Source organism: Durio zibethinus, chromosome 2 (assembly GCF_047325235.1).
Source record: "Durio zibethinus cultivar Kanyao isolate XHJ-2024 chromosome 2, ASM4732523v1, whole genome shotgun sequence".
Lineage (NCBI taxonomy): Eukaryota > Viridiplantae > Streptophyta > Magnoliopsida > Malvales > Malvaceae > Durio > Durio zibethinus.
Genome location: NC_143163.1, coordinates 29,150,571 through 29,222,659, shown reverse-complemented (window position 1 = coordinate 29,222,659; position 72,089 = coordinate 29,150,571). Strand labels below are relative to the sequence as shown.

At 27.1% G+C, this 72,089-nt stretch overlaps 1 protein-coding gene and 4 pseudogenes across 1 annotated transcript; all 5 read right to left on the bottom strand.

Moving 5' to 3' along the window:
* Positions 1 to 16,538: 16,538 nt before the first annotated feature.
* LOC111317798 (uncharacterized) lies at positions 16,539 to 18,456 on the bottom strand. The gene is made up of 3 exons (XM_022920232.2): positions 17,352 to 18,456; positions 17,188 to 17,265; positions 16,539 to 16,875 (listed from the first exon to the last, which is right to left on the bottom strand). The coding sequence occupies exons 1-3, from the start codon at positions 18,192 to 18,194 to the stop codon at positions 16,870 to 16,872; spliced, it is 927 nt and encodes a 308-aa protein (XP_022775967.2). The 5' UTR covers positions 18,195 to 18,456; the 3' UTR covers positions 16,539 to 16,869.
* A 4,777-nt stretch (positions 18,457 to 23,233) lies between these two features.
* Positions 23,234 to 25,430, bottom strand: LOC149520110 (uncharacterized; annotated as a pseudogene).
* Positions 25,431 to 45,705: 20,275 nt separating this feature from the next.
* LOC111318458 (6-phosphogluconate dehydrogenase, decarboxylating 1, chloroplastic pseudogene) lies at positions 45,706 to 46,424 on the bottom strand (annotated as a pseudogene).
* Positions 46,425 to 47,382: 958 nt separating this feature from the next.
* LOC149520109 (uncharacterized) lies at positions 47,383 to 47,969 on the bottom strand (annotated as a pseudogene).
* An 8,477-nt stretch (positions 47,970 to 56,446) lies between these two features.
* Positions 56,447 to 59,308, bottom strand: LOC111318457 (uncharacterized; annotated as a pseudogene).
* Positions 59,309 to 72,089: the final 12,781 nt, after the last annotated feature.

The following is a 72,089-nucleotide window of genomic DNA, read 5'->3' as shown; positions in this document are numbered from 1 at the left end:
TATAAAGACAAAGATGAGAAATAACTTGAAAACATGAAAGAGAAAGGCATGAATTGATTGCGACCAAAAGAATTATTACTTGTTATAAAGTAATAAATTAAATTGGGTTCTAATGGAATTGTCAATTGTTTAATTATTATATCTTGGTTATATATAAAACAAGCAAATTGTCATATGGTTTCTACGAAAACAATCGAAAATAGGTAAAGATATTTACCATGAAAAATTAGATGTAAGTGAAAAATATATGTAGAAAATAAGATTTGGCTACAAGATTAGTTTTATTTTTAAATCATGGCACTAAAATTGAGATAATAAGTTGAGTTAAACTATTTGTATGATTTTATCTTTGTTAGTCGTTTATAAATCAAAGGTTGATTTTTTTTTAATTTATTATTGGTTCAAATTTTGACTAGAGTTCAATTTTCATAAAAATCAATTAAAATTAAATTGATGTATGTGAATAATTATTATTAAGATATAGTGTTTCATAGATTAATTAGTGGATAATAAACTAAATAATTGTTATTATTAGAAATATGGGTAATGTGACATATATTTTGCCAGTTGGGTATATTACACTAGAAGTAATTTTAAAAAATAAAATTTTATTGTGACCAATCACAAAGTGAAAATCATAAATAGCTATCAAAGAGTTAATCAATGATTATATAAAAGCTTTTTTTACATATAAAGATATTTATGCTTCTTGTATAAAAAAATGGCATTTTATAGGTTATTAAAATGAAAAGTGCATAAGTTTTCGAGGTTTTCAATAGTTTAATGACAATAACAAAAATGTGGTTGGTTATATACCATATTAATGTCATAATATATACATTCATAGACCTACCGTTAGATATGGATTAAAAAAATTGTTATCAATTTTTTTTTGTTTAGGTGTGATTGATCATCTAATCAAATATGTTTTATTTAAAAAAGAGTTTTAAGATTGATTTAGTTATTTTTAAATAATAAATTTTAGTCCATAAAATTAGATTTCATATTTGAGAGCACGATTATACGTGAGAAAAGTTATAACATCCTTACAAAAATGAACGCCTACTCCATACAATTATTACAACATTAATTATGGTGGTGCTCTGGATACAAATGGCAGAACAAGTGGTGTTGGAGTGCTGCTTAGAGTTATGATGGTGAATAAATCAGAACTGGTGTGTTCAGACTAAACAATGTCACAGTTGCTTTTTCAATGGAAACAATAGCTACAAGGGGTGTGTAATGAAGAGGATATGGTATGGTTAGAAGAGTGTCTTGTTTTAATCTCTCGTATCATTCATGCTGGGCATAACTTTGATGCTTAAAGGAAATGCTTTTATTTTATTTTTTTTAAAAAAAAGATAGCCTTACTTAGCTTTATCTTCTTTCCAATAGCCTTATTTAGCTTTATTTTCTTGCCAATAAGATGTGGATATTTTCTGGCAAGCCAAATCCAAATCGTAATGAATTTGGTTTGATCGTGACTTTGAAAAAAAAAAACATAAATGTAGTTGCAAAGAAGAGAGAAGAAAGAGAATTGAAGGAAGAAGATGCTGACATTGAACAGAAGGTTGATGTGGATTTTGTTCACATGAAAGTACCTTTATTTTGGAATAAAGTTCAAAAGTACTCTATTTAAAGAATTAAGATTAAAAAGTATCTTGAGTTGAGAAAAGACTCCAAGATCATATGTATGACAAAAATTATAATATCAACAACTAGTTTAATTAATAGAATATTAAAACAGCTTTCTAAGCAATAACGAAAATGGTATAAATGCTAGAGCAGTTCTTGAAAGTTATAGGTTTTATTCGGATAATTTAAATAGATAAAAGTTTGGAAGTTAAGGATATATTAAAATTTTATTTTATGGATATTTATATGGATAATTTTTTAAAATAAAATGTAGGATAGATTTTTAAATAATATAATTTTTTAACTATAAATAAAATAATTTTGAATTTATTCAAATATCAAAATTATTCAAATTATAATTGCAAATCAAACTAATATAGAGATATGTTTTTTAAAATAAAAAATATGAAATATATAACAAAAATTATTTTTTTAATAATTCAGATATATAATTTAAATATATATCTTTTTTATTTTTTAAAATTGAGCAAATAAATAAAAATATTTAAAAATTATTAGTTAAACCAAAATTAATTTTCTAATAATTTACATATATATAATTTAAATATATATCTTTTATGTTTAATTTTCTAATAATTTAGTTGTATAATTTAAATAGATATCTTTTATCTTTTAAAATCAATCAAATAAAAATTATTTAAAATTATTAGTTATCCAAAATTAATTTGCTAATAATTTACAAATATATAAAATTTAACTATATATTTTTTTATCTTCTAAAATTAGTTTTCTAATAATTTTATAGTATTTATAAAATAAACAAAAATATTTAAAAATTATTAGTCATCTAAAATTAGTTTTCTAATAATTTAGATATATATAATTTAAATATATATCTTTTATCTTTTAAAATTAATTCTTTAATAGTTTAGATATATATCTTTTTAAATTTAAAAGTATCAATTTAATTTTATCTTAATAGATTTCAAAGTAATCTTTTATTATTCAAAAGACCAAATTTAATCTTTTGATAATTTATATATATCTTTTAAAAATAACTAATTCTTTAATATAAATTTTATTTGGTATTTAGTTTTCTACCTTGTTTACATCTCCTATTTTTTTACGTATTACAAAGTGTAAGTTATATAAGTATATTTTTTTATAGGTGTTTACGGTAAGTCATTTGTCTTTAACTTTGATTTTCTTTTTTTCTTTTTTTGTGTATATTACAAAGTGCAAAGTTATAATAAAAGTTATTTTTATATTGTGTATGTGGTGCACGTATACCTTTTACCTTTACCTTTACCTTTAACTTTTTACTCTATCAGATAAATTTTTTTTTTTACTTTAGCTTTAACTTTTACTTTTTTTATAATTACTTTAAATATACTTATAACCCACCTATGGTAATATCTGTTTTATTGTGATTTAAAAATAAACAAAAATTAATTATTATGAAAGATCACCGGGTAAAGTTTCATGAATACACTCTTTAGACCACATACATGCCTAAATTTTTTGGTAAGATACAATCTTACTTTTTTGGTACTATACTTGCACTAATGGACAATTTCTAATTTTATAGTATTTAATTGAGTATTGATTTTTTAATAATTTACATATATAATCTAATATATATCCTTTTTATCACATAAAATTAATTTTTTAATAATTTTATGATATTTATCAAATAAATAAAAGTATTTAAAATTAATCATTTATATATAATTTAAATCTTTTATCAAATAAAGTAATTTTCCAATAATTTATATATATAATTTAAATATATATCTTTTATCGTTTAAAATTAATCAAATAAATAAAAATATTCAAAATTTATAAGTTATCCAAAATTAATTTTCTAATAATTTGTATATAATTTAAACATATATCTTTTTATATTCTAAAATGAATTTACTAATAATTTTATGGTATTTATCTACTAAATAAAAGTATTCAAAATTTATTAGTTATCCAAAATAATTTTATAATAATTTAGATATATATTTTAAATATATATCTTTTTATCTTTTAAAATTAATTTTTTAATAATTTTGATATCTATCTTTTAAATTTAAAAATATTAAATTTAATTTTATCTTAATAGATTTTATAATAATCTTTTATTGTTCAAAAAAACAAAATTTAATTTCTTAATAATTTATAGAATATATATCTTTTTAAAATAAGCCATTATTTAATATAAATTTTGTTTGGTGTTTAGTTCGTTGCCTTTATTTCCACTTTCTTATTTTCATGTATTACAAAGTGTAAGTTATATAAGTATTTTTTTTTTTTTTGTAGGTGTTTATGGTGGATTATTTGCCTTTAGCTTTGATTTTGTTTATAAATTACAAAGTATAAAGTTATAGTAATATTTATTCATATACTTTTTAAATGCTATACATAGACTTTTATCCTTACCTTTGACTCTTCACTCAATTAGCTAATTTTAGCTTTAACATTTTTTTAAAATTTTTATAAATTTGCTTAATTATAACCCATTTATTGTAATGTCTTTTTTTTTTATTATTATTATGACATACAAACAAACAAGAAAATAAACTTAATAAATTCGTGTTAGTATCAGGGATAGGCAAGTCACTCGCAACTTGCTAGACCACAAATTATATCTGCTAAAATAAGCATGATTTCAATAATAATTAAAAAATAATTAAAACAATACTAAAAATAACTAAGATATTCAACCTTTCAATTTCAATTTTCTGTTGGGTTAGAGTTAGATTTGTTGTTTTATTCTTACTATTTTGATATTACCATTCATTATAACGTGGAAAGATTTGACTTCTACTCTATTGGTTATGTCGTGTGTTAAGCGATCTATACAATTTTATACTATTATTCTTATTGTATTATATTTCATTGTGTATAATTGAATTTTACCTTATCACAATAAACTCTCTCTTTGTTTTTAAATTCAGGTAAATATAAATATATATGATATATATTAGTTCATATAAAGATTCTGTAAAGTGAAGACATGTCATTTTCTTCTTTTTCTCAAAAAATTTATTTTTTTATGACAATTTAGTCAAATATATAAATTTTATGTGCCATAAATTTTGAAGATTTAAATATAATTTTTAAAAAATATAATTTATATGTATATATACATATTAAACAAGTAAAATTATTTCATATATCGCACGGATTACAATCTAACTTGTAAAAAATTATTTTTGAATGACTGTCTAAGATAAATATCTTAGATAATTAAGCTTATTTCAACTAATTTGAAATTGAAACTGATTAACTTAAGTTGAATACAAAACAATTTAAATACTTTAAAGGCAAGGCATGTTTGGTACAAAAAATTATGGTACGATAGAATAATAAATAATTATATATATGATTGGTTTAGATGATGTTATCATATCTTATATTTGGTGTGTGTAAAAATTAATAAAAAAAGGATGATTTTGATTTGCTATGTATAAGATTAAGAGTAGAATAAAATAATTTTTTATTGATCAAATTACTTTATTTAAAATAAATATAATTTAAATTTATAATTTTTCTTATAAATATAATTCAAAAATTTTCTCCAAAAATTACAAATTTTATAAATAATTTCCAGAGTTAAAAGTTAAATTTAATTTTCAAAAAATTGATTTTCTAATAAATAACCAATTGTCTTAAATTTAAATTATTATTTTAAAAATTGATTTTTGTAAGATATTAATTTTTATCAAAAATATTTTTCTATTTTTTTCTTTTCCTTTTCTTTCTTTTTCTTTTGTAGTTTAAATTTAAAATAATGTTAATGATTGAAAAATAAGTTTAATTTTTATAAAATTTATTTTTCAAAAATAAGCTTATTTTTTTAAAACAATAAGATATAATTCTATCTATCTTTTCTTGTTATATTTTTTTCCTCTCCTTCCCCCGTCGACAAGAGCAAAAAAAAGAAAAAAAAAAAGAAAAAGAAAAAGATAAGATAAGAAGATAAAATTAAAACAATGAAAAATGAAAAGTAACAAAAATATATTAGTTAAATTTAATATTCAAAACTTATTAACTAAAAAAATGTAGATAATTATAATAATTTTTATGGTTAAGACTTAAATAAACTTGATTTAAAAAATAATTAATTCCAAAAAATTAAATTAAATTTTCAAAAAATTAATTTGTAAAAACTAAAATTTTTCATTATTCAAAAAAGGGAAAAAGGGAAAAATAAAAAAATAAAAAGAAGGAAAAATGAAAAATAAAATAATTAGACTAAAAAAATTAAACAATGACACTGGTCTTCTTATCCAATGTTTAAGTTAATTTTTAAATATACTAGGTGGGGTGCCTACTTGTTATTGCAAGTCAAAAAAATTTTTTGTTTTGTCATCTATATATTTTTAGTTTTTTGTTACAAAATTTACCTAATTAAAAAAATGAAATAAAAAGGGATGTTATGCCCATTTACTTAGTCAATATAGTCAATTCCCTTGGACTTCCCTAGGGGCCCAGCCAATACACACCTAATTTCCATGTCATCTCTCTTCAGTAACTGGCTCACCCTTCACCAAGGAAAGGCTCACCCACGTTAATCCTTTTCGAACTCCACATATGCATTCCATCACTTATTAATTGTCTTAATCAAATCATTGCCTTTCATTTCATAAATAAAAGGTAAGAAGAGGACCAAGTACTTAAGAAGAACCTAAGACCTTAACATCTTAGCTTTCCTTTTGTTAAAGCTTCCTACACATACTTCTCTCTTTTATCCTTCTTTTTATAATCCTAAATACCTTACTAACTTGAATGTCGAAACGCGTATCAGAGAACCAACTTTGATGCTCCCTGACCATGCTTTCTAGCTATAGGTCCAGGCTACTTCACTTTCAACTTCTCACTAACTCTTTCTAACTAAGACACCCAAAAAAAACCATCAATAAGAAAAAATAAAAAAAAAAATCAAATGGGAATGACATGTGGATATCTATAATTACAAAATTTATTTAATAGAAAAAATTAAAAAAGTAAAAAGGATAAAAAAATAAAAAATAAAAAAAAAGCTCATAAAAAGAGCTATACGAATGCCCTAATCAAGTTTAAAATATTAATTTCTTAAATTGAGTTTAATATATATTAAGTATAAAATTAAATTAATAATAAAATAAAATACTTTATGTATCTCAAAATAAATCAGGTCAAATTTTCCTAAACACATTTTCACCATGATCTTTTTAATCAATACCCAAAAAAATTTTAGTCAATAATACCAAATAGGTCCCACATTATTTTTTTTAAAAAGATAATTTATTAAAAATATATAAAAAAAATAAAAACTAAAAACTAAAATAAAAAAAGCAAAAAGAAATCAAAGAAGCTTAGGTGGTTAGTCCTATACTTAGTCAAAATGACCAAAATTAATGTATAGGATATTTTATGACTAAAATATAATATATATATATATATATATATATATATATAAAGAGAGAGAGAGAGAGTATTTATTATCTAATCCAATGAGATTAGAAATAAGCCTTTCTTTTTTCTTTTTTTTTAAGAGGGTTGAGTCACCCAATACTACTAATAGAATGACTAATATTCTTTCTAATACAATTCATCCTTATATGTTTGCACCAAATAGAAGATAAAATAGTATTCATTTTATCATATATAACATCTCATACGTCAACATGATCATATAAAAAAGGTAAAACATTTGAAATTCAAATATAATCATTCATACAATTAATAATAAAAAATTTTAATTTTAATTTTACATTTAAATTAATCCAATAATTTGTTTCAGCTTAGGCGCATGGCTACAAAAAGGTGCATATGACCACAAAAAGCACAAACTTAAATAGTTTATTTAAAAAGGATAAATGTTCAATTTGAAATTAAATATTTGAATGATTATATAATTTATAATTAAATAATTTAATTTATATAATTAAAAATTAAATGTTATCAATTTATAATAATGTAAAATTTATTTAAACAAAAACTATGTTGCGAATGATAGGCATAGCAATAACGCATGAAAAAATTAAAAATAAACTGATTTGATATTTTAATTCTTATTTGAATTTTTTTTAATATTTGATTAAAAAATATTATCAAATGAAAAGTTATTAAAAAAAAAAAAGAGCAGTAAATCTTTCTCCACTCTCTTGTTTTGCTTCTGTAATTCACACTATGACTACAAGAGATACTTCTTTCATACCCATCAACCTCTCCTTTCCTTTTATTCTCAATTTTCTCTCGAAATAAACTTTCTTACCCTTAACAAGTTTACCCATTAAAACAAATAAATTCTCAATTTTTCAAAATTTTTCTTTGCTTCATTTCATTGCAAATGTCAAACCAATTGAGTAACCCACGAAAAACTTAGTTTCTTTCTCAATTCCATGATGTTTTCTCGCTTGAACCCGTTCTTTTTGTGTTTTGTGTAGTACCCACTTCTTAAAGGTTTCTTGATTGTGTTTTTTATTTTTTTTTTTTTTGTCATTTGTGTTTTCAACTGAGGTTTCAAGTTCAATTTTTTTTTCTTACTCCAAGTATTCTGACCTTTTATTTTTGCGAATTTCCTTTTGGGTTTTTTGTTTTCAATTTTCAGTTTATCGGTATTCTTTATTTTTATCAATTTGGTAAGTTTTATTTATATTAGTTTAGTTTAAGTGTTCTAAAGATTCTAACTTGGAAGATTTTTAAGAAAGCTTAAAACTTTTTTACTCTTTGTGATTTTTTTTAGGAATTCTTTGTGATTTTTATGGTGTTTGATTGATTGGTATTTCTTATTTTGTGTTAAATTTAATATTTTATTCCTCTTTGATAAGTTTTCAAGTAATAGTTGCTTGAAGATTTTCCTTGCTATTTTCTCATATTTTGAGAAGAATGTAGGAATGTGAAGGGAAAGAATGTATTTTGGAAAGAATGTTTGGTTGCTAGGAAACTAAGAAAGAAAGAAAATTAATTTTCATAAGTTTTAACTTTTTATAATTTTTCTTAAATTTTTTGCATGTAATCATCTTACTTGCCAGTTTATTTGGCAAAAGTATTAGTTATTTGGCAAAATTAACGGAGCATGTTATACACTCATCAAATTTCATCCATCCAAGTCTTTAATTGTTATATTCAAATACTTTAAGTTCTTATTTATTAAAATTAAAAAGTTAAACCTTGATTTGAACAACCAGTCAACCGTTACGGATAAAATTGAGCATTTAACCATTTAAGAATTGAAAAATGAGAATTAGGTTGTCATTTTTACATGCTAAATCTCTTTTACGGAAATATCTGGTATAAATCTATAATGAGGGTTGATCCAAATTGCTTTAGATCTCCTTCAGACTAATTAAATGAATAATTTATACTTTTTTTTTATTTGGTTTATTAGGTTTATTGGGATGAAATAGTGTTATTATAGAAATATTTGATTTCATAATTTGTACTTTAATTTCAGCAAATAAACTTTAAATCTTGTTGATGCCACGATCAACGCACAGGTTTGCTTTTGGGCTGACCCAGCTCAATCTCCCTCGGAAATGCAGGAGGAGTTTGTTGGTGCCCCCGTTCTTAAGTTGATAAAAATTTTGATGAAATTATAGAAAAGATGGGGGAGAGTTTATCTTCTTCTGACCTAAAACCCTTTATATTAGTGTCTTAATTTTTTTTTTTTTTTTTTGAGTAGTTGAAGCTGCAAAATATTGAAATTTGATCATTTAAATTAAAATTTTAAAATTCTATTAACAAATTACGTGATTATTAAGAGTGTCTTAAATTCCTTGTACGGAGCTGAGCTTGTAAAATTCATACATGACCGTTACGTCCAAAATAATCCATAAATTTCGGGCTAAGGAAAATAGCTACCAAATTCAAATAAAGTCCAATCCAGTTCAAATTATTAAGGTTAAATTAGGTTAAAATTAGTTAAGTATTAATTAATTAATCAATTAAAAACTATGAGTCAGGTTAAAAACCTAATCATAAGTGTCCGACAATCTTGGTTAATAAATGATTGTGAAAGAGAAAGAGTCTATAATCTTGTAAGCTGAACCCAATATAAACAAGCATAAAAGAATCCAAGTCAAATGAGACTATGGTAATTGGTCTTTGCTAAAGAAAACTCGGCATAAATGGGTAGTTAGCTACCGTTACCAATGGCTGCATGCTTTGCGGTGGGATAATGGTGTAATTGAGTCGATGAGAGACTTGGGCTCATCTCAAAAATCAAAGCTTAAAATTTGACTGTAGTTTAATTTTTTAAAACTCGGGCTTTATTAGGTAAAATTTAAATTGAATTCACCTGATTAAGTTCGAATCATAATAAAATAAATTTTAAATTGGAAAATTTTTATTTTGCTTAGCCAGATTTTGAGTTTTATTAAAAAAAAAAATCAAACGATACACCAATTAACAGAACTACTTAAGGAGTGATCAACCGCTAGAAAAACAGGGATAAGACAACACACACAAAAATTACCTCGAAAGAGCAGAGAACAATCTAAGCATTAGACCTAAAAAAAGAAGTTGATAAGTTAATTAAAAAAATTGTGCAGAAAAAGATATTTAGGGATAAATTAATAATCCATCCAATGGATCGCTCATAAGAACAACAAAAAATAAATAACATAAGGAGCAACGGGAAACAGGGACATGACGAGTAGGAGGCTTCAACCCCAGCAACAAATGCAAATCACCTTATTTCATCTCTTGTCGGATTGTTGGGATTTGCAGTGATGAAGGCCGGGAATATGGGTCGCTGAATAAGACTGAACGATGGGATTGCAATGAAGAAGGTTGGGAGTGAGGGCTGTTGAAGAAGACTGATGAAAGCTGACCGAGAATAGAACAAGAAAGGACAAAAAGATGAAAAAGGAGAGAGAGAGAGAGAGAGAGAGAGAGAGAGAGAGAGAGAGAGTCATAGGAAGGGGCACTAGCTTGGGTAGAGAGGCACGGTGAGAGGGGGGGGAGGTAGATTCTAATTTAGGTCCAGGGTCTTTTACGTGAGGCACATACAGTGTATGGACAAATTTGTAATTTTATAATTAAAATAATAAAAATATATATTAAAATAAAAAAACTTAACAAATTTATGAATTATTTGAATAAAATATTAAAATATTAGAATTTAATTCATTTTATAATTTAATTATTTAAATTTGATTTGATGATTGAATTTGAATAAATTTAAATAATTTATAAATATAAATATATTATTCATGACCCTATACTAAAATAATATTTAGCACAGACACAAAAAATAAAAGCTAAAATTAAAAGAAAAGATAAATTTCAACGTATTTGAATTTTTAATGGTTTGAGACGTTGCTAAGTGGGATTAATACCGGAGACAGTTCAACAAATGATAAATGTATTCTAGCTTTTATGTAGTGCTGTTATCAGCATTCAAATAGAGAATAATTCAACTTGAAGGCAAAAAAAAAAAAAAAAAGAAAAACAGAAGCTGTTGATTCTAATTTTCAACCATCAATTACATGGATTAGAGAGCAGTGTATGGAGCAGTTTTCACCAATTATTGAGCGATAAAAGTAAAGAAGTTAGTGAGTAGCAATTTGCTTAGTAACTTTCAAAAATTTTGTTTTCTTATTTCATGTAAAACTACGAATTAGAACGATCTAAAACGAGTTCCAAAAACCAAAAACACAATGCAATTTCAGTTATCTTACAGCTTCATTGCGTTTCAACTTACCTTTCAAAGCAATTAGCTTACATTTCAATACTTTATCTTGACCTTTCATTCACTTAGTCGTGGTTTTAATTTAGCAAAATTATCAATCTTCCTTTTTGTGTTGCTTATTTTCGCTCTTGCTTGAAGTATCAAGAATGAAGATCTTTGATCATTTGAGTAATCAAACCGCCGTAAGGTCTTTCTAAAAAATCAAACAACAATACTACTTCTATTCCCTTTATCTTTTGTGTGAAAGGTTTGTTCTGTTCCTAATGAGGTCTTCCAGAAGACCTCTTGGGCGTGCTAGGCGTATTGGGCTTTGGATGGTTTCAAGCTCACTTATAATAAAACATTTTACACAAAAAGGGTCAAATTTTAAAAATTAAAAAAAATTGCAAATATAGAAAATTGAACCATTTAAACTAAAACCAAATGTAAAATTTATAAATTATGCAGTAAAATTCAGTCTGCTGCTTAACTTGTAATTGATATCCTCTTTTTTTTTTTTTTTTTCATGGTATTCTATTTTTGGTTTTTGGGCATTTCATGGCAGTATCTTTTTGTTGGGCAACAAGGGAAGAAAAAGATTTGAGGGAGGGGGATGGTAGGCCGGAAGAGGCTAAGAAACAGGAGAGAGGAAGAGAAGATATAGAGAGAAACAACGAGGGGATGAAGGTGGTCGACCGATCATCCTCTTCTGGAGGATTATTATAACTTTATTATAAAACTAATAATTACTTTATTGTTAACAATTTCTTTCAACCAACCTCAGCTCGACTGGTCGAGCGGAGGACTGTGGTAGTCATTTCCACTCATCGCAGGTCGCTGGTTCCGATCCGCCAGATTTTGTTATATTATAAAATTTTGTTCGTTTATAAATATTTAGATTCTGTCTGAGAAAATTTTTTTTGTCATATTTATTATCATTTTTAGAAAATATTTTTTATTTTTAAAAAATATATTTGATAAATAAAAATAAAAATTATTTTTATAAATGCAAAATAAAGAAATAAATAAAATAATAAATGTATTATGATTAATGACATCAATTATAAATATAATATATATTTATTAATTAATAATATTAAAAAATATTCAAATATGATAATTTGCAAAACACAAAAAAAAAAAAAAAAATTAATGTACATCCTTTGTTTTCATAATAAAAACATTTTTTTATTTTTATATTTCAACCTATTGTTATTTTTGCCTTTTAAAAATTTATTTTTATTTTTGATTAACAAATACCTTTTCACTCGTGTTTATTACTTTTCAAAAAAAAAAAAAAACAAAAAATACTCTAAATTTTGAAACTAAATATTATCTTATTTTCTCTTCCAAAACAGAAAACAACAATCCACAGGTAAAATACTTTTACCTTTTAAGGGGCACTTGATGTCAATTAGGTATTATCGATAATTGTTAGGTTAACAGAAAAAAAAGAGTGAAAAAGAAATCATTTATTATATATATTATATTATATTATAACATATATAATTAATAAATAAAATTTATTGACATGGATGCTTATGTAAATAATTTTTTTTGAACATATAAAAAAATTCTTAAAATTACTTCATATTATAATATATAAGATATTTACTAACTTTAAACTATTTATGAAAAATATATATTTCAAAAATAATTAAATTATCTAAAATTTTTAAATTTTAAATAAAAAAGTAATTAAAAAATATGAAAAGATAAATGTTTTAAATTTAAAGAAAATGAAGAATCAAATTCAAGATCAATTCACGTAATAAAAATTTCAAACTTTAAAATCTCAAAAAGTTATTTTTATCTTAATAATTTTCTTTATAATCTTTTTATTTTTAAAATTCTTTACAATTTGAAATCACAATATCACTTATTATTATTATTATTATTAATTTGAAATATATTTGTCAATTTAAAATTTATTTATACACTTCAATTTAAAAATTATCTATACATTCTAATTATCATTTAATAAGCCTATAAATATGTTACATTACTATTATTTTTTTCAATCTGTAAATTTTCTCACAAATAGCTGTGTAAGTTTTTTCTCACACTTGATGCTATTTGCTCTAATCAAAATTTTAGAATCCTCTTTTATATGTCTATCTATCTGTCACTTAGAGATATTATCAAATTATGGTCCCATCACATTAGTTCATTTATTAGCAACCAAAATTCTTCATTCAAACTTTCAGTCAAAGTTTTTTTTTTTTAAATATAACAGCAACGTTTTTGTCCTTCTATGGACCTATCTTTCCTTTCATATTATATCCTGTTTTTTCGAGCCAATATCATTACGTGTAATTTTTTTATGTTAATTGGTAATATTTTTTTATCTATATAATTTTTGCTTAAAGAAAAAATTTTCAATTAATTAAGTTTGTGTATTGAATGTTGGATTATTCTTATGACAAATAAAATTAGGCACATTTTTCAATATTTAACCACATTATAACTTTTTTATAGGTACTTACCGTTAGTTTTTATCATTAGCTTTAAATTTTTACGCAATCAAATAATAGTTTTGTTCGCTCACTTCCAAATCAGCTTTTTTTTTTTTTAATTCATTGCAAATCTATTTAGAACCCATTTAAGATTGCTCACAATCATCACAATTGATTTAATTTTATTTAAATATTTGAAACATATTTAAATTAGTTTAACTTGATAAGTGCATGGACTAAGTATTATTTCGATAACACATTTTTTAAAAATCTAGATATCCATTTATATCTATTTATTAAGTTTTTATTTTTTTTAAACAGATAAAGAGCAATGTTTAAAATTTGAAACTTTTTTAAATATCCATCTAAATCCATTTTTTAAACTGATAAGAGCATGTTGAAAGCCAAAAGCTTTTTAAATAACTTTATAAATATCTCTACTTGGTAATAAGAACATGTTGAAGATCATGAGCTTTTTAAACATTGCAGGTGCATAAAAATAATCACATAAGATAAAAATGACGCAAATTTAAAAAACCTTAATTTAAAGCAATAAAATTTTTAGTTTTTATTTTAACATTTTGTTAGTGTACGTAATATATTATTCATAATATCTTTTGAATATTTTGTCCTCAAATATTGTTTATAGTACGTTTTGAATTTTGTCAAATTTTTAATTAAAAATTTTAATTTTATTATGATTTGATATTTTAATTATATAATATGTAATGTATATATATCTTGAATGTGATTAAACAGTATTAATTTATGTTTTTACATATTTAAATAAATAAAGATAATTCATGCGCATGTGTAACAAAGGAGTACTTAAATATTTCTATTTTTACTCTTGACTTCTTTTGAGAGGGAATAGCTTTTGAGTTGTATGCTTGCATTGCTGAAATTAGCCCAGTCAGCTCAATTTGAGAGTCCAGAGTCCATACTCCACGCTTGAGGGTTCTTTAGTTTATTCAATAAATTACAAATATCCTTTTGGAAATAATAAATAAACAGGTCTTTCGTTTTTTGGCTAGAATTAGATCAGTAAAGTCAAGTACCCCAAAAGTAGCAATAGGGCAGACCACAATCATTTCTAATTCTATTACAGTTTCGATGGAAACAAACCTGAAGAGTAGAGTGGGAGACCACAAGCCTGTCCCCAGCATCTGCCTTTTCTGGATCCAATGCATTGATATCCGAAGAACCCAAACTACGTTAAAATGATGATTAAGTGAAACTTGATCCTTTTCCGCTTCCAAATTGGGATCCTAGCAGCCCATGCAGTAATCATTAATCAAATTTCGATGGTCGAGCAATGCCTACCTTATCTAGTGCTATTCCTTTGTAGAAAAATAAACAAATATACCCAACCCAAGCATTTTGTTTCCTATCAGTAAGCTCTTAGATATCCTCCTGGGTACGTCTAATTCTTTTGTGCATGTCATAATCTTAATTAAAGCAGACTGTATCTATTGCTAAGTCCACGACTTGCAAGAACAGAAAAGGGAGGGGGAGGGGGAGGGGGAGGGGGAGGGGGGGGGACACGTTTTCATGGTCAATTTGCTTTGCTTTGCTGAATCAAAGAGCAGCCGCTGGCGCTAGGCCTCCTTGATGCTAACCGTGTCAACATTTCCTTTCTAGTTGTGTGTTATTCTAGTGCCTCTATGACCGACAACCGCGTGTAGTGCACTAGTGTACCCAACCCAATGTTTGGCTTAAAAAAAGTAATCCTACTATATTAAAAAAAAAAAAAAAGGCTAATTCCATATTGGAAAAGAGCTGAAACCCAAAACAAAATAAAGAACATGGCATTCAAGTACCCAACTATTACCATCCCATTCCGGTGATGGGATAACCTTTGCATCGATATAGCATACCACAATCCCAATTCCTTTCTGAATTCCCACCTAATGAAAGCAAGCAAATGAGAGAGAGAGAGAGAGAGAGAGAGAGAGAGCATTGTTGCATCTACTGCAGGGTATAGAAAGGCTCAGAGGGGAAAAAGGTAGTATCTTTTATTTACACAAAATGAATCTAACAAGACATTACAAAGAAGTGCAGGCACTCTGATCATGAAGAAAATAGAAAATCTAGCTAATATACGGCTGATCAACTCTGCAAATAGATCTCCATCTTCGATAGAATACAATCTACATGTATGCTAATTCATCACTAAGGCAATTAGTAAGGATGAACAACAAAAGGACTAAAGTAGCTATTCTCAAAGCTGGAAGACTGTAATTGGTACTACCAATGAATAGGACAACGCAAACAGTTCAATGTTTTCCATTTAGCTTTTGAAATCCAAACAATGCATAATCAAATAGTCTACAATTCGAAACCAGTTTTAAATAGCATTCTTTGAATTAAGAGAATTAGCTATGCTCAGTGCTGAAAATAAAAGTAACTTGCAAATCCTATCGATATGGTGATAGACTGACAGTTACAGCATGATAATTGAGAACAGAAAAGCCTTTATATGATGATGAAAACAACAAGCATGCCAGTTCAATTCAGATGCCTATGGAGTTCCAAATTATCAAGTAAACTCATCTATTGGAACAAGCACCAGTCATAAAAGAAAAAGCTAAACCTACAAGAAAGTGATAAGACTAACCTAATCTGAAATAAATTCACATAACATGAGCTTAAAGCACTTAAGATTGGAATCTTTTTTTTACTATCACTTGTTCCTCGTCCTCATACCCAACAATGCAATTGCAGTTCTTGTTTCAGTTTAATGCAACCGAACACAATAACTGAAAGTACCAATAATTTATTTGTTGAGCATCTCCTACCAAATGGTGCACTCTAAATTTTAGCAACAAGAAACAGAATCAAAAGACAAAGACCTATATCATTCAACAATTGTAATCAGAAAATCAAACACATAGAAGAACCATTCTCTTCTGTTAAAAAAGATGCTCATGTCACCTTACTTTATACAAGATTATTCAGCTTGGGATAAAAAAAAAAAGAATGAAAATCGTAATAAAACAAAAATTAGCATTCCAAAGATATTGAACCTACATTAGAAAGCCGGAAGTTCAACCTTTTACATAAAATTGCCAATTCATGAAAGTCTGGTACCACAGTATACCACTAGTTAACGGTCACAAAATTACCATCAGTCAGCAAGCGGAAGCCTTGTTTTTGTAACTCCTGTTACTACCTCTGCAGAAAGTCAATTATCAACAAGTCAACTTCACAAATTTAGATTTAATCATAATGCAGTGATCTTAAATTAGACCAACAAGTTCAAAAGCAGCTGAAAATCTTTTTTTTTTTTTTTCATTTGTTTGGTTGCTGAGAGAATAGATGTTCAGAAACAGAGAGGAAAAGAGGGGGGAAATTTTTTGAAATCTCAAATTCGTCTTTCCTTGGTGATTATCTCAGCTCTGATTTGTTAAAAATTAAAAAGAGGCATAAATTCAAGATCCGAAACAGAACAAATTAAAAAGGAAAAAAAAAAGAAAGAAAATTTACCTTGCCGTTTTCAACGAACTCTGGAACCTTGTAAGAATCCACCGTTACCTCCGTCAGCCACAATCCAGGAAACAAGGACTGCAACCACATCCAAAAACCAACAAAAAATAAATAATAAAAAACACCAAAAACAATCGGAAAAGAAAAAATCAAATAGAACTTACATCCAATTGCTTCTGAACATGACGTGCCCGTTTCTTTGGCCTCCTCAGAGGGCGGTGTCCAGCCATCACCATGAAATCCGCCTCGATCTCTTTCTTTGATAGCGGCACCGAGAATTTCGGTCGTGGCCTTTTGTTGTCATCGGCCGCCGCCGATGCGACCGACGGTCCTCTGTCTCTTACTCTGGGTGATTTAATCGCCTCATTCTTCATCGGAGAACTATAATTGTTGTTAGTTCCTTGTCCGTCAATCGGAGCCTTACACGCAGCACGTCTTGTCCTGAGATTCCACGGCCTCGTCTCCACCTCTACCGCAGGCGATTCTTCACTCTCTTTCTCTTTCTCTTTCACTTTCTGTTTAAGCTCTTCAAATTCATCCTCATCGTCGTCCACGTCATCATCGTCGGACACTTTGTCTCTAAAAATTGCATCTTTGATCTTATCCGCCGCAGTTTTAAGATCCTTCATGATCTTCTCCCTAACTGCCTCGATCCCCTCCGCCGCCTCTCCCTTTGATATCAGCAATCGCTGCTTCCTTCCATAATCGTTTTTCTTGCTGCTGGGAGACGACTTAGATTCGCGCCGCCGCATTCCACCAACCATCAAACTCTCAAATTTTGATGGGGGAGATCGGCGTCTCTGAAACACATGACGACGACGATGCTGGTGATGATCAGCGGCGGCAGACAATGAGTCGGTGGCGGTGGAAGCATCATCAAGTTTCATACACCTGAGATACCTTTGATTGCCCCACTTCAAACAAGGCAGCTTGAAATTGTGAAGTGGTTTTGATCTCTCGGAACCCATCGCCATCTCTCCGCCACCAGAATACACCATTGATTGCATCCAAAACACAAAGCGAGCTCAATCTTTAAAACCAAAAAAAAAAAAAAAGTTTTCCCTCAATTCCCTCTGAAAAAATATATATGTTTTTAACTTTGTTGGAGAAATTTTCTTTATTTTCCCGTTGGGATGGATTTCTTATTTGCTATGCCAATCGCCGGGAACGCTTTGAGAGTCTTTCAATTTTATAATATTGGAGTGAGGGAATGCGGAGAGGGCGGTTTTAACGTTCGGGTTATGAGTTTTTTAGAGGGGGGGTTGCTTCTGTAATTTCATTCTTCGCGGACGGTTTTCTGCTAAAGTGCGCCACGGTGTATAGGAATAGGATCAGGGGAATTTGGGAGTCCCCCGGGTGAGACGTCGTTTTTGGGTTATGGTTGGCTTAACTACCGTTTGATAAAACGCACGTTTGTTTTTATCTCTTCTTATAGCCGCAGATTTTTTTTTTTTCTGAAAAAAGGAAGAAAAGTTGAAAATGTGATGAAATTGTAAAAGCTACGTTGTGTGAGAAATGAGAATGACAATGTCAACGTGGCTTGAAATAAAATTCTGTTTTTTAAAAGCAATTGAGTGATTATTTAATAATAAATTATATGTGGTCTATTGACATTCGTTTTTTTTTTTTTTTTTTAAATAAGTTTAGAAATAAAGGATGTTATCTCATTTTTAATGTTAAAATAAATTATCAATTCATAAAAAAATTTATGTTTTTTTTATGAGGACTTTTCGAATTTACATCACAAAAAAGCTTTTACCAATTAAAAATTTTATTGATAAAAATCAATATTTCGTCAGTATTAATATTAGTGATAGAAAAATTTTATCGATAATAATTAAATTGATAATGTTATTTATCAATAATTATTGATAAAAATTCGTAAATAAATTTTATCAGTAATTATCAACAAAATTATTATTAATAGATTTATTGACGAAATTTTTCATTAATAATTATTAATGATAAAATTCATCAGTAATAAGCTTCAAAATGATCACGAAAGGGTTTTTTTTTTTTCCATTACTAATGATCAAAATTTCATTAGTAATAATGAAATTCCATTGGTAAATTTCGTTAATAAAATTATAGTTTCATTGATAATTTAAATAAAAATATTTATAATTATTCAAAAAACCTGTAAATATTTAAGAAACCTATAAATTATAATTTAAACATGTTTATTTATTTAAATATTCCATTATTATTAATTAAAATATCAAATTCAGATAACATCCATCAAATACATCATAAAACATCCATAAAACATCATAAAATATCCATCCATAAAATATCCATAGCATCCATCAAATACCTCTCATACAAATAAAAAAAATATCACTATGCTGTTGTTGCACCTTCTGATACAGAATTTTTGTTGCCGTCAGCAGGTCTAGAAAATTAGATGACACGGTTTGTTTAAACCTATCAATTATATCATCTGATCCATGAATGACTTAAACTTAGCCCTCAGCTTAGTCTTCAAGTCATCAATTCATTCTTCTATCTAAGGCTTACGAGCTTCAGAGGCACAGGTAACAGACCACAAATGGAGTGAGACGATCTTATTGCACCAGTGAACTGAGTTGAATGAAGGAGGTCTCTAAATCTATTTGCTGATCTAAAGCCATATACATGAATATGCATAACTTCAATGCCTCTAATAGCTTCGGTTCATGCTTGTGGATCAAAATCTAGATGATTTGAAGAGTCTTCACTATATTTTTGAAATAATGCAGTAGCATAGTTTTCTTACAAAAAGTTTAAAACAATAATCATTACTATAAGACCTATATAGTTCACTAAAATATCACAACTTTAAACAATTCACAACGTCAATATTTGATTATTACATAAGGAATAGTTTTCACATTTTACAAAGTCATTACATTTCAATTTGCACAAAATACTATCTAATTCACTACAGGATTTCCTACAATGTCTTTGGTTTTAGTTACTTTGCTATATATTTCATCAACAATCACAATACACAAATAGAATTACAAATGAAAATACGCAATAATTTTCACCTTTTACAAATGTGATCTCATTTAGATACATAAAAACCTTTCATAAATAACTAGTCATCACAATATACTATTAATATAGTTCATTAATAATCACAATACACAACCATCATCAAAAAACAAATACGTAATATAAGGTAAAGATAGTTGATCAATAATCACAATACATAACCATCATCTCAATTCAAAATACACAATAGTTTTCACATTTATAAATATCATCTCATTGTAATATACTATAAAGATAGTTAAGCAATAATCACAATACATAACTAGAATCACAAAGCAAATTACACAATAGTTTTCACTTTTCACAAAGACTTTACAGCACAAAACACACAATATATTATCTATTTTAATAAAGCAAGGCTGTAATTTTAAATTATTTATAGTTATTAGAAAGTCACATACACTGACAACTCTGCACTTGCTATCAACAAAATCATCATGTCCTCTTGAACATCTGTTAGTGCAATTGAAAAGTTTTATAAATGAAGGTTCTCCTTGCAACTCCAGTGATTGCATATGTTTAGACACATTCAATAAGACATGTAACAATATAATTTATATAATTTATTGACATTTGATGATAAAAATAACTCATGAAAAAGATCGTACCTTTATTTTTCTATAACCAAGAAAAACAACTGGTCCGTTAATGTGATTCGTAATACTTCCTCCTTTTTTTATCCAATGATTTTGTTTGGCTTTGGTAGAGAAGTTTTTCCATTTAAGAGTGCTCTATACATTCTCAATAAAAGCATCCTAAATCGGAGCTGTGATCTACCTCTGCTTCATACCTCTATAATCTATGATGTTATAAACTTTATGCTTTTTCATTGCCAATTCTCTCACATTGGACAATAAGTTTTTCAATTGAATCTTTGAAATATTGTTCCATACTCATTGAACAAGATCATCATCTAACTTAGTCCATTTATATTGTTCTTAACATAATAAATAGGAAAACAATAAGTCATTGACAAGAATTTGAACTTTTAATTCAAATCAAATAAAAATATAAAAAAAAATAAATATCCATTTACTACCTTAAATTTATCAAATATCATAGACTTAACTAACGTAGGTACTTTACCCCATGTCAGCCAAGGGCTAGTGTAATTCGCTTGAATCATTCTTGAATTTGTTGAGCTAACCGATGATTGCTCGAAACAACTACCAACATTCATTTGTTAGTAAGATTAGTTTAACTAAACGAATTCATTAAAAAACAAATAACAATAAGAAAACAATTATTACTTTTCTCCTAACGAAGTAATCCACACCCACTTTTTTCAATTTATAGGAGTTCATAACCTTTTGTTTGCCCCTTAGTCCTCTATCTAATTATCATCCCTTATTCTCCTCTAACTAGTAGATCATTGGCTACTCCTGGATTGACATCATGCTCCATCAGTGGATCATCCATCATCAGTGCTAGAAGTGACCAATATGGTCAATCATACTGTATCTGTGTTGATACTAACCTATATGGCAGATCATGCTGTATCGATTTTGATGATGACCCAATATGTAAACCACCTCTCATTGATCTTACCCTAGAACCATTTTAATTAATAGTACTCTTTGCATGACATCTCATTATAACTATCATATAGAACAAAAATATTCCATAAGTATTCCAATAACACAAAGAAAAAACAAACATATATAATATTATTTTAGTAAAACAAGATTAAATGAAATTATCAAAAAATATAAAAAATAAGCAATAAAATAAACAATGAATTTACTTAAGATATATTGTGAATTACTTAAGATATATTGTGAACATCGAATAAACATTATATATAGCAGTAAAAGTCACACTGCATACATCAATCGCTGTTAAAAGAAGCAATCTCATGTGTTTCATTATCATCATGATCATCATCATCATCATGATCATCATCATCATCATGATTATTATCGTCATCATCCTCTTCCTCATCATCATCATCAGCATCATTATTTTCTTGTTCTTTAGCTTGAATTGCTTGTACTAAATGATCTCTTCATATTCACCGGTAACAACAAGTGTAGTATTATCAAGTTTTTCTAAGATAGTAACATTTCATGGAATAGAAACTTCAACTTTTTAGAACACATCTTCATTTAAATTAGTTGTCTGTTTTTCATCTCTTTCAATATTACTTACTCGATATGTACTCTGGCTTTTATTTTGAATACTACCCACCAATCATTTTGATCTCTTTTTTTAGAAGGATAGTTTGTATGGGAAACTTGATATACTTGCAAATCTAAGACAAATGGTTAATTGCTAGAAAGCATTGAATTATATTTAATTTCAACATGACCATGATGGAGATCTAGCCTTACTCACTTCTCTATGTCAAACCACTGATATTTAAAAAGTATAACTTTATTCCCTACTCTATAGTACTTTAATTTAAAGATATCTTTTAAGATACCGTAAAAGTCACGTTCATAATCATTTTAACAACTTTCTTTCTCACATACCCTATAATTCATCATTTTCTGAGTTTGGTCATAGTTAGTCATATGAAACTTAAAACCATTGACAAAATAACTTTTAAAACACTTAACCATGCATCTAAGGCCATAAGTTATCTCAACTAGATGATGATCAATATCGTCATTTTGCTCTTCAACCTATCCAATCATAAAATAAAAACTTTAATTATTATTTTTAATATGCAATAGCATTAAAGTTTCTATTCATATATGCTATTATGCACTAAACCCTTACAAATTGTCTTGACAATTATGGGAATCTAGCATCACATTCTTTCTCCAATTCTACATCACTTATATTCACAAAGTCTATTCTCATCAATTCATCAAATATCCTATCATTGTCAATTATGAATTAGGAACATTGTGAACTTACTGGAAACATAAATTATAGAGTTCACATATTACAAACTCAATGTAAGGATTTATCTCTTCATAATTCAATAAAACATATAAGTATGCCTTGGTATGCTCATCCACTAATAGCCATCGAGCTTATCTTGTAGACCAAATGCTCGATTAGGATTACTAAAAGTCAAAAAATGTTCTCAAGATTTCACAACTCCCTTATCATCATTACGTGGAACTCGATTCAATCTTGTTGACACATTTGGATCAAAATAGAATGAGTAAAAAGTGGATATCTTTTCGATAACATAAGCCTTATAAATGCTTCAACAAATGCCCGATTGATGCATTTTTTCTTGAGATAATGAAGAAACCTACTCATCATGGTATCATAACACAAATGTTATTGAAGAAAAATTAAATTAATTAATGCTAATGTCTAACAATTGAAATATATTACTTTTCAAACGGATACATTCATCGATAATGAACAGATCCACCAATTTTTGCCTCTTTAGGTAATTGAATAGGTAAATGCTCCATAAAATTAAAGAAGCCTAAAGGAAAAATCTTTTCTAATTTGCAGATTGTTTCCACAATGTTTGTTTCTAACACTTTTATACGATCTACATGTATTTCAGTAGAACACAAATTTTTAAAAATTGAGATAGCTCAGTAATTGTATCCCAAATATAAGTAGGCATCAAATCACGAAATGCAATTAGGAGTAATCATTACTTTTCATCCCATAAAACTTGCAATCAGCCATGTTTATACACCAAGTAATATTAGATGCAAAACCATCACGAAGGCTTAATAATTTAACCCATGCATAGACATATCTTCATTGTTTTTTGCTTAAAGTGTATGAAGCTTTAGGCATGAAAACTTTCCCATTCACTTAAACTAACTTCAACTTTAGTCGCTTGTAATACACCTTAAAATCTAGCCTAGCTTTTATGTTGACTTTGGTTTTACTTTTAACATCCATTATTGTGTTAAATACATTGTTAAAGACATTATGTTTAATATGCATAACATCAAGAATATGTCAAATCAGATTGGTTGACCAATAGGGTAACTCTAAAATATAATTTTCTTCACCTAATTATAACTTTTCCAAAAAGCATATAATTTTTTATCACTACATTTCCAAATGTGATATCAAGAAAGTTATCTAAACAAGCCAAAATTTCTTCACCTGATAATGGAATAATAAAGGAGTCACACTCAACTTTTTTTTGAAATTTATCTTTTTGCCTTTGAAAAAGATGATTAAGAGCTCAAAAATGACGATGGCAATAAAAAAAGTAAGGCTTCTTACCATGAGCCAATCAAAATGACTTTTCTTGTCTTATACAATAAGGACATGATAAGTTTTTATGAGTGCTCCAACCAGACAATATACCATATATAGGAAAATCATTAATTGTTCATAAAAGAGCTACCCACAAATGAAAATTTTATTTTCTATAAGCATTATATGTCAAAATACCGTTTGACCATAATATTTGTAATGCATCTATTAAAAGCCTCAATAATATATCTATATTTTGACCCGAATTACTCTTTCTTGGAATGACCATATTTAAGAAGATATATTCTAGCTTTATACACAACTATGGTGGAAAATTATATACCATTATCATTACTGACCAACAAGAGTATGGTTTGCATTTAGACTAAATGGACAAAAACCATATGCACATAATCCTAATCGTTTATTTCTCACTTTAAGTTCAAATGATTCATGGTTGCGATTGAAATGTGCCTAAACTTCACTATCAATAAGATATTGAAGCACACCATCATGACTTTGGTTATAGGCATGCCATGTCATATACTTAGCAATTTTAATTTACATATAAAGTCTTTGAAATCTCAGTATTAGTGGCATATAATGTAAGATTTTATAAAATTTTTTTATCTCACCACCAGACTTATTCCTTATATATTAAGGATTACCATAAACCGAGAAATATTAAATTTGCTGCTCCTTTATAAAACAACATGCAATTATTTTCACTTATATGAATTTTCTTATAACCCAGTCCTAGTTTCATCATTCTTTTTCATTTTGTAGAAGTTTGCTAGTAATTTATCATTCAATGGCAACATATCCTTCACCATGCTTAGCAGATGATCAAAACATTACTCATTAATGTTAAACTCTAATTTATAATTTAAAAGTTGCAAGATAGTAGCGAGGATTGTGTGTTTTGTACAACCTTACCACAATGATTCATTTGCATTATTTAATAAAAAATAGAAGCTTGCAACATCTACACTTGGCTCTTCTTCGGATGGTTTTCTTGCCTTAATGGCATAAAAACCATCCACCCTAAAATCAGGATATACAGCACCCATAACCATTATACTATAAGAATTTTTTATTCTTATTTTCTCTGTTAATTCAAAGGTATCTATGTTTATTGAAGGTTGTCCTACTTCTAACTTTCCATGTGAGACCTAACTCATATAACCAATAGTAAACCTTTTATAATAAAGGTGCTTACGCACAACATTCATTTAAAAACCTTTTTTTTTTTTCACATTTGGCACAAAGATACCTAATCTTTCCATTACTTACAAAATTTGATTAAGAATATATCCAATAAATTCCTTCACACCATCGTAAAACTTTTGAGTAATATATCTATTAACATCTAAACAAGAGTACATCTAAGAGTGATCTTTTTTCATTATTGGACCCTAATTAAATCATCATAAAAGTCCAAAAAAGCCTAAACTCTTAGTATCTTAAATTGAAGTATGAGCAGTTAAAGTCACATAAAGTTCCAAACCTTTTTATTTATTGACCATGAGTAATTATTGCTATACTAATCAAAATTATCTAAATGATAATATGAGGTAATTATTGGTCTACTTTAACAAATAGTCTATCAATGGCACGAAGGGTCTTACAAAAATTCATCATTCATACTACAAGACAACACATTCACAACAAAATATTATTGCTTTTGATGATAGAATTTTATCTTTGATCTTGGGTTTCTTAGTATAGTTCGAGGTTTTATGAAAATTTTCTCTAATCGAGGCACTTCTACATATGAAGCTTGTTCTATTTTCAAAATAGGTGGAATGAAAAATAAAACAAATTAGTATGATGAAAATGAATAAAAAATCATATTCATTACAGAATATACATCCACCTAAACCCACTTTTAAAACACACATTCAAAAAAGACATTCATGAATAGATTATGGAAAAGAAGAATTAAATAGAACAATTTAATTTGTTTATATTAAGTTTAATCAATACAATAAAACTACAATAGTTCAATAATTAGTAATATATAAATTCCACTAAACTATCAAATATATAAATTACTTCAAAATAAATAAAAATAGTATTCTACATTAAACCTAATTATAACCTCAAATTAACATAAATAATTTTAATTTCTATAATTATTATTAAAATTTAGAAAATAATAAATACAAAACATTTACCTTAACATATATAAATCTTAATACACATCAAATCCAAATTAACCAATATAAATCTTACACATATAAAAGTTAATAAATATATAACAAATCTCAAGAATACTTTCATAAAAAAAAAATCCTCAATAATACTAAAAATAAACCTAAAGAAATGAACGATACTCAATACTAATACTCAATAAAAAAATCCAACAAAAATATTCTAAAGGTTTAACCTAATAAAAACTCAACAAATATATAGCTAAACACCCAAACAAATTTCAATAAATTTATAGCAAAAAATTAAACCCTAAACTCAAAAAAAAAAAAAAAAAACTACACAAAATACATGAAAAAGGAAAATATTTAACTAATAAACATATTGATCGATGGATGGGGCATGTTACTAGTTGATCAGTGATGGTGCACAGTAGGGATAAGGGACGACAGTGGGGAGAGAGATAAGGGGTTAGGGATTTGGGTGTTTATTTTGGGAAAAATTGGGTTTGCTTGATTCTTAAGTTAGGAATTCAAAATTTTTTTTGTAAAGATGAATTTACAGATAGAATTTTCAATAGTAACATATAAAAAATTTTTTTGCAAATTTTTTGCCAATGGAATTTTTCATCAGTAATTTTGTAGGTATTTTTTATCGATGGAAAATTCCATAGGTAAAATTTGAGGCAATTGGCCCCAAAATTTCACTTATAGATTACCAACGGAATTAAATCCATTGGTAAATTTTGATGGTAATTCGTCGATAAAGGTTTTTTTTTTTGCACATTTCGTTGGTAATTACCAATGAAAAAAATTCATTGATAAAATTTTGTTGATATAAACTGTAATTCTGGTAGTGTTTCAGATCGTCTACCAATAAAAGACCATAGGGATTCGAACTTGAGTGCTTTGCATCCATACCTTAACCTTAATCATTTACATTAATTGTTGAATTAACATTTAAAAGTTGTAGGATATAAGGAATTAGATAAGGCTCATCTCTTTTTATAACTCTAACTAGAGGAACCGATTTATGATTAGATTAAATCTCATGTCATTTGTAATGCTATCTATAGTTATAACAAAGCCACGCCATCATATTTTTATTGAGTTTCAATAGATCACATACTTCACCTGTATCAATATTCTATTTTTTCTCAAATTTGCCTTACATCTCTCATTTTTTTTTATCTTTACACATTTTTCTATAGCTCATTTTCACCAATTAATAATTCATGTCTCCTTACAAATCTTGATTCTTTTTAAAACTTTTGACTACCCAAACAGTCTTTTTATAGGTTCATAAATAGTTAAATAATCATTTCAATTTTTTTGTATTGTGATAGGTGGAGCTTTTATTTATTAGAAAAAGGAAATGGAAAAATTGTCATTATTTTTACTTATAACCAAAGATTGATTCATTTTTTATGAAAAATTTTAGATCCCTTAAGATCAAATGAGTCGTTACAATTTATTCACATTAAAAGACTTCATTTGAGATGGTATTTCATGGATCAATTAGAAAAATCTATTATAAAATTCAATGAGAATTATTAAGGATATTTTTAGGTTCAGAGGGCAAATTGTTTTTTTTTTTTTTCATTAGAGACTTTCAGCAGATAGCCAAGAGTATTTTTGAGTTTTAAGTTGACCTGACATGTATAGTGCTACATTAGCTCGGCTATGTCACTATACTGCCCCATAGATCTTTCATCTTTCACCTATATATAAAACCATCCAGGTACTATAAATTGAATAAACTTTTCCTTACATTCTTATTTTCCTTTCGTTTTGACCCCTGGTTTAAACATTGAAGTGCAAATGCAGGGAACACTCCCTACCTTTGCCATAACCCTTTTTTTCTTTGTTTTATGATTTTAAGGTTTTGACTTTTAGCTTAGAGTTCTGCACCAACATTTGAAACGTCAACTGTCTTGATTGGAATGACATTTATAACAACCAACCTACAGATTAACCTATGCAGGTGCAAGTAGGACCAACTATGGAGTAATTCCAAGCCTTAATTGAAAAATTCAAGCCCTGAAACAACCGTTCCAAAGTATAACTCCACTTTAAGCCTCAAAAGTACCTGACCTGGTCACATTTGGTAAACAACCAATAGAAAGACAACTTAGCTATGAACCTTAGCCTCTAGGGAAAAAGAACATGCCACCCCGACCACTTATCACCATTATCCCAACCATAACTCCACCCATGCAATCACATAAAAATCCAAACATATCAACTAAAAACTCCAACTGAATAGAAACCTAATGGCTAGAATGTAGGCCATGGAAAAATAACTAAAAGGAAAAACTATCACTTTTGAAAACGAGTTGAAGTTCCTAGAGACCTTACCCTTCACCAAGGGATTGATAAGGCCATGCCCTGATGAAATTCAAAATGCCGACTTTAGAGACCTACAATGGTACCTCTGATCCCTTTAATTATTTGAAACTTTATAAAACTAACATGATGATACAGGGTGTAAATGAACCTTTAATGTGCAAATGATTGGCTACAACCCTCAAAGAGGCAACTTTGTCTTAGTATTATAGCCTTAAAAAGAGGTCGATCATCACATTTAAAAAGCTTAACCACTTTTTCCTTTCCCATTTTGCTAGCAGAAAAGAACTAAGAAAACAACCCTAGATTAGATGTCAATCCATCAAGGTAGAAACGAGTCTTTAAAAGACTACGTTATGCATTTTAACATAGAATCTTTACAAGTGAATGAACTACAACAAATGGTCACTGTGGCCATTTTGACTAGTGGACTTAGTGATAAAAAGTACCACTGAAGCTTACCTTGTCTATAGAACCTTTAAAAATGCTAGTCAATGTCCTGTTTGTGGCTAAAAAATACATAAATGCTAAAGCTACTATGAAAAATAATTGACGTGTGAGAGGCTCATCTCCCCTTCTTAGCTGCCAAGGTGAGAAAAACTCATCTCCTCTCTTTGATCAAAGAAAAGGCATGAAATTCTATGATCTTCCCTTAAAATAAAGATGATATAAGGCTAAAAGCTTGAGCAGAGAAAAGAACTACAATGTATCGAATATCTCTGGAAAGAGATTTTTTATACAAATAGAAAGAGACCTAAAGCTTAGATGGCTAAAGCCATTGAAACAAAATACAAAAGAGACTTGACCAAAAAATGTGCCTTTTACATAGACATTGACCATAACACAAAAAACTATATCAACCTAAAAAATGAAAAAAAAAGTTTAATCAAAAGAGGTCAGCTAGGCAAATTTATATATCGAGCAAGATAGGGTCAAGTAAGAACAGAGTACAGAAAGAGGGATCCAAAAGAAGACACAAAAAGGACCCAAAATGTATAGAAAAAATCAATAAGGGTGGTCAAAATTGAGGAACGAGCAAGGGGAAATGAGGGTCGAGTTGTAGATAACGAACCCATTACAAACATTATGTAATTATTAGGGGAAGCTTTACCTCAGTCAAAAAAATTTGATTAGAGACTGGTTATGGTAATTAGCTCTTCGACAAAAAAAAAAGACTAGAATGATGAACCAAACTCCTTTAGCATAGAAGACTTAGAAGAATCTAATATGCTTATGATATTGCCATAGTAATTACAACAGTGTTGTACAAATATATGGTCAAAAAAATTTTATTTAACAATGAGAGTTCAATCAACATCTTATACTACGCTACCATGAAAAAGATGGGAATTGAAGAAAATAAACTACTACCAATCACTATTACACTAATTGGATTTAAGAATGAACAAATGTTGGTCAAAGAGATCATCAAATTACCAATCTCAGTAGGCACAAAATCGAAGACGATCACTCGATCATAAAATTCATGGTTGCAAATGTTCCATCAACTTATAATTTTATACTGGGCAAACTAAGTCAATCTATTATACGGTTCATAGGCTCGATTTCTCATCTAAAAGTAAAATTTTCATCACCTCAAGGGTTAAAGAAGTTAAAAGAGACTAGTACACAACACGATAATGTTATGTCATGATGATGAAGGGAAGGATTGGAAAGCAGATAGATGATTTAGCCAAAACTGAGAAATTGGAAAAGGAAAAGAAAGCCACAGAGGTTAAAGTAAAAAAAAAACAAAAAAAAAAGAATAAGCAGCAGTAACAGAAACCAACTTGAAAGAATCATGTTTTTAAGCCACTTTGAGCTCTTAAGCTTTATCTTATACAAGATACAAATTTTTATAATTTTTAAAATTGAACCTACAGATGTCGAGCTCTTAAGCTGACGTACATACATGTCAATGGGATCTAGCTATTAAGTCAACCAAAGAAAAATTGAAATGAAAACATACATTTTGTTTAGCTCTATAATTCCATTACGAACCATCTTACTAAGAATGAACTAATAGCCACATTAGGATTTATCTTTCTCATAAAAAATAGTGCTGACCTAATTAAGCAAAAAAAATAATTGATCGAAGACCTAAGATTGATGAAAATTGACCTAAATCGGTAGAAGGCCTCATTTTTATACTGTTCTAAGAGAATAACCTAAAAAGATGTATGTAAATTAAGGTCAAGCTTGACCACAAAAAATAGCTAATTCAACTTTTAAGGAACAATGCTAACCTATTTGCTTGGATACCATCAGACATGTCAAGGATTAACCCTAACATAATGGTCATAGGTTATAGACTGACCCAAATATGAAGTAAGCTCAGTAAAAGGAAAGAACCTTTACCCTAAAAAAGTAAAAGACCATTGAGGAATAGGTGAGCAAACTCTTACAAGCAGGCTTCATCAGGGAAGTATACTATCCCAATTGGATAGCCAATGTAGTCATAGTAAGAATGCACGATGAAAAATGAAAAATGTGCATCAACTTTATCGACCTCAATAGAGCTTGTCTAAGAGACAATGTCTTTTTTTCTAGCATAGATCGGTTGATCGATGATAGCATCAAGCACGATCTACTTAACTTCATAGATACCTATTCATGCTATAATGAAATTAAAATGTTAAAGGAAAATGAGAAAAATATAGCTTTCATAACAAAAAAAAGTCTGTACTATTAAAGGTCATACCCTTTGCCTTAAAAAACATGGAAGCAACCTATCAAAGGTTAGTTAATAAGATTTTTAAAAATAAGATCAATAAGAATATGAAGGTATACGTGAATGACATGATAGTAAATAGTAAGAGCTTGACTGAACACCTGAAAGATCTAAAGGAAACCTTCAATACCTTGAAAAAAATACAACATTAGACTTAACCCAAGCAAGTGCACCTTTGGAGTTACATCGGGCAAGTTTCTTAGTTATATGGTTAACAAGAAAGGCATAGAGGTAAATCCAAAAAAAGTTCAGGCCGTCATAAACATGAAAGCATTGATTTCAATGAAATAGGTGTAAAGATTAATAGGGAGAATAGCTACCTTGAACAAATTCATATCTAAATAGACAGAACGTTACTTGCCATTTTTTAAAATCTTTAGGAACATCTCAGATTTTAGATGGATACCATAGTGTTACAAAAGCATTTGAAGAGCTTAAAGAGTTTCTTTTCTCCCTTTTTATTTTCTCTTAGTTGAAACCCAACAAGATACTATATATATATTAGCTACAATCAACCAGGCCATTAATTTAGTATTTGTCAAAGAAGAAGAAAAAAGATAAAAGCTGATATTTTGCAAGCAAAATGCTGACAGGGTCATAAATAAACTATGCTAGGATAGAAAAATTGACTTATGTAGTAGTCATTTTAATAAAAAAAAACTCAGACTATATTTCCAAGCTCATACAATCCACGTCTTGATCGATCAACTACCTAGGCAAAGTTTGTTAAAACCAAAACTAATAGGAAAGCTAATCAAATGGATAGTAAAAATTAGTGAATATGACTTGCATATGCTACTCAGGTTGGCCCTAAAATCTTAAATGCTGGTAGATTTTGTCGTGGAATTCACCTCGATCGAGATCGTTGATAGCTTAAAAAGGCTAAAAAGATTAGGTAAGAAGAGATATGGAAACTTTTCATTAATAGGTCATCCACTAGCCATAAAAGCAGAGCCGATATAATTCTAATTAGTTCAAAAGACTTGCAATTCTAGTACACCCTAAGGTTTGGGTTCAAAGCTTTCAACAACAAGGTCAAGTATGAAGCTCTAATTACCTAGTTGAGACTTGTGGCCAAGTTAAATGTGAAAAATATCATAATATACAATGACTACCAGTTGGTGGTCGACCAAATAAATGGAGAATTTACAGCTAAAGAGGACGGAATAAAAAAGTACTTAGATAAAACACTGACTTTATTAGCCTTTTCTTCAGGGCTGAGGTAAGAAAATATTAAGGTTAAACAATACACTAGTCAATTCATTATCCAAGTTAGCCTCGAGAATAACAATGAAGAGCTAAACTCGAGTCTTGGCAGAAGAGTTAGCATAGAAAAGTACAAAAAAGAAACTGGTCGAGTAAGTTAAAGAGAAAGAATCATAAATGAACCCGATCAAAATGTATTTAATAATAAGGTTTGACCTAAAGCCTTGATGAAGAAAGCTCTTTCGTACACCATGATCAATGAAAAATAATACAAATATTTTAGTTTACCTTACTTGAGATGTGTAGATGATGAAGAGGCAAACTATGTACTTAGGAAAATACATGAGGGAATTTGTGGTAACCACCTCAAACCACGGCTACTTGCCCATAAGTTATTTAGATAGGGCTACTAGTAGCCAACTATAAGAAAATGTATAACTAACTTGGTGAAAAAATGTGATAAACGTTGGAGATTCGCCCATGTGCAACATCTTTCATTAATCAAGCTGGTCCTTATTATTAGTTCTTAACCTTTCATTCAATAGTGAATGAAAATTCTCAGACTCTTCACCTTGATCATAAGGCAGAAAAGATTTATTATAGTAGTAGTGGACTACTTCACAAAATGACTTGAAGTCGAGACCCTAATTACAATAGCAAAAGCCCAAGTTAAAAAATTTATTTAAAAGTATATAATATGTATATTTGGCCTACCTTGATAAATAATAATAGATAATGGCAAACAATTTGAGAATTTGAGATTCAAATAATTGTGCTCTAATATTCATATTAACCTAAAATTTACATTGGTCATTCACCCATAGTCTAATGATCAGGCCATGATAGTTAACAAGACAATACTGAAAGCTTTGAAAAAAAAAAAAACTAGATGAAGCTAAGGGAAAATGGGTCGACAAGCTTCTTGGAGTCCTATAGGCCCTAAGAATGACTACAAAGGTCTTCATAGGAAAAACTTCCTTTAATTTGACATTTGAAATAAAGGTCGCTAGTGTTTATTAAAATTAGTCTCTCAAGCCTTTAAGTAGAGCTCAGGTCTAAAAAGGGGAACAATGATAACCTTAGAGCCAATATTGATTTAGTAGAAAAGCAAAGAGATATAGCACTGACCAAAACAATAGCCTACCAACAAAGGTAGTCAACTTCTATAATAGGAGGGTTCAATGTAAAAATATAAAGAAAGGCAATTTGATGCTTAAGAAGGTTAAAATCTCAGGACTAAATGACTAAAGTGGCAAGTCAGCCCCAAATTAGAAGGGCCCCTACGTTGTTAAAAAGGTCATCTATGATGCAACCTCTAAATTGTAGGATATGAATGATAATCCAATCCCAAGGACATAGAATGCCAATAATCTCAAAGTCCATTATTAGTAACTCAGATAAAGTTGTGCTCACATTTTATATTTTTAAAAAATTGATTGAATAAAGTTTGTATTTCAATTACATTTATTATGAAAGTGTTAAGCTCAGGCAATTCCCGATCTAACCTTGAAAATTAATTAAGTCCTTAAAACTGATTTAAAGAAACAGGTTGATTGTCAAAGTAAACTGAAATAGGACTTGAATTCAGATTCTTAAGTTAACTTAATGAATCCTTTAGTTGAAAATATATGAATCCTTAAGTTAATATAAAAATAGAGCTGAAACTTGAACAAAAAATATATGTGTTCACTTTATGATAGAATTTTCAACCAGTGATCCTTGACATGCTATGATAGAAGTTTTATAGAGTGATCTACTCATAGGTCCTAACAAGTACCCAACCTTAGACTTAACAAAAAAATAAAAATCTTTAATAAAAAATAAAAAATAAAAAGCTTTTCATTCTCTTCAGTCCTACCCTATCTCCTCAACAACAGTAGTAGCAACAATAGACCTTTTTCTAACTTCAAGCCTAAGGGTAACGTTGAGCTTGATATCCATGGTCGCATCTTATTTTCATCATCTTTTTTAATCATCCTCTTCCTCTTCTCCTTTAAATTAGATTAGAGATTTGGTTTTAAAGTTGTCTAGTCTATGTCGAAGAGGTTAAAGTTCATGCTAGCATATTTAAACTACACCTCATCATTGTAAAGCTCAAAGGTACCAATGATGTTATTCCTGTAAAATTTGACTTGAAGGTCAGAATACTTTTAGAGGCCATGAACTCTTAAATGATCTCTTCGTTACTCTTTTCCTTGGCCTTTTCCTTAACCACTTTTTATGGCTTTCTGTTCAGCTTCCAATTGGGACCTTAACCTCATAATCTTAGCCTAAGTCTCATTAAGTTTAAGCTTAACTTATTCCTTCATTGACTTAGATGAAGCGTTCTATATCTGCATCTCTTTCAATTTGGTAACCAAATCTTTTACTTTCTTTTTTTGCTATTTTTTTTTTATAAGATACAAAAAGGCCAGCTTGGAGATTAGCAATCATGTTGTTGTTTTATAGTTCTCCTAAGCATACTTTTTGAAGTCATTTTTTATCTTCGAAAAGCATGCAAGGCCATGTAAGCATGATGTATGCCTACGCTGGCTGTATTGGCAATGATAGCTAGAAGCTTATCATAAACTAAAAAAAAAAAATTAAGCTTAACTTGAAAGATAGTGGAATCCACTAAATAATATAAAAATCAAACTAAAAGCTAACTTACTCCTTTGAGGGATTGCCACCCTTATGAATTTCTTGGCCACATTAACACTATCAAGAGGATTCTCACTGGCATCATACTTTAGGCCCATAGAGAAGCATTTTGAGAAAAGCTTTAACATTTGAACTCAAGATTTACTAGGGAAAAAGAGGCTTCGATCCTCTATTTTAGGGAAAGGGGCCTAGACTTATTGACTTGTTGTCACCTTTTGTTTGCTTTTGACATTGACAGAAACATAAGCTGAGGAGCTCGGTGGACTGACTAAGAGGTTAATTATTTTGATCCTTTCTTGAAAAGAAGCCTCAAACTGGATAGGCTATTTTTGGCCCTTTTTTAGCCATGGTTAATGGAGGAATTTACAAAAGTCAAAAGCCTTGGATGATTGAATATTGTCAGACATCTATGTAAAATGAGTTAAATGTTATAAAAAATTCACAAAACTAAATACCTTATGAGGTAAACTTAAACCTACCTTAATATTTAATCTCATTCACCACTTCAGGGGAGGTCAGCTCATAGGTGTCAATAACCAGTTCTCCCCTTTTGGTGCAATCCAATATCTTATCCTAAGTTGTAAAATTGTTCATCTTTAATTTAATAAGCTCATCATCAAAATTCCTGGGCTTACTCAAATTCTTTTACACCTTAGTCTTGTTATTCTTATTCTTATTCGCCTTATGAGTACAAAAGAAGAGCAGTTTCAAATTTTTATTAAGTTCGAACAATCTATGAATACTTTTTGATGGGATGAGCTATGATCTAGAGCCATCTTTTATCATGCAAGTGTTTTTTAACTAAAAACTCCTTGAATAGAAAGAAAGAAAGAAAAATACCTAGGTTTTTACAAAGAATAATAAAGCTACTATATACCGAAAAGAATTAGGGGTGAGTTGAGTGATAGTTAAATTATAAGAAAGAAAAAATTCAACAACAAAAAGATGAAAAGGAAACTTCAAACCAACCACTATAAAGTAATGATCTGATCTTTGATGGTCAACATAGATACACTGTACCCTTCTTTTGAAAAGCTAAAAATAACCCTTAAAGAATAGACGTGATGAGCAGAGCACATGTTTGAGTAGTCCTTAAGATTGGCCTTGTGTTTAAGCTTTTCATCACATTTTTAGGGTTTAAACCTAAAGGGTAAAGAATGAATAAGAAAACCTGAGCTAGGTCTTTTGAATTTGAAGACTTCATCCCATTATCACATTCTTTTTTAACCTAGTCAATCTTTTTTTTCTATTCTTTTTTGAAACCCTCATCATCATCGGAGCCTTTATTATCAGAAGACTTAAACTCCTAAGCAGGACTAGGATTTCGAACAAGAATAATGGTGGAAAGTATTACAATTTTAAAGGAAAAAAAAAAGTAAGGGGACTCCTAAAATAAAAAAGAAAAGTGAGAGACATTGATCGGAGTTAGATTAGAATAAAGAACAAATGAGAAGGATTATAAGGCTAGACCTCAAAAGAAAAAATAGTAAAAGAAGAAAGAAGGTTGGTTGGAAGAGTCGAACTAACCTGAGACATGAAAACTATGAGGTTTTCAAGATTAAAATCAATAGCAACCATAAGCTCATCTATGCTTTGATAGACCTGTTCTCCCCTAGCATAGGCACTATTTTCTACCTTTTTTTTACTTTTTCTCAATCATAGGATTTAACCAAAATATAACCCTTGAATAATATTTTTTTGTAATAACTGGAGAAACCCTATCATCATCGTCTTCACTATTGAGTAGACTTCCCATAAGAACTACCTTATAACCTCATAAACTCTTAGAGCTCATACTAAAAGATATTATAAAAAAAGAAAAAAAAAACTTACTGAAGTAAAGTGAATGAAAAAAGGTCTGATAAAAGAAAATGAAAACTTTTAAATCGATAAAAATAGGTTTGTTTGAGAGCAAAAAGGCAGTAAGGTAAAAAATGAAAACCTCAAAAGGCCTTTATATAGCCAATGTTCAAATAAGATGAATGACCCAAATTGTGCCAAATGTTGGATGGTTACCAAGGATGACCTTTACATTTTCAACTCTAGATTTTTACCACTAAAATATCTCTCTCCTCATTAAATGTGATTTTTAAATAACTAATGAGCAAATCGAATATCTCACTTATTTAAACTGGCTAGACTAGTTGTAAAATCATGGGTGAACCAATCAAAAAGACAATTGCTAGGTCAACCCTAAGCTAAGACTAAGGATCAAACTCTAACACTAGGGAAAAACATAAGTCCCCATCAAACATATGAGTCACGTAGTAGGCACCACAATCCACTTTGACATTAGGACACTTACCTCGTCATCCCCAAAATGGACTAACTAAGTATACAACTTAAAACCACTCTCAAAGATCGAGCTCAACACCTACGATCATATGTCAGGTTAGTGCTTTTTGGCATAAGTCGGGTTACACTTTATAGCTTTTTATTGGTTACAACCTCTTACTCGACTCTTACATCATCCTGGATAATATTTAACCTCAAAATGTAAGGTTGGGTTTGAGGCTTAAATTTTCAAAAACTCACTCTCACAAGCTCGATGTCAACCTAGCAAATATGTGCATTAGAAAAGCTCAATCAGGCACCATCAGTCTGATGCTCAAACTGCTTAGTGGGGGATTGAATGTTAAACGTATTTTTAGGTTCAAAAGGCAAATTGCTTTTTTTTCTTATTAGAGATTGTCAATAGACAATCAAGGGTGTTTTTTATTTTTGAGCTAACCTAACATGTACAGTGCCACGTCAGCATGGGTATGTCATTAAGTTGCCCCACAGACCCCTCACATTTCGCCTATAAATAGAGCCATTCAAGTACTATCAATCGAATCTAACTTTTCCTTACATTTTTATTTTTTTTCCTTCCGATCTCTTTAATTCTGACCTTTAACTTGAGTGTAGAAGTGCAAATGCGAGGAACATTCCCTATCTTTACTCTAACTACTCTCTTATCTCTTTTGTGATTTTAGAGTTTTGACCCTTAACTCGGAGCACGGCACCAACAAGAATTTTCTTATTCTGAAAACATAAATTTTACCAAAACTTTTTCCTAATTAAATGGGTTTTAGAATAACATTTAATTATAATTTTGAAATTGAAAAAAAAATAAAAATATTTTACTATCAAGTTTGGTTATAAAATTTTGGTAAATAGATATTTTTTAAAGAACTTTATTAGATTTCTCGAAAAAAGAGAGAAGAAACACAAGGGTAAAAATGTCTTTTAAAAAATTAAAATATTAAACTAACTGCAAAGAATGTTTGGTTAGAGGAAAGTAAGATTTTTTATCGAAATTGTATTTTTCATAATTTGATTTTTTAATTTGGTTCACAAACGTAATTTCTGAGATTTTCTAAAAGTCTTAATAGTATATAAAAAAAGAAAGTAGAAGAGAATCAAAAACTCTTTTTTCCTTGAGTTGTTTTAAATTTCGAAGGGAAAGTTAAAATTTTGTCTCATTTACCCTTACTTAATTGCATTTTCATATTGTATTATCTTTTTTAGTCTTTTAAAATTACAAAACAAATGTGATTTTTATTATTTATAACTTCAACAAGAACTGTGTTTTTAGGATAAAAAATGTAGTTGTTTTTTAAAATATTTTTTTGAAATTTTATAATTTTAATAAATATCATATTTTTAAGATAAAAAACGTACTAGATGTTAAAATTTTATTTTCAAAATTCTAGAATTTTAATAAAAACTATGTTTTTAAAATAAAAAATAGTGGAGGTTGAAACTATATTTTCAATTTTCTAAAATTTTAACAAATATCGTGATTTTAAGATAAAAATATAATGGATGTTGAAATTATATTTTCAAAATTTTAACAAATACTGCATTTTAAAGATAAAAAAAAGTAGTGGGTGTTGAAACTATATTTTTGAAAGTTTGAAATTTTAACAAAAACTACCTCTTTAAGTTAAAAAAAATGTAGTGGATCTTAAAATTATATTTTTGAAATTATGAAATTTTAACAAAGATTGCATTTTTAAGATAAAAATGTAGTAGATATTAAAAAAATCAAATTTTTAAGATAAAAAATGTAATGATGTTGAAACTATATTTTCAAAATTTTAACATAAACTATTTTTTTAAGATAAAAAAAAGTATTGGATGTTAAAACTATCTTTTTGAAAATTTGAAATTTTAACAAAGATAATATTTTTAAGATAAAAAATGTAATAGGTATTGAAATTATATTTTTAAAATTCTAAATTTTAATAAAGACTACATTTTAAAGATAAAAACGTAGTAGATGTTTAAACTATATCTTCGAAATTATGAAATTTTAACAAAGATCGTGTTTTTAAAATTTTAAAAAAATGTGGTAAGTGTTAAAGTTATTTTTTGAAATTTTAGAATTTTAACAAAAATTGTGTCTTTTAGATAAAAAAAAAATATTGTGGATGTTGAAACTATTTTTTTTTTGAAATTTTAACAAAGATCACATTTTAATGGTTGTTGAGACTTTATATTAGAAATTCTAGAATTTTAACAAAAATTATGTTTTTAAGATTAAAACGTAGTGAATATTAAAACTTTATTTTTGAAAATTTAAAATTTTAACACAAACTGCATTTTTTAATAAAAAACATAATGGATGTTAAAACTTTATTTTTCAAAATTATGAAATTTTAACAAAAATCACGTTTTCACGATAAAAAAATGTAATCTTTTTTGCTACTTTTAAAAGTGAAAAGAAAATGCAAAATATCTTTACTTAATATTATTATATAAAAAATCTAAAATACAGTTACTTAATATTATTACATATAAAGTTTGTTCTAAGGGTTCTACCCTCTTACACTCCCCTTCCAATCTCTACATTGACCTTATCACAAAAATCGATCTACATATTTTCTTTGCATAGAAACAATCAACATACAAGTAGTAATTAGGATTGTAAAATTATTTTTAATATTAAAAAATATGTTTTTAAAAATTCCTTAATTTCAAAGAAAACATGTTATTTACATGTAACGTGTTATGAGTATCACATGATATACATGTGTCGCTAAGAACAATATAATAAAAAATTTTATTAGGTAATCTTATATTTTTCTAAATCAAATACAAAAATCTTATGTTCTCTAAGTTAATAAAACTCAAGAATAAAACATTCTCTTTTAATATCACTTTATTCCGAAATCACTTTTTTTCTTAAAATTTAAGAATCTATAAACCAAACACCCTTTAAATTCAATGACGTGGTTTAATTTAGTTCTTAGATCTATATTTTGATTTTATCTCACCATGAATAGGCTCTATCTTGTTAAATACAAAATTGAGAAGAGCTACAACTAAAGAAGTTTATGTATGTAATTTCTCTTCAATAAGATAAATAAGAGAGAAATATGGATTTAAAGATAAATTAAAAATTTTAAAAAATAATAAATTACGTGTATTTTGACTCAAAAAAATTGTACTATTTAGTAAAATATCTTTATTTTTGGAAAAAAAAAAAGAGGCATTCAACCCGTGGAAGAATTGAAACTCGACTCAAGTTAGTTTTGCCTACAAGTTTTGAAGCTTTGATTGTCTTTTAAACCTTTAAACAGGTTCATTTTGGTAAGATCTAAACCTTTTCTTTTTGCGTGACTGTCCGTGAAACATTCATCATATAGATTTAAGTATATATGATGACTTGGATAGATTTTTATATTTTAATATCTCATATAAATTTATTTTTTAGAGATTGCATAATAAGTATGTTAAAATCATATGCTATGATTTATTTTTATGCAATATTTTATAAATGTGATTGTTTTGATTGGTTTGATTATGCTAGGTCATGTAGAAGTAAGATTAGGTTAATTCTCAAGTATGAGATTTAGTTTCATTAAGTATGCCATATACTTTAGAGTATGTCTTTTTTTATGCTTTATTTAATATGTTACTAAAAAATTTGTTCAGTTACACCTGGAATCACATTTTTATTTTAAAATCATATAAATTATTTGAATTTAATTGTATTTATTTTTTGTTAATGCATGAAAATATAAAAGAAATTCAATTATAATATTTTCAAAATTTTTATTTTAAGAGTTTTTAGAATTAAATATTTTTACTATTTAATTTAATTTAGTAAATAATAAGTAAATTGATATGTTTTAGGCTGTTTTCTATAAAAAAATCAAAATTTCTTTCTTTTTTATTAAAGATTTTGGTTTTTTAATTTTCTTTTCAAAAGGAAAATATGAAATAAAAAAAGGTGTGAGTTTCATTCAATTAAACCTTTATTTAACCTAAAAAACTATTTAAAAATTATATATATATATATATATAAACAATATTGTTTTGATCCTTAACTAAATTAAAAAATATATAAAAAAAATTGTAAAGGTTAATTGCTTGACATGTCAAGCAATGAATAGAAAAATTAAAAGACTTAATGTAAATTCAAATAAAATATATAATTCATTAAAATAACGCATAAGCATACAAATGAAATCAATTTTGACATTTAAATTATAATTAATTAATATAATTATAAACTTTATTCTTTTGTAACATTAAATTGATAGTTAACCAATATATATTGTATTTGATAAAGTGTATATTGGCATCAATGTTTTTATTTAATAAAAAATTTCATATCTCATTTTTGTTAATGTAAATTTTTAGGTTTTTTTTCATTGAAATTTTGATGATATTTTATTATTTTTGGGATTTTTGCGAATTTTATGCCAAGTGAGGCCCTTAATCGAAGCCTTATGGAAAATTAAAAAATATATATATATATATATATATTAATTATATATGAGGATTTGAAGCTCTATCAATTATATAATTACTGGAACATAGTCTATGTACATTCCTAGTGTGTTGATCCCATTAGAGATAGCTAATCTCATAACTCTTCTCCAAGGTGCTTGCTTTTGAACAATCTATTAGAAAAATAAATAAAAGAATAGAAATAATATAAAAGAATTCTAACTTTGAGACATGAATAATACTTTTTTAAAGGGAATTATGCCTCTAGGATACAACAAACACTCACACTCTCTAATCAGAAATAATGAAAATGGTTATACTGAAAGATCTATTTATAATGAATGAACAAACATAAACTTATATTCAAATGGTTATAACCTTTTGTATAATCATGATATTTTTGAATAATAATCTATTTATATTCAAATAGTTCTGACCATCTGTCAGATGATAATTGTTTTTGTTAAAACATAATTATTTAAAATATGAATAAAATTAATACAAAAATTAATTTTATTCATCAGTAATTAAATTTTTCTATTCAATGTAGGATGCACCATATTCTAAACTACCAGCAATCCCTACTACATTGGAATTTTGGTGCTTCATTTTTAATCTTTCACATAAATAAATGTTATAAAAACAAGAAGGTATCTTTAAATTTAAACCTTTAATTAGCATACATATCCTAGAATCATAACGAAGTTGATGGTATCTACAAATTAAACCTCAAATCTTAATGTTAGAATCGAAGATATAACACATATAATATTATTTATTCTTCTACCACAGGTTTATAACTGCTCTAACATTATTACGGTTATGTGCTTATCTTATTCATAAACATTTACAAAAGAGACCCCAATTCTTCTTATTAAAACGACACCATTTCTATGTTTATATAGGTAGAGTTTTCATTATATTTCCATTATTTTAGATATTTAAATAATAAACTATATTAAGAGTATAAAAACCCATCCTCCCTATGTAATGGATTGCACTAGTCTCTAAAATTTGAATAGATCTTATTAATGCTTAACAGACACATAACAATAACTTGTTTTTACCTATTAAACTTTGTAATTAGAAGCTATTAATTCAAAATTGGCCATTATTGGTGTCTAATGGTAAGGTTTTAAATCTATTCTACTTATAGTATTATTAACAAAATATCTTGGAATTCAATTTTCTTTTATGCTAATTACCTTCACTTGACATTGATTCTCTAATATAATTACTTCAAGCTAATATATCCAAACTTTTCATTTTGCATATTATTTATATGCTCTAGATATTATGGCCTCATTTTTATCATTTTAAGAAATAAATGGTATTGATTGTGGCTATAACTCTATACTCATTAATATAAAATTTCAACCATTCTATTTTACGCTTTTATCTATTTTAATACAATTATTATTTTAGTATAATTGGATAAACTGAATGGACAGACCAAACTATTTTAGTCCTTTTACAATATATAAGGACTTTTTTTTTAATGATTTTACTTTAATAAGTGTACTAAACTTATTAGCTTGTATAATTTACTTATAAAATTATTATAAAATCTTACAATACTATGTTGGTAATTTTATTTCTTTTGATTCATATCACCTATACTATTTGCAAATATGCATTCTTTTATTAAAGAATGTCCCATTCAATTATCAAGATATCATATATATTTAATCAAGTTGCCATTTCATTTATCTTTTTACTATTTTGTGGTTTTTTTTTTTAAAGTAAAAGGCCTCTAAATCCCCTTTTAATGAAAGATAACTAGCAAATATTCTATATCTTAATATTTTCTTTTCATAAAAATTCCAAAACTTTTATTTAAACTTAACATAAGAGTATACATAAATAAGAATAATGTCGAATATAATTACTTTCAATTTTTTTTCAGTATACTCATTCTTTCTATAGTATCTTTTGAAACTTTCATGCCTAACTCATGGAAACTTATGAATTTATTTCATCATGGACACCATTCACCAATTTATTACCATGAGAAAAACCGTATCCATCACCTAAATGGGTCAAATAACATTCATCTTGCTATTTTAAATTTTTTTTTATATTCACAAAATCTTTGAATCACTCATGACTTTCAAAGAAAATATAATTTTATACTTTTACTATTCTCAAAACTAAAATCATGAGATGTAGATCATTTATACAAGCCATAATTATTATCAAATAAAATTAAACAAATATCATTTTTATGCAAAGACCATTAAGAAAAACTATTTGTGTATTATTTATATATAAATAATTCTTAAACTTTTCAAAAGCATTATTCATTTAAGAGTCATACCACTTTCTCCATAGATAATTCATTTAGTGATCAACTCTAAGGATTAAGGCTATTGTAAGCAAACATCATTATCAAATTCACATATCAAAGGTACATGACCAATACACATTCTTACCATGAAATTATAAAAAGCAATGGAGATTTGTGCATTTTCCTTTTTTTAATTAATCTATGCATAATAATCCCATACATCCTTATAATTATTTATAATCTCTATCTACATTAAAACAAACTTTATTTAAATTGTTTTAATTGTAAACCATGTTATCTTCTTCTTAGCATTCCAAAATAAAACTTTCTAAATCCATAAACATGGCTAATAAGACATTGGTGGATTGCCTTCAAATTATTAGTAATTAGAAATAACCTTTAATGTTATTAATGATGTGCCTTTTGCATTTAAACTTGAATATCACATTTAACCTAATTTGTTGGCCAAACTTTCAATTTGAAATAGTAACATAAAATTTCATAAATAAATCATGCCAATATATTCACCTTATTAATTTCACACTACTACTGGCCATAATTTTGAAAAATCCATTTCAATAGAACTTTTGGAATGCATAATTAATAAATTCCAAAAGCCCAAGTAATATGAAAAACAATCATGAAATTGGATTCATGCAACAAAATCAAATAATGAATTAATGCCATACTAATTTTGAATAAAAATTAAAGAAAAACTTATATGATATGTAGATAGAGAATTATTTCCTTTTGTCCATAATTATTTGAAGAATTCGGATTTCACGAATGCATTTCTAAATTTCTTTCTCTTGCATCTTCATAAATATGAAATATAAAATTTTTTCATAATTACCTTTAAATTGTTAGAAAAAATAAATAAAAGAATAGAATAATATAAAAGAATTTTGATTTTGAGGTGTGAAAAATATTTTCTTAGAAGCAATTATACCTCTAAGATATAACAAAGCCTCAAACTCTTCAATAAGAAGTAGTGAAAATAGTTATACTAAAAGATATATTTATAATGAATGAACAAACATAAACTTCTATTCAAATGGTTGCAACCTTTTGTATAATCATAACCTTTATGAATAATAATCTATTTATATTCAAATAGTTATAACCATTTGTCATATAATAATTATTTTTGTTCAAACATAATTATTTAAAATATGAATAAAATTAATATAAAAATTAATTTTATTCATCAATAATTAAAATTTTCTATCCAATGTAGAATACGCCACATTCTAAACTATCAACATAATCTACCTGGCAAACTCAAGGTCCATAACCAAGCTAGCTAAATTGGGATTCTTCTATTAAGCCTTCTTGATCCTATCCAAAAATGCGACCCTTATAATACACCCACATTTCCAAATCCTAGCTAACTTTCCCAAATTCAAATTCCACCCTTTTTCAATATTCTTAGGTCTCAATAAATTTATCCTTTAAGCATAACTACATATCTTCGATGCACACAAAGCTTTCCTAGCATCATCAATCAATTTTTTCTCATCAATCCCCTATACTAACCTCCCAACTTCCTATTTCAATCTTGCTTCTTTTAAACCTAGTAACATTATCTCTTTTCTTCTTCAACCTATTCAAATACCTACAATCTAATAAAGTAGCAATCATAGGAGCAACAATAAACAACTTAGCAACTTGTTGCACAACCTATTTCCCAATCCCTTTCACCCTAGTCTTATCCAAAATCTTATCCACCAAATACCCATCTCCCAACTCATCCTTAACTCTAAAATATCATATGTTATCTCAATTAAGAAACTTTCAAGCTCTTCTTGCTTGATTTTGTAAAAAATCTCTATTAATTCATCTTTGAAAGCTTCCTAACCTATTTAGCAACATCATAAGCTTCAAAAATTAATTGCATATCACCATATTCGATTCTATTATGAACCATTTTAATGGAATTACCTAATCTTCCTTTGCCAATGTAAGTAACACAGAGTCTATCTTTGACTTAAGCTACCACCTTTTCCCATCTATAGATTCATCTTTACAACACAAACCAAAAAAAAGTTTTTTTTAAACAAATTATCAAACTATGTTACCAAAATCAAATTAAATTATCAAACTTCTAATCGTTTCTCAAATTCCTATCATTCATTTCATTTAACTGACGATAAATAAAACCATTTTTTGCTCTTAATGGGCCAAAAATGAAAACTTTAAAAATTAAAATTCCTAATTTTTTCATTCAAGTTAAACTAAAACCTCAAATTTTCCATAGCTTGTTTCATGAAATTAACATAAATGCTCAAATGAAACAAACTGGGATGATGAAAACCTCCACGATATAAGTAAAATCTTTACTTTATTGTGGTTTTAGGGTTTTATTTACCTTTTTTATGATGAAAATATTTGGAAAAACATTGTTGTGATGTACTAGCTCTTGAGATAGAGCTAAGGTTTTGGTTTTCGAAGCAATCAATCAGCCCCGCCTCTATTCACTATAATTGAACGCATAAAGGTATCAATATTTAAATTCACAAAAAAATAAACAATCAAAATTTGAATTTGTATCATTCTTTAAATTCATAAAAAAATAAATAGTAAAAAGTTGAATTGAAAATCAAAGAGTAAAAATTGATATTAAATTTAAAAAAAAAAAAACTCTTTTTTTACCTGTCTTCAAGTACAACTTGTTCTTCTAAGGTCCAATCCAAGAAAATACCAAGGTAGCTTCATACCCAAACTCGAGCTAGTAATAAATTAATAAACAAATAAAGAATGCCGCTTTACTCAAATAACCAATATTAAACATAGGGAATGGAACTCATTAACTCATAAATTTGCCTCATAGTACAACCTAAGCTATGTTTATCTATAGTCAAACACTACCTACAATTTCTATGACTTTAAGGAGTCACTGCATTTTGAGCTTTGTCCACCTAGTAAACCTCTTATCACTTGCTCTACTATCTTGCACATAGAACATTAAGCAGCACATGCATAACACGAGATCAACAAAGTACTAGTGTCCGATCTAGCCATCTCTCTATTTCATCTTTAGGGGAGCCCTTCCATAATGCACTTCATTATTGCACTTGTTGTCAAAATGCCAAGTAAAAGTCATATCGAAGTTATCAATCACATCGAAAACTAGCCATGCTCACCTTGATTTCTTTAAAAACACCCTATTAAACACCTCCATCTTATTAGGATTAAATGCCAGAGATCTTGCATAACTACCAGTTGCAATTGTGGTGTAAAAAATGATTTCTAGCACTACTAACCCTTTTTACTTTACCAATTCCATAACTTTTTTCCAAAATGATGATGCATACTCTACCTTATGAGAAAATGGTCTAATGTTAGACCAATGAACAGCATCATGCATGCCAAAGTTCATAATGATAATGTCTAGAACTGTGTCCTCTAAAAAGTACTTCTTCAACAAATTCTTGAACCTTTCATCTTTTAAAAAATCGAAACCTAGGTAATTTTGGGTTCAATTCCAATGACCATTGAAACTGCTAGTGATCACTACAACAAATTTGGCCATTAGTGGCATATAGAATAATGTCACCAAATATTTATTTTTCATCACCACATATATTCTGTGACAAAAAATTAAATGTCATGACATTCGTCACATTTGCACCATCGTTAAAGTTCTAATGTGATGATACCCAAATATCTTCACTAATTATGAATCTACCATGACAATAAAATCAAATATCACTTTATGTTTTTTTTTGTGATATTAGTTTTTGTCAGTTATTTAAGAAAAACAGTTATTAAAGGCTATAATTGTCACAAAATAAATAATAAAATCAGATATATTAGTGATAAAAAGAAAATCATCACAATATTGGTGACACAATTATCATCACTAATGATTGTAAGATAATGTCAAACGTAACAATAAAATCAAATGTCACCTTATACTTTATTTTTTATGATGTTAGTTTTCGATAACTATTTATAAAAGAAAAGTCATTAAAAGCTATAATCATCATAAAATAAATAATAAAATCTGATATATTAGTGATGAAAAGTAAATTGTACAGTATTAGTGACATAATTATCGTCACCAATGATTATAAAATAATGTCAAACGTGACTATAAAATCAAATGTCACCTTATGCTTTTTTTTGTGACATTAGTTTTCATTAGTTATTTATGAAGAAAAACATCATTGAAGGTTATAATCATCATAAAATAAATGATAAAATATGACATATTAATGATGAAAGGTAAATTGTCATAGTATTAGTGACACAATTAACATCACAAATTATTGTAAGATAATGTTAAACATGACAATAAAATAAAACGTCACCTTATTTTTTTTTGTGACATTAGATTTTGTTAGCTATATATGAAAAAAAAGGTCCTTAAAATTTATAATCTTTACAAAATAAATACTAAAATCTGATATATTAGTGATGAAAGATAAATGATATCATAGTATTAGTGACACAATTAACGTCATTAAATTTTATACATAAAATAAAATTGTCATAGTCATTTTTGTAGAATAATCCAATGTAGTTTTCTTACAAATCCATCAAATATTTAAATTGGTTTTTAAATGCAGTACATTCTTTAAAGTCTACCCTAAAGTCATATAAAAATAATATTGTTTAAAAAACAAATAGTGCTAAAACTATGAAACAGGTAGTCATTGAAATCTTCTTTTCAAGCTCTCAATCCAAATCTTTTATTGAATGCGATTGTGTTGTTATAAATGTGTCACTTTAAGCTACAATTAATAATTAATAGCAAATATCAAAACAAACCACAACATATACAATAAGATCTAAACAAATATAAAAAGTAAACTATCCATTTTATGCATATCAAATTTTTAAATAAAACCCTTACCTTGTATAAAAGAACAAGTCTTGTCAAAATATTGACAAGTAAACTTCATAAAGACTCAGTAAATAATAAAAATCAATTGATTTTTAAAAATTGAGTGATAAAAAAAGTGCCAATTCTCACTTTTGATTTAGGTATCAAATAAAGCCTAAATATATAATGCTTACAACATCACAGCCACAACAAAATCAATGTACCAAAAGGCTTTACAAGCTATATGACTTATAGTAATACCTACATTTGAAATATTGCTAGTTGAAGAACAACCTACTTGAATGGCTAGCATGTTTACAAACCTCTAATATTTAATGGCTAGCACAGCTAAAAAAAATTATTGCAAAAAAAAAATGTTAATAGTAATTAATAGATTATGAGCACATAGATATATTGAAGTATATTGAAGTATATACCTAGAAATTAGGGATGGGCACTTGGATTCTAGTAGCTATTAAAGCATTTGTCATAGCTTCAATTTGAGCTTGAAAGAACCTAAAAGTTTATTATATTGCTAAAGTTTTTCTTGTGTCCTTTTAAGATTTTCTTCTAAGATTGCAACACTTGTAGACAAAGTTTTAGTAGAAGGTTCTAGCCTATATCCAAGTCTTTTGATGTATTCCAACCTAGTACTAAGCATTTCATCCACTATAGCATCAATAGTTTTAGTTTCTATTCCTTCTTCAGTAGGAACTAATTGTAACTCCACCATTTTCTCCTTGCATTTAAAAAGAAATCTAGGTTAACTCAAAGAATCCTACTATAATAATAAAATTATAACTCTTAATTTGAAATTTCTTACATAAGCTGCTTGAGCTTCAAGTATTGACCATCTATTATTCTCTGAGTAGTGAGTCATTGACTAGAAATCAATCATTAATCAAGGGATAATCTTAGTATTCTACTGCTAATTTATATAGTAGCATTGAAAACCAGACAACTGACTTACACATTTAATAAGAATAACAATAATTTTTTTAAGGTGACATCTCATATTATCTATGAGAAAGAAAGAGAAAAAGAGAGAAGAGGGGTGAGGTAGGGATTTAAGCAAGCTTAACTATTTACTGTCGAAAGAAAATAACCTTAATCTTCCAAGCATGATAATAGTAGCCATAGTTTTAGTGGTAGGTACTACCATCTCACTGTAAAGCAGATAAATTGGGTTTTAATTTTGTTTTTTGAAGAATAGATGGGAAAGAAAGAAAAGTAAAAAACTCACTATGGAACAAGGTTAGAAGATAAAGAAGATGATGGTTTGATCAAGAATCAACACCAAGACAGAAAGACATTAACAAAACCTTGAAATCACAAACTTGATCCTTTTATGTGCAAAATTTGGCACTGTATTAATGCCATTTTATATGGTTGATATATCATCCAAAAAATAAAAAGCTATGGCTATTTTTTATGCAAGTTCTGATTCTCTCTTTTAAATAAAGGCACTCTTTTATCTTTCTCAATTCTAAACACACTCAAATTATGTCTAACGATTTATGGCTCTAATATCCTAATGAGTCCCTTTCTCTAGACGAGAAAGGCAAATCCTTGTTTGTTGTTAGTTTCAAGACTATCTTCTTAATAAATAGTAGAGATAGCTTAGTTTAACAAATAAAAGTTTGGCTTTCAATGCAAGGGGATATCACAATGATACGATAGTTTATAGACATGGTAAAAGAATACATAATTCAATATACCTATCTCCACTAGAACTAAAGCAACATTGCAGCTATGGAGGACATACTTACTCTCCATTGTTTGAGTCTAGCATCTAAGTAGTATGTAATTATAACATCTAGTAATCTAAAAGGTGTCAAACATTTATCTAGTTCAATTCCTTATAAACTAATCCAATTATATAATTTTCTCACATCTAGCTTGAATAAAAAAATTGTTACTGCTAAGTTTTTAGCTTTTCAAGATTGTTCAAAAAATTTATAGTAATAGATAGCTTCAAACCACCTACAACAAAAATTGAATTATGAACTACAACTATCATTAATAATTTATTGAATACATAAAAGCCATCTTCATTTAGTCATCCTGACCTAGAACATTGGCAAACATCGAAACTTGAAGTAAGCCTTATTAACATGCCTAGGTGAATTTTGAGCCTTACTGCAGGTCTAAAATGTCCTTATAAACCCATATTAAAGATGACACAAATAGACTACCTATGATCAATTTCATAAAATAACTCAATCAAACTAGTGGAACAATAATTTTAACCACTTCAAATGGCCATAAATGGCATCTTTCAAATATTTTCACTTGAAGATGCAATAAGCAACAACACTACACCAGTAAGACTCAACTCCAAATTTTGAATTTGGCAATGCTTTAATAATAATGTGACTAGTGCCTTGATTATATATGTAGACCACTATATGACACATACTACTTAAGATATGCAATTTTTTATAAACTAATTTAAGCTAAAAGCATTTTAAGCAACTAAAAACTCCATACCATGCAAGTTAAGTAAATGTTAACTTTTGTAATTGAAATTATCTGCTAAAGAGTGCTTGCAAAATGAGAAACAAAGATATTGCCTATAGAGTTATAATCATATACATCTCAATCTAGCACTTAAGAAATTGTTAGGAGTTTAGCCAATGACTCAACTCCTAATTCAAACGTATGATTTTCGATTCTCACTTATCTTACATAGTTTCTACATGCAACGTCCTACCCCTTCCCATTTTTACCTCTCATTTCCAATTACTACCTCCTACTTCCTTTACCTCCAATAACACTCACTACTCTTTTGCCTACTATAGTCTTCCTTTCTGGCCTTTTGACCTCATTCGATTCAATTAGTAGTTACATAGTAGTGACAGAACAAATTCGTAGTTTCATTATCATAAATAGAAGATAATCTTGCAAAGCATAGCCTTTTATTAACACCCATACTAACATCCATTATCCTACATAATAATATAATAGGATAGAAACACACATTAACCTTAGTTTTAGCATTCTAACTACCTACCTTATGATATTAAAAGATAATTTGTACGAATATGTTAATGCCCTTATTGCATTGGTCAATCAATCCTTCCCAAAACCAAACGATGAAACCAACACCAACCAGATAAAAAAAAAAAACTCACATGAGTTGAAAGTTTTAGCCCTTGTTACATGCTGCTATGTACCTTATGTCATGTCATGTTATCTTTCTCTTTTACGTGCCATCATTTATAACTCTTACTATTATTTATTTATCTAATTCAAAAATAATATGTGGTCAATAAATCATATATTTACGTCAGCAAACTTTCGTACAAACATAGTAATAATTAATAAAGAGTATAAATAACTATTAGAACTTATGTGAGAAGTGGAAACCTTTGATGTGTATTGTAATAAGATGAGTAGGAACAACATATCGGTTTACTCATTGTAAAGCTTTTCTTTTCCTATTATGCCTATCATTATATCAATGTCTTGTTGGCCAATGAAACATCTCAACGTATAGTTTAAGAAATGATATAGTTTACAGTAATTTATTTATGCTATAACAACTTTTATGAAATTATTGGATGTATCTTTGTTTACTCATTGATTACATCAATTCTTTTTTAACCTCATTTTCAGTTATTTCTTTTACTCAGCCATCTCTTCTTTAGTAGTATGTAATTATAGCATAACATCCACCTTGGTAATAATGCTTTATTGAAGAACTTTGTTCCTTTAGTAAGTTACATGGTTAACAAAAACATAATTTATTGCTAATGCCTATAATGATGAAGTTAAACTGTTGGTCCTTTATCTTTCATGAAGTAAGGCGGCTGCTAATATCATCATTCAAAGGTACTCTTTATTTAATTTGATTTTTTTATATTAATTTGGGTAGTTGTTTTATAGACATGATACTTCTTTAAAAACCATTAGTTTACACTTTACTTTATTCAACTGAAGTTCAACTAAAGTTTAACTGAAGTGCCATCATTTAATAAAGAGTAGTAATAACTACTAATACTAGTATTATGAATCAAAGGAGAAAAAATTTTTAAATGAAACGTCAAATATTTTCATGAGTTAAGTGATCCTACATGCCCTAATATGTGAAAATATGCATCATCAAGATAACTGACAAGTCTCAAAAGGAATGTTTCCTTCTCTTGCTAAATAAATATAAAATGAGCGAATTAGATAAATCATAGCTTTGTTTTCTTTGAAATAGAGAATGAAAGATTGTTTTCTCTGAAAACCTACAGTTGTAAGTTCTTTCTTATATGAGAAACTCTTACTTTCCTAGAAACAACAACTTATTTGATAACCTTTTATGAGTGATTACTACTTGTTTGTTTACATAAGTCTTTATGCTAATTTACTGGTAACCTTAATTAAAATGTACTATTCTTTAGATGACAACTAGTAAAAAAAATGTTTTCTTTTATAGATGCATGCGAGTTTAATGTGTGAACCACTTAAATTTTAATATATTCTTCAATTTTATTACTTTTGGTTTCATTATTTAGAACAACTTTAGATGAAGAAAATTAAAGGGAAACTATAAGAAATAACAGCCAAACAGAGAAATAAGAAAAATGAAGAGATCAGCCTAGTGGAGGAAATGGCATACATTAGCATCATCTAGCATCAGAAATATGCATACAACATTAATCTTGGCCAAGTAATTTGTGTCATACAACTAGAATAGAAGATTTCCTAAAATTGGGATTATTTTTCAAAAACTTTTTATCCATCATTTTTTATTCTCAAATAAAACTGAGATTTTCAAATTTATTATATTCGAAAGAAAACCTAAAACCAAAGATTAACATGAACAAACAAATATTTTCTAAAGAATGAAGATCGAATACAAACCTAGGCTTCTATCGATCAATGTCGGCTAAATTTGCTTCATCTAACCAGAGAGTAGAGAAGAATGGTTTGAGGATAGTAAAGGATAGTGGCTTCTAGTACAGTTTGAGCTTAAAACATATGGTTTCAACGTAATTAACCAGATAGGAGAGCAAAAAACAGTCTATAAAGGTGAGATAGTTTTGGCCAAAAAAACCCATAAGATTGTTAGCATGGATTTTGGAAGGAACATGAAAAATCTAATAAAAAATTTAAACAGTGTAGTTTAGGGGAAATTTGAATTAAAATTATTTTTTTGTATAAAAGTTACTAGAGTGTAATTAAAATTTTTTATTTAAATTCATTTTTTACTTAAAAAATTTTCTTTTAACAAAATTTTTAAATTAGAAATTTTTAAAATTTCTTTTAAAATTATAAACAAAGTGTGTATTTTAAAATTTTTATTATATGTAATATTTAATTCATTTCTTTAATTAGAAAATTTTCATATAGGAATACATACTTAGCTTAACTCCAACCAAATATTTTTTTTGTTTTCTTTTTCAATAGTTTCTAACAATAGATTATATTAAAATAAATAAGATTTAAAGGTCATATATGAAAAACATAATTTTTTTAGCTAACAATAAATATTTTGTTAATAATTATTAAAATTGTAAATTTACTTATAAAAAATCAAAATTATGAAATCTTTAATTAAGTATTTGAATATTAATAAAATTTTAAAAATAAACTAATAAGACAATTTCGATATACCAAAATAGTTTCTAATAGTAGTACTTTATTAATTATTAAATAGTGAAGCAGGATTGTAAGTTTTTAAGTTATTAGATCGTAGATGGACTTTACTCTAACCTCTAGGCAACGAGTTGTAAGATTTAAAAAGCATTCCATAACTTAAAATGTGGAGTTATTTTCTAGTGGCAATCAGCAAGAACTTGACCATGGCATCGAAAAGTGTTGAAATGGCATTGGGCCCCTTTTAAGCTTTTAAGGAGCAAACAATTCTAAATTTGTGTCAAATAGTATCATTTTTCTTAGGGTGTAGTTTAGGAAAACTTCAATTAAAATTATTTTTTTGTATTGATATTAATAACTATTTAAAATTCATTTTTTACTTAAAAGTTACTAGTATGTTCAAGTTTAGTTAAAATTTTTTTTCTATTTAAGATTCATTTTTGCTTTCAAAAATTTCTTTTAACAAAAATTTTAAACTAGAAATTTTTAAATTTTTAAAATTTATTTTAAATTCTAAACAAATTGTATATTTTAAAATTTTTATTATTTGTAATATTTAATCCATTTTTTTAATTAGAAAATTTTTATATATGAATACATACTTAAATAAATTGTGCTCAATAAAAATTAAAAATTATATTCTTGAATAGATATATATATATATATATATATAATCTAAGTAAAATCCAAAATGTTTCAAAAGAATTTTCTACAAATAAATTTGGCTGTAAAAGTTTGTGACATTTATGTTATCATCATATAACACCATACATTGATGTTACGAAATTGCAATATCATTAATAGTTAACTAAAGTGTTCAACTTGTGACAAAAATTAAATAATGTCACCTAAAATCTATCAAAAAAAATTTCATCATAGATAAAAGTTTAAATTGGTAACAAAATTATAACGTTACCTAAAAAAAAGTTAGAAAAAAAATTTTTCACCAAATAAAATTGGTGGTAAAAGTTTGTGACATTTATGTTATCGTCATATAACACCATACATTAACATGACAAAATTACAATATCATTAATAGTTAACCAAAGTATTCAATTTGTAATAAAAATTAGTAACATCACCTAAAATCTATCAAAAAAATTCATCACAGATAAAATTTTAAATTGGTGATAAAATTATAATATCACCTAAAATAAACAAAAATGCCATAAAAAAATTTCCCTTAAAAAAACTTGATGAAAAAGTTTGTGACATTTATGTTACCATCATATAATGCAGTACATAGACATGATGAAATAGCAATGTCATTAATAGCTAACTAAAGTGTTCAGTTTGTAACAAAAATTAATAATGTCACCTAAAATCTATTAAAAAAAATTTGTCACATATAAAAGTTTAAATTTATGACAAAATTATAACATCACCTAAAATAAAAAAAAAACATCACAAAAAAATTTTCTACTAAATTTGGCGACAAGATTTGGGTAACGTTATCATGTGACGATTTTATATATCATTATATAAAATATCAAAACAATATAAAAATGTGACAAAGTATATTATTCATCACTTTTTACATACTTTGCATGATGAAATATAATGCATCACTAAGAAAAATTGTCACAAATTGTCAAAGTTATTGTAATGAATTCAAACTATTTGAGAGGGATCCATTGGGTTTGAGAAGTTCATGTCAAACCTTTTGGGTACTGATTTTATCTCAGGCAAACCTAAGACAAAATTAAGCATACTTTTTATGGTATCAACATGATTTGACTCACCCCAGAAGAAAATCCACCTATTATTCAAGCAATCCCAAGCCAAATCAATCGAAAATAACTAAAATGAACAATGGCTTGAGTATACCCAGCCATTACTCTCTAAAACTCCTAATGAACCAATGCACCATGGATTTTGACATGGGAAATCTAGTGCTAGGCACCAATATCTACCATCATTATTAATTTGACAATTTTCATTTTTTCCATGTCTTATCCTTCTCTTAAACCAAACATCTTTACTTAAATCAAACTTTTGACAAATTTACAGTTTTGGCAATTGAGCTCAATCCTAAAAACACTTGATCCCTATATGTCATAGCTGTCTATCAAAAGCAAATCTTGTAGGTGAAAATTTAAAACCTTGAAAATGCCTAAAAACCAAAATGACAGTGAGATTATATTCACCAAAAAAATCAAGATGAACCTAAAAGGAAATCGAGTAAGGCCCATTGCCAAAATCTTTCACTAGAGGTGTAGATTCCATGATTCTCCTAAAAGATCAGCCATAAAGTAATCCCACCTAAACAACATCCGTTCCCAAACTTATCAACTGCTTTGGTTTGTTAACTCTATAGAATTATAGTAAAGTGATTTCTAAGTTAAAAAATGATACTTTCAACTTTCTACTATGTCTGGACTAAAGGGAAAGAAGAAAAAAATTGCAAGCAATAGTAAAAGAATGTAGCTTGGATCAAGATTGCATGAGCTATCTATCTTTTCTTGTTCATTCTTGGGTTGTTGTAGATCCAAAGATGGAACCGGTTTCTTATTATTATTGCTATTTTGATCCAACATTGGTATTGAATCGATGAAGATTAGTAGCCTTTATAAACCTACCATTACAATAATAAAACCCGAAGAATCAATCAGTTTCCAAAAATAAAAGATACCCAAAATAAAACCCTAAGAATTGATCTATCATTTAGGTGATCAAACATACTGGCATTCGTCATCATTTTTCTTTTCGCATATTCCCTAACCCTTTTTTTTCCTCCATTTTTTTCTCCCCAGCCTTTTAAGTTGTTTCCCTTTCTTTTCTCCATCTAGAATATTTCTCTTTCAAATAACACTATGTCTTCCCAAAACATCGTTCACATTATTTTTTTAACATTAATGAGCTATCCAGCAAAACAGAGGCAAAGGATTGCTTCTATAATATGTATAAATATACATGCATTCAATTAATTGAATATTGAGATATGCTTTTTAATTTAGATGCTTGATGGAGCCGTATTTAAAGTAAAATAGTAGAGAATAAGTTATCTCAAACAAGATTATACCTTGAGTTTGATAAAAGTCTAAACTTACAATGAAGCGGAATAGAGTGATTCTTGTGCTGTTTATAATGGGAAAAATCCAAACCACGAGGAATGTAGGTGGAGTTTACTCTTAAAAATATACATAAAATTTAAAAAATAGTAAATCCCACTTACATTCCTATATATTTGAATTTCTTTTTTTTTTTCACTTATAATCCTAAAGTTGATTATCATTACTAAAAAGGATAATGGTGTCAAAATTGGTATAGATTTTTAGTAAATCTCAAAAATACCTCAAGCTTTCATTAATTGATGCAAATTTAAATTTAAAACACTCTTAAATTAAAAACCCATTTTTCTTAGAAGACCAAAAATTCAAAGCAAAAAATAATCAAAAATTCAAACTTGTCTCAGTGACTAAAAATTCATAAACCAATAAAAAACCAAAAAAACCCCACAATTTATTAATAATTCACGATCAATAAAAAAAAACCAAGAAACTCACAATTTCTTAACAATTCACAATTAATAAAAACCAAAAAATCCACAATTAAAAATGATTTTTTTTAGGTTTTAAAACATTGATAGCTTACTATTTTTTTAAATACTATAATATAATATATTTATTATAATATAAATTACACAATATATATAAATATAAAATAATATATATTATATAAGTGAAAAATGGATCGAATAAAGCTCAAACTTCAAATGCTTTAGTCATGACTCATCCCATTTTCAAACAAACTTTAATTTTTTTTTCTTAAGCACGTTTAATGTACTTGATATTTTTGTTTAAATTTTCATAAATATTAGACAAGCTTTCAGAGTTAAACAGATAATCTTACCCTTAAACAAATCAAGAACATTAGAGTAGAAGTTTTGAGGCCATAAGCCAAAACTTTCTAATTTTTTACATGATATTATTTAATTTTAAAGCATTTAAATTCCTAAGCTATTGATGTTAATTACTTTGATGTTTGAATTGTACTAAATATTCATTTAGGTACCTAAAATTTTAAAATATATACATTAGATACTTGGACTTGCTTTTATTTATCAGTTTGCAGCTAAAACTAACTCAATTGGTCACATAAAAGATTTGTCCAAAAAAAATCAATGAAAACACATCATGTGTTTAAAAAAGTCACATTATCTTTATTTGTTTAATTTTTTAAATTATTTTATTTAAAAAATTAAAATAATGGAAAGAGAAAGATAGGAACAAGAAAAAATACAGAAAGACAAGCGAGAGAAAAGGATGGACTAACTATTGACCAATGCTAGGCATATCAACTTCCATCTAGCTTGGTCCAACCAAACCATTGTTAGGAACCATAGCTTTAGGGAGATCGATGTCAATTTGGCCTGCAGTAACCGAACTAACTGCGGCATGCCCTTTCTCCAATGTTTTATCTCTCTTCCATTGCCTCTTCTTTCCTCTTTCCATTTCCTTGTTTTTTATTTTTTGATTTTTGATTTTTTAAATTTTGTTTATTTGCTTTGGATTTTCTTAATTTTTAATTTCAAAAATAAAAAAAATTGAATAGATATCTTAGGGGCATGATTTTCTTTTACGTGGGACATGTTCTTATTAGCTATTTTTAGGCACATCAATCATTTGCCTATAATTATCAAAACTGAATCCGAGAATGAACCGTTTAAAATGCTGGATTATTAAATAATTGGTTTACCTGTTAAGTCAATTGTTGAATTAATAAAAATATTTTTAAAAATATAAATATTTCAAAAAGTTAATTCATTATGTGATAAATAATAAAATTTTATTATAGATAATTTCATACTTAAAAAATTAAAACACATAAAAATAATATAATGAATATGAAAATATATTTTAAATGAATATAAAATAAGTTTAACTTACAAAAATAAATTTAAAATTTAAACTTCTAACTCAAAATCTCAAAATGCCAGTCAAATAATTCAATCTGTTACGTTAAATAACCAAACATAAGTAAACACCTTAAAGAATTGAAAAACACAAAAAAAAAAAAAAAATTCTCAAAAAAAAAAAAAAAGAAAAACGAAGGTGCATATTTTTTTTTAAGTTTATTTTTTTGTGCGTAAAGTGTAGAGAGAGTAATGTCATTTTATTTAAATTTTAGTTTTTTAATTTCTATTTTATTTTAAAATATATTATTTTAATTAAATAATACAATAACCCGTATTTTCAATTATAAAACTAAGTTAATCATAACTTTTAAAATTATTTTATTAACAAATTTAAAATCCAATGGGTTTAATCAACCAATTTACCGATTTATTAATTAAATTATTGATTCAATACAGTTTGAAGTGAATTAATTACAATTTCTATCTACTAAGGGAATTGGGCTGGTTTAGATGTCGAATCATCAATTTAACCAATTTGATCAACCATCCAATTCAATTTTGATAATTATGCATTTTACTATACTGGAATTACTCTTAAGTCAAACTATTTAACAAAAATAAAGTTCAAATAATTAATTGTGATTACCAAATCAAAAATTTGATTATAATTCAAGTATCAAATTACCTTCCAAATCATGTATCCAATTGCCACTACCTTAATTTTGTGCATAGCTTTTCCATAACGAGGCAAGGTATGGAAAACATAGATAAATTTTGCAAATATGATGGTTTTATAATTAAAATAGAAACTAATTAATTGTTTTATTAAATTGACGACTAATTACTGCAGCCTTAATTATCCTAATAGGTATCTAAAATAATAATCAATAACTTAAGCAACTGATTGCCAATATTTATTATGATTGAACCTCGTATGGTAGGGCTGGATGATCCTAAACACAAACTTTATAGGATTTTAACCATTGATATTATGTTCATATATTTATGTATTTCTCAAAACAAAAGTTATACAAGTCAATTTAAACCTATGATTTGAAATTCACCAAAGCTGAAAAAAAAATTTATTTTATGAAATTACAAGTATAAGAGAAGTTATAATCATAATCAAGTATTATATCTAAGAAATCACTGAATAATTAATTAATAAATTAGAACATAACTAAACAAATTCAACATAAAATTAAACAAACTCATATACAATAGGAATTAAACCTAAGACCTCATAAAAAAAAAAAAAAAAAAACTGTTAGGTTTTGTTACTTAATTTTGCTCTAATACTTGTTACTGAGGTTTTGGCTTAATGACTAGAATCAGACTTTAAAACTTTGAGGTTTTAAGTTTAAATTTTAGTATGTATGGGTTTGATTCAATTTTATGTTAGATTTATCTAATTTTATTTTGATTTGTTGGTTGGTTTTTTTATTTGATTATTCAGTGATTTTTTATATATGTATGTAATATTTTATTATAATTGTAACTACTCTTATGCTTGAAATTTCATAAAAAAAATACTTTACTACAATTCATTATTCATATAATTCTTAAATATATGTTCAAAACTCACAAATTTATATTGTCTATGATATTTAAAATTAAATAAAAAATTAAAATTAGAATGCAAGTAGCATAGAAATGAAATTCTTTTATTTTAGGTGCCATTTATTTCATATAAATTGGCTTTTAGAAAATAATTTTTGGAATACATTGATATCTTTTGAAATATAAATTTTTTTGTTTGAATTAATAGCATCTGTAATCATTAAATTTTGAATTAAATTTTATTTTGATCCTTAATTTTTAAAAAATTCTAATTGGATCTTCAATTATTTAATGTTGCCATATTTAATCTTTTGTTTATGAAACCATCTAAATTAATAGTAAATGTCAACTAATATCATATAGATGACTCAATTGGCATCTCATGTGATAAATATAGAAATTAGGGACCAAAATAAAATTTTGCTTAGGGACAAAAAATGTTACAATCTAATTTTTTTTTTTTATATTTAAGATATACATATTTAAATATTAAATTTACAATAACATTTTTATATTTTTTATCATAATATAATTTCTTAGTTAAATTTTTTTTGGTTTTTAATAGAAAATAAATTTCCAAAATTAAATTAAATGAGTCACTTTCTTAAAAGAAAAAAACCCATATTATTTTAAAAACAAAAAATCTATTTTATATTAAAATATCATTTTACTGATAAATCATAATAGAAAGTATTATTTTCTATAAACAAAATTTATTTTCTACTAAAAATTTAAATATATTTTCCTTTTCTCTTTTTCAAATATATTTTCATAAAGAAAATTGGAAAAAAAAAAGAAAAATAATTATAATTACAGAAAAATTGATTTATATTTTAAAATTTATTTTTTATCATATGATTTATCAATAATATTTTAAATAGAAAATAGATTTTTAAAAAATTAAAATTAAGTTAAAATTTTAAAATCATTTTTTTAAAAATTCGATATCATTTTTAAAAAATTAAGTAAAAATTTTTATATTTGTTTAAAAAATTATATAAAAACTCCATATATAAAATATTAGGTAAAATTTCTATATCATTTTTTAAATATATCAATTAATCTATTTTCTAAAAAAAAAAATTTGAATCTATTTTTAATTAAAAATTTTATATTTATATAAAATAGAAAATATTATTTCAATAATTTGATTTCTTCCCCTTTACTGGACCAATGAAAGTAAGGGCCGTTATAATTCTTTATTTTTTCATCTGTTATAAATATAAATTTTTAATAAGGAATATATTCAAAATATATTAATAAAGAATCTATTCATAAAATTTGTTATGAATAGATTAATAAATATATTTTTAAAAATTATATGAATTTTTTTATTTAACATTTTAAAATGATATGAAATTTTTATTTAATTTTTTTAAACCAATATAAAAATTTTGACTTAATTTTTCAAAATGGTATGGAATTTTTTCAAAAGGATTTTGAAAATTTTAACTTAATTTTAATTTTTGAAAATATATTTTCTAAGAAAAAAAAATATGTAACTAATAAATTATATTATTAGAAAAATAAAAATTTATTATTTTAATATTTAATATTCTATAAAATATATCTAAAATAGAAAAAATTTGAAATTGTATCATTTTTTTATCTTAAATTTTAAGTGAAATTTTATTTAGATCTTTTCGCTTGCTATGTAAGATGCCACCTAACGTCATCCACATTAGGGGTGTAAATGATATATTAATACTCGCAAGCTACTCGGATTCGATTCGATTAAAACTCAAATTCGATTCGATAATTATCGAGTTGAACTCAAGCTCGAGTAGCTTGACTTATCGAACCAACCAAATTCAAGTATATTAATACCTGGCTCGAATAACTCGCGAGCCTAATCGAGCTTTTCTATTATATCTATTTTTTATTTTATTTATAAAATTACTATTTTACCCTTAACATATAAAATTTTGTCTTATTTTTCCCTCTTTTTCCCCGTTTCTTTCATATCATCGTAAAACCCTTACGGTGCCCTTTCCTCCCGAGTCCCACTCTCTTCCAATATTTTGAAGCTAACTTAGACCAAAACCAACTCAAATTCAAGACAAATCAAAGTTGGAGCAAGCTATTGCGTGCTGCCTTCATGGCTTTTTACGTGCTGTGTGTGTGCTACCTTTGTGCTTTTCTGCATCCTATCTCTGTTTTACCTTCGTGCCTTTCTGCGTGCTGTGCCTTTCTGCCTGCTGTCTCTATTCTATTCATGCCCTTTTGCTTGCTATGCCTTTCTTCCTACTGTTTTTGTTCTGTTTTGCCTTCGTGACTTTCTGCATGCTGTCTCTATATTACTAGCCTGAAAGTAATTGAAATTGGGCCAAGACTTGCACAATAAGTTTTATCAGCAGAAAAACTTTTGGATGGTTCATATTATTTAAAAAAAAAAAGGGTCATTGGCTTTGTTTTTTTAGTCATATTTATAATTTGAGCTTTGATTTAGTTCATCGTTGGGTTCTTAGGGACTGTTTGATAAGAACACTTTTCTTTTTTATACATATTATATTTGTTAGAATATGACCTAACACTTATTTCTATAGGCTTGAGGTAAATGCTATAGAAACAATAAATAGGCAAGTATAATTGTAAAAATTAATATGAGATATTCATTTTAATTCATGTTAAGGTAATTGACAAAACACTGTCTATAGTTTTCTACTTTGATTATAGGGCAATTGACAAGATACAATCCATGTTGATGCTAATGTTAAAAATTTAAAGTTATTATAAGGTGATAGTTGGCATAAATTTAAAATTCATTATTGGTAAAACAAATATTAATATACAATGATGTTGATTGTCGGCTATTTGGAAAAAAAGTTAGTAAAATAGTATCCATCAAGCGTGGCATGGACCTAAAATAGAATAATGATACTGTTTCACAGTTCACATATAAACTATGGTGTTCACAAAAATATAAATCTAAATATATATATATATATACACACAAACTGTTAGGCAAAAATATTTTTAGAACTCGATGAAGCCAACAGATTTGTTCACGAGTTCTCAACAGAAGCTGAAGCCTTAAAAGTTGAAACGTTCCAAATAGATGAAAGATTATGGTTAGGGTGATTGGTGGGTTATTCGATTCACCTCTCTTTCAGCTGAAGGATGATTTGGTGATGTCCTACTTTTACATTGCATGCTTTTGCATACGTATGGAGATACCTTTTACATTCATCAGTAGGAAAATCTATTCATAATTGCCCCCCCATTGTTTTAATTCATAGAAAGATCTAGTCATTTAAACAAATGAATATTTTCTGCATGAGTGATTGTGATCTGTATTACAATTTTTTTTTACATGGGTGCTTTTACTATTATTCTAATTGTTAATTATAATTTGTTTGTTTTGTAATTATTCTTTTGTGTAGGTTTGTTGAAAAACAATATGAGCTCAATATTCATTTGAAGAAATAATATTGTAAAGGCGTCATATGTATTGTTGTTGGTTTGTTGTAACTTATTTGTGGCCTTATTTGCTTGGATATTTAATTTCTTCCAATTAGGACTTTAATTTCTAAGTTTCATTATGTCTTTTATTTATGTGTTGTATTTGAATCATTTGATGAGACTTTTATTTGCTTGGATTTAGTTGTTGTATAAATTATTATTATTATTGTTATTGTTGTTGTTGCTATTGTCATTGTTATTATCTTAAAAATATAATATTATTAGGTTTGATAAAAAATAGTTATAAAAGATCTCGATCTCGATCTCGAGCTCAAATAATCGAGCTTTTATCGCGTATAAAAATCAAGCTTATTGTTATATATTAATCGAGCGAGCTCGAGTAGCTCGATTTCAATTATGAATCGAGTTCGAGCTAAGAAAATAAAACTCGATCGAATTTGAGCCGAATATCGAGCCACGATTTAGGAGTTGAGCTCGAGCTCGAGCTTCTTACTGTATCGGCTCGACTCGACTCTTTTACACGCCTAATCTACATGGTACTAATAGGCACATATCATCAATATAGATAGCTCTATAGATTGAAGAATCAAAATAGTACAACTTTGAGGAACAGAGGATATAATTAGAATTTTTTTTAAAATTAGAGATCAAAATAAAATTTGATTTAAAGTTTAAGGATCACAAGTGCTTTTAGATGATTTAGTGAAAAATGTTTTTATTGTGTGATTTTTTTTAATATATGCTCTTTTGCAAATAGTAATTTTTTTGTAACTATTAAAATATTAAAATATTTATTATTGAAATATTAAAAATTATTTATTATTAAAATGTCGAAATTGTTTATCATTAAAATATTACAAATATTATATTAATACTAAATACTTAAAACAATACTATTTATCCCTAAAAAAGTATTTATATTAAATTTTGAAATATTAAAAATGGTATATCAAAATATAATTACTATTAATATAAAAATTAAAAATAGTAAATTCATTAATAAAATATTAAAACACTATTAAAATTATTATTGAAATAATTATATTTTTATATTAAGTAATATTCATTATTAAAATTATAAAATATTAATGATAATGTCAATTTAATTATTTATTATTAAAATAATAATATTATGCTATTTATTATTAAAACAATAAAAATCTTTATGTTAAATAATATCCAAAATAGAAATACTTAAAATTAAAAATATTAAAAGACTTATAATATTAATATTGTAAAATAATTTTGAACTGAAATTAAATAAAATACATCATATATTTTTTGAAACTAAAATACATTTTATTAATACAATAAAATTTTGGATCAAGTCATATTTGTATCTCAAAAAATCATGCCAAAAGTTTGAGTAAAGTGGAGTTAAGCAAAATAATTATACATATTATAATAATTACACTATTTAATGATTTTAATATTGTTTAAAAATAATAATATGTAAAATATTAATAATATTTTATTTCCTTCATAATAAAATATAATTAAATTATTAAATTAATAAATAAATTTATTGATATGTAAACTAATTTTTATAATATAAATTATGTAATAAATATTTGAATTAAAAAAACTAATCCATTAAAATTACAACAACAAAATAAAAAGATTATATTATATATAAAATATTAAAAAGATTAAAACAAAGCATACAAATTAATTTTGAGTAAAAAATTTGTAATATAAAATAATTATATTTTGAGAAGAAATAAGTTTTTTAATTCACATATAAAATGGATAAAATTGACTATTATCGATTGTATATATTATTTCATCTCAATGATAAAAATTTTTCATATTTTTTTTATGAAAATTAGCTTACCCTTCAAAATAATGATCAGATCACTCTCGTTGATTTAAGATCATAGTAGCGTAGGATTGCAAAATGCTTATCAAACACGATAATCTAATTATCATATGTAAATTATTATGATTTTTAGGATGATCACCTCATAGCAAATATCAGGAAAAGGATTTTACACTCTTTCATGTATTTATTTCAACATTGAGTGGTCAACAGCTAAAAAGGTTCTTACCTAACAATGTAACTGAGTCAAATCAAATTGAAATAGTAAAAAGTTTAAGCTCGATTCTAAATTTGAGGTTTGAATTTTGCTTAAACTTGATTAAATTTCATTTTTTAAACTCAAACTTTACTTAAGATAAAAATTAAGTTATCAATACAAACTCTTTCAATTAAACTCATTTATTTAATAAAAAATGAGTTCTTTTGGTTGGGCCTAAAGTAATAATCACAACAATGCAGAAACAATATATTGCAATAAACTCACAGCAATAGACAACAATCAATAATAAAAAATGCAAGAAAAATAAAACACACTAAGATTTACGTGAAAACCTTATAGTATAGAGAAAAAAATCACAGACCACCAAAAAAATCTCCACTATCAAATAATGGATATACAAAGTTCTTCTCTAGCTAAAACTAGAGCTAATCAACAACTATAGATAAATAATTAGAGAAATCTCACCAAATAGGTGACTCAACAAATACACTATGGATTTATTCTTAGAGACCTTCAAACTTAATCTTCACCGTTCAGAACATAGAACTCCGAATCATAAATCTGTTGATGAAATTTTAGCTCAATCGGATCACGAATCAACTTTTGTTCAACCAACTCTATTTTTTTTAATTTTTTTTGGCTTTTCTTCTTTCTCTTCTAGGTTTGCGACACTACCTTAAAACAACCCCACCTCTTTTATTAAATAGTTAGAGCTCTATGTAAAAAGAAAGATCAAGGCCCATGACCTTTGATTGGTCCAAAACCAATTACATAGGGCTGGACTATTTTCCTATCAATCTCTCCTTTCAGTTCCATTAAGAGGAGATTCATCATCATAGCAATTTTATTTGAAACTTATCTTGGTCAAGGAACTCATTCTGGCCAAGTTACTGTAGAGCTCAAGCTTTTTCCTGAAAAGTATCTTAGTTAATATATCTGCTACATTCTCATTAGTATAAATTTTTCTCAATAACATCTGTTGTTTTTCAATTATTAAATGTAACCAATGATATCTAACATCAATGTATTTTATTCTAACATAGTACATGACATTCTTACTCAAATCTAAAGTACTCTGACTATCACAAAATACCACATACTTTTTTTATTCAACTCAAATTCAAGAAGAAAACATTTCATCCAAAGCATTTCTTTACCTGCTTCGATTGTTATAATATACTCAGCCTCTGCAGTTGACAAAGTAACACACTTCTGTAACTTAGATTGCTAAGACACAGCTCTTCTTACAAAAATGAACAAATACCTTGAAGTAGATTTTCTACCATCAAGATCACCTATCATGTCAACATCAATAAACCTTTTTAGAACTAGTTATGAAACTCCATAACTCAAGCACATTTTTTAGGTGCCCCTCAAATATCTGAAAATTCATTTTATTACTTCTCATGAACCTTTTTCGGATTAGAAAAAAATTTGCTCACTACACCAATTGTATGAGCAATGTCAGGTCATATACAAACCATAAGATACATTAAAGAATCAACTGCAAAAGAATAAATAATACTAGACATAGCTAGTTACTCTTTCTTAGACACCGAATAAGATTTTTTACTCAGATAAAAATGGTTGGCAAGTGGACTGTTAACTAATTTAACATGTTGTATGTTGAATCTACTAAGCACCTGTTCAACATACTTTTTCTATGATAACCATAGCTTTCTAGCTCTTTTATCCTAGATAATATTCATATCGAAAATCTACTTTATTTGACCTAAATTTTTCATATCAAAAGACTTAAACAATCGATTTTTCAACCTGCGAACCATACCAACATCGTGTCCCATAATTAGCATATCATTAACATATAATAAAAAAATAATAAAGTTACCATAAGGAAATTTTTGACATACACACAAGGATCCGCTGTTGTTCTTTTATAATTATGGCTCACCATAAAAGAATCAAATCTTTTATAACACTATTATGAAGCTTGTTTCAAGCTATACAAGCTTTTCTTCAGTTTACAAACTAAGTGCTCTTTCCCTTTCACTTCAAAACTCTTAGGTTGATTCATATAAATGTCTTTTTACAAGTTACCATGCAAGAATACAGTCTTAATATCAAGTTGTTCAAGCTCAAGATTCAAACTAGTTGCTAATCCTAGTACCACTTGAATGGAACTCATCTTTACAACTGAAGAGAAGATTTCATCAAAATCGATGCTTGGTTTTTAAGAAAAATCTTTCATCACCAATTGAGCTTTGTACCTCAGTAGCTTGTCACCATTTTTTTAAAACTTGAACACCTATTTATTTTTTAACGGTTTTTTTCTTTTCGAAATTTTAACAAGATCATACATACCATTTTTTTACAATGATTCATCTCTTCTTTTATTATTTTTAACTAGTGCTCTCTATTTAGAGTAACCTATACATCTTGAAAGCTTTCTAGCTCTCTCTCACTAGTAACTAAAATAAAATTTAAACTTGAATGCCTGATAGATGGCCTGTGCTTTCTAGTAGATCTTTTAGATTAAAACTTTACACTACTTGATGCCGAAGGTAGCTCTCCCTGCTCAACACTATCTAGTGAAGATGATTGCTCCCTTTGTTCAAAATTGATTGTATCTAGCTCATCTCTAATTATGGTTGGCTCATTCATATCCTCAAGTTTTATTTTTTACTCATTTTCACTATATGTGGCTATTTTTTGTGGAACATCTATCAGTGTTAAAATTTCACACTCAATAGTAACTTGTGTAGTCTTTTCATTTTTCTCAAGGTCTGTTATAGTTTTTTTTTTCATGAAAGATCACATATATGCTTCTGATTGTCTTTCTCTTCACTGGATCCCATACCCTGTTATCAAATTCCTTATCATCATATCTTATAAACATGCACTGTGTGGCTTTACTATCAAGCTTTGACCTCTGCTTTTTTAGCATATGCATAAATGCTTTACACTCAAAAACTTTTAAGTAAAGGTATGAAGCATCTTTTCATGTCCATACTTTTTTTAGAATGTCAAAATCCAAAAGAATTGATGATGATCTGTTAAGCAAATAATGAGCTGTGTTGACTACTTCACCCCAAAATAGCTTTAATAATTTTGTCATTCTTAACATGTATTTGATTTTTTTCATAATTATGCGATTCATCTTTTCAACTACACTATTATATTACGGCATTCTAGATCTATCATCTCATGCCTAATCCTATACTTTAAACAGTTCTTTTCAAAATCTTTGGATGTGTATTCCCTACCATTATCAATTTGAATATACTTCAAAGGTAACCCTATTATCCTTTTCACCATGGCATGAAATTTTTAAAAATATTGCAATACCTGACTTTTATTTTTCAATACACCTAAGTCTTACGTAAAGCATCATTAATAAAAGTAACAAAATACCTACTACCACTTAATGACTCAGCCTTAATGGGATCACATATGTTAGAATAAATTAATTCCAATCTATTTTTTTTCTCTGAGAACTTTTATGAAAAAAAATTCTACGATGCTTACCAAAAAATAATAATTACATGAATCGAGAGACATACATTTGGTTAAAGGAATGGGAGACTACCTTGCCAAAACCTGTAACCCATTCTCACTCATGTATGCCAGCCTCTTATATCACAAGTTTACTTAAGCATCATCTTTAACGGCATTTACTTGGTTGTTGTTCAATTGCATCCAAGTCTTATATATTGTGCAACATATATATATATATATTTTACAATTACCATACATCCTTGAGAAGCTTTTATCGCTCATTCTTTCTTATATCCCTTCTTATCTAGGACACTAATAGCAAGCAAGTTTATTTTCATATTCGAAATGTGTCTGACATCCCTTAAAGTCAACATGCAGCCTGTACTAGTTTGTATAACAATATCACCAATCCTAACAATCTGTGACACACTCTTATTTTTTATCTTGGTGCAACTAAAGTCGCTTGTTTTGTAAGTTGTAAACAACTCTCTCTTAGGAACACAATGATATATCGTTCTTGTGTCAACTATCCACTCAATACCGATATTATCAACATGATTACAATCACCATGTATATAAATCAAAGTAACTGAATCACTATCTGAATTCACTGTTGCAACATTGCCATCATCTAAACTCTTATCTTTTCGCTCTTGCTTTAAGATTTTACAGTGTCATTTTATATGACCTATTTTATTACAATAAAAATACTTCACTTTATCTCTGAACTTGGATCTATATTTAAACTTACTATGGCCTTTTGAGTTATGACCTTTGTCGATGTTTTTACCTCTATTCTTTGTAACCAGAGCTTAACTCCCAGGGTCTACATCTTTTTACCTTGTTTTTTTATTAAACATATTGTCATTTACCATTTTCAATGTCACTTTATAATCAAGAGTTGAATTAAGAACAGTCACAATTAAAGTATTTCGATTATCTGACAATGAATCTAAAAGAAATAATACCTTTATTTCATCATCTATCTTAAGCTTTATAGTAGTCATCCAATTAAATATATCTTAAAAATCACTTAAGTGCTTTGTAATAGATCGTTCATCCCTGTACTGTAAAGTTAGAAGCTTTTTAATAATCGTAATTTTATTTATACATATTTTTCTCTCATATAATATTACTAATTTTTTTCAAACAATGTGGGCATCTACCTCCTGTGCTATATGATGAAACACGCTGATATCAACTTATTTTTTAATTGTAGCTAGCATCTTTTTGCTTAACTTCTTTTAGCTTTTATCTTTCATATATGTTGGTTTAGCCAAATCATCCAATATCGACTCATATAAATCTTTGCAATATAAATGATCTTCCATCATAAGTTTTCAAATTGAATAATTTGATACTGTCAATTTTATCATGAAACCTGTATCACCTTTCATGATCTCAAATAAAATTTACTTTTGCCTTAGATTGCTTTGTATTAATGTTTTAAAATAACCCTTGCTCTGATACCACATGTTGGGCCTGAAGTAATAACCACAATAATGCAGAAGCAATATATCGTAATAAATTTATAGCAATAAACAACAATCAATAATAAAAAACGTAAAAAAAATAAGACACACCAAAATTTACGTGAAAAACCTTCATATGTAAAGGGAAAACTACAGACCACCATAAAAATCTCTACTATCAAATAATGAATATACAAAGTTCTTCTCTAGCTAAAACTAGAGTTAATCAACAACTAGAGAGAGACAATTAGAGAAATCTCACTAAATAGGTGACTTAACAAATGCACCATGGATTTGTTCCTAGAGTACTTAAACTCGATCTTTGCCATTCAAAATGTAGAACTCTGAATCATAGACCTGCTGATAAAGTTTTAGCTCAATCGGATCACAGATCAACTTTTGTTCAACTAACTCTTCTTTCTTTTTT

Coding starts and splice junctions, on each gene's coding strand:
- LOC111317798 (XM_022920232.2), bottom strand. CDS start 18,194: ATGCAATCAATGGTGTATTCTGGTGGCGGAGAGATGGCGATGGGTTCC. Junction 17,266..17,351: donor ATGTTCAGAAGCAATTGGAT/GTAAGTTCTATT, acceptor ATGTGGTTGCAG/TCCTTGTTTCCTGGATTGTG.